The 72,089-nt window shown below is 40.3% G+C and overlaps 1 protein-coding gene across 1 annotated transcript; it reads right to left on the bottom strand.

Moving 5' to 3' along the window:
• Window positions 1-18,527: 18,527 nt before the first annotated feature.
• TRANS11 (translocase 11) lies at window positions 18,528-52,432 on the bottom strand. Its single transcript, XM_087675110.1, has 7 exons — window positions 51,689-52,432; window positions 49,103-49,154; window positions 47,391-47,873; window positions 47,198-47,262; window positions 20,446-20,639; window positions 19,644-19,852; window positions 18,528-19,534 (listed from the first exon to the last, which is right to left on the bottom strand). The coding sequence occupies exons 1-7, from the start codon at window positions 51,862-51,864 to the stop codon at window positions 19,343-19,345; spliced, it is 1,371 nt and encodes a 456-aa protein (XP_087531236.1). The 5' UTR covers window positions 51,865-52,432; the 3' UTR covers window positions 18,528-19,342.
• Between the last annotated feature and the right edge of the window lie 19,657 nt (window positions 52,433-72,089).

Raw genomic sequence — 72,089 nt, 5'->3', positions numbered from 1 at the left:
ATTCTTCTTCATGTGAAATGATTTTGGCAAAGGCATTACTCGCTTAGTTTTGAAGACTTGCTTAAATCTTGTATCCAATTGTTGATAGAGCATACTATATGAATCAGAACTCATTCCCACCTTGCACATAATCCCTGAGCATCTGTAGCAGTAAACAAGTTACTCACATGCCTAATATGTTCACTTACAACACCATCTACAATATCCCTGAATTTACGATTTTCCAATGCATTTTTTACCATATCCTTGCTTAGGACTTTGGCAATAGTATCATTCTCTACATGAGGGAACTTATTTCTCATTGTAGCAGATTGAGCATATATCCGTCTATGATATTGTCCACTTCCTTTGGTTAATTGGTGAATTGGTTTAACTAATCAGATGCACCGATGTGCTTCTTTCATTTTTAAAGTGAGCCCAATCTCCAAAGTTTTTGTGAGCTTCCTCTTTATGTTTCGATTCTTCTTCTCCAAGTCCATAACTTTAGACTGTAACTCCATATTTTGCACATGTGTAGCCTGCATAGCATCTTCAATGATAGACATTGCTTGTTGGAGGCTTTGGTTCTCCCTATCCTTCTCAGCTAATAATCTATCCTTATCCATCAAAGGCTGCATATTCCCTTGTAATCTTGTCTGCATATTTTTTAAGGCTTGATGGACGCTTGCTAATCCTTGTGTAACAAGTTTGCATGCGTATCCATACAATCCTTCATTCCCTTCACAAACGAACTTTACAAATGTTGTATGCCCTTCAAATTGTGGCGGCCTTTGAGTGACTGGATCGGATGGATAAATGCACCCATCAACCCAAAGATCCACATTTTTTTTCCCTACATTTCTTTCTTGTTGCATCATGTATCTTATTGCGTCATCCCATTCTACAGTTCTTTTGAACATTGGTGCATATTCATCCTCCAATTGAAAGTGAATATCTCTCTTTCTCTTGGTATGTCCTGCACCTGCATCATGTAAAGATAAATATATACCACTTTTGATATTACACAATTACACCCCTTTGATTAATAGTAAGCTAAGGAGTCGATGCCAATTTTCTAATCAATAGCAAGAACGTCTAAATATCTGGGAGCTGCAGGTCAGCATCAATCCAGCAACATGCAGCTAATTCTGGATTGGCTCAAATCGCACAATTACACCCCTTCGATACATCGTATCTGTATTCTTTTTTACCCAGTTGGATCTTGTCTCTTTCTCTTGATACCCTAATCAACCCATAATTCGCATGTAATCTTAGCTTTTAATCTACCTCTAATCAGCATCCAATCTTATCTTCTGTTCTATCCAAAATATTCTCTCTCTCTCTCTCTCTCTCTCTCTCTCTCTCTCTCTCTCTCTCTCTCTCTCTCTAGAAGATTTGATCAATGATATTTAAACACATTTATATAGAATCTTGGCTAGTGGAGAACAATAATATCATCTTATCTTCCACCCTAATTTATTGTATGTCACTCTATCACTTGTTTTCTTAGCTCATCTCACACAGTCCTCTCTCTCTCCCTCTCTCTCTCTCTCTCTCTCTCTCTCTCTCTCTCTCTCATCTTCTACCCTAATTTATTGTATGTCACTCTATCACTTGTTTTCTTAGTTCATCTCACACAGTCCTCTCTCTCTCTCTCTCTCTCTCTCTCTCTCTCTCTCTCTCTCTCTCTCTCTCTCTCTCTCTCTCTCTCTCTCTCTCTCTCTCATCTTCTACCCTAATTTATTGTATGTCACTCTATCACTTGTTTTCTTAGTTCATCTCACACAGTCCTCTCTCTTCCCCCTCCCTTCTTTCTCTCTCTCTCTCTCTCTCTCTCTCTCTCTCTCTCTAGAAGATTTGATCAATGATATTTAAACACATTTATATAGAATCTTGGCTAGTGGAGAACAATAATATCATCTTATCTTCTACCCTAATTTATTGTATGTCACTCTATCACTTGTTTTCTTAGTTCATCTCACACAGTCTCTCTCTTCCTCTCCTCTCTCTCTCTCTCTCTCTCTCTCTCTCTCTCATCTTCTACCCTAATTTATTGTATGTCACTCTATCACTTGTTTTCTTAGTTCATCTCACACAGTCTCTCTCTCTCTCTCTCTCTCTCTCTCTCTCTCTCTCTCTCTCTCTCTCTCTCTCTCTCTCTCTCTCTCTCTCTCTCTCTCTCTCTCTCTCTCTCTCTCTCATCTTCTACCCTAATTTATTGTATGCCACTCTATCACTTGTTTTCTTAGTTCATCTCACACAGTCCTCTCTCTTCCCCCTCCCTTCTCTCTCTCTCTCTCTCTCTCTCTCTCTCTCTCTCTCTCTCTCTCTCTCTCTCTCTCTCTCTCTCTCTCTCTCTCTCTCTCTCTCTCTCTCTCTCTCTCTCTCTCTTTGAATTGACACTTAAGGATTAAACAACAACTATGAATAATAATAACATCACATATATTTAAAAAAATAAAGATGCCTTCATTATCACTTGATTGCTTGTAGTATAGAGTGTTGAAGAGGAAGATATCTTATAGCACAGTACTGAAGAGGGAGATTGCTTGTAGCAGGGTAGAGTGTTGTAGATAGAGATTATCCGATTTCAGAAAATGCTGTCAAAACCACTCCTGAGATTGCTTGTAACAGGGTGTAGAGAGTGATGTAGATAGAACTAAGTATTGCTTCAGAAGAATTCGTATGCAAGAAATGATATTCTGGAGGGAAGAAGAAGAGTGCACAAAATTTCAGACAAAACTATAGCTTTGAGAGGGAATGAAGAAATGCCCAGAAATAGGCATATACTTGTCCAAAAATAATAAAATTTACAAGGAAACTCTCGAGTCAAAAAGGTGTCTCTGCGTAAAAAATAATCTTAAAATATGATGGATAAGTCATTTTATATTGTTTTCTAACTTCCTCCCTTTTAAGAAGCAAGAATCAGAATGATTCTAATATATTTTCATGTTGAAAAGTCATGAGGACATTAAAGAGTTGTATATTAATAATTGGCTCTGTTTTTAGAGAAAATAGAATTGTACTTTTTTAGTCATTAGGATTTTGAGAAAAAGTGACCTTATCCTATAGTTTTAGAATAAAATAATAGGTGAAATCTATTGAAAATACAAACACGAGATTTACTTGATTGTAGAAGATCTCTTATTCTAATAATATTTTGGAATCTCTTTTTAGAGAGAGAGAGGTGAGAGAAACCCCTAAAGGGGAAAAAAAGAGAGTCTATATTTCTCCTAATGTTGTTCCTTCTTGATCTAGGAACCTACGAGGAGAGATATTCTTGCTGGGCCTTTGCAAACACCTATCTTAATGTAGCCAAAACTTTACTCGTTTCGCATTACATATGCTATCGATGAGGGCATCCATAGCTTCCTAGATGAGATGACCATACATATTTTACGGCCTCTTCTGCTAATAAGCCCCAAATACCAATTGAGAATGAATGATTTGATGACAATATTTAGACTACAAAAAAGTGTATTGTCCTTACAAAGATTCACCAATTAAAGGACCCTTGTGGGCTTCAAGATTCGTAAATTTTTTTCATACAAAGCAATTGACTATTTTACTTTGGCTTTCGGGCATATTGTGGGTCTCCATTTGTTAATCTTGTTATTGTCGTTCTTCTTGTGAATCTATTTTATGACTCCTTCATTAATTGAAATTGGGAGGTCACCACAGGGGAGGGGTTCCTTCTATAGCTTAATCAGTGCTTGGATTAGAAACCCTGTAAAATCTGTAACACATTCAAACTTGGGCTCTTACCCCTTTTAAGGGTGGGAATTTTGTATTTGAGTTCATCTACGGGACTATCTAGAAGGGGAATTTTTTCTTATAGACTATTGATGCTTTTAAAAATAGCTCAATCAACTAGCTAGAGCATTAATAAGATTCACATTTAAAATTACTAGAGTTCCATGGCCCACGTTGTTGGATCCAATAGGGAATGAGTGTTTTCAAGAGCAAATGTACATATATACTCTTTCACTCATTTCCTCTTTCTCATACTCTCTCTCACTCAACCATATATTTGTGCAAGTCAATAGAATTAATTTGTGAAGATAGTGAATACTCTTTATCACATTTTCTTTTTCTTATGCTCTTTCTCACTCAACCATGATAACACATTGGATCCCATCTATAAAACTCTATCATTTCTAGAGTAGTATCATAGAGAAGGTTGAAAACTCATTTTTACTCACATTTAAAAAAATTGCGATAGAAAAAGTATAAGGTCCAATCCCAAACATATACCAATCATATTCTTGCTAAAGATAGGCACCCAAAGGTTCAAACACAAAAAAACCATAGGCTTACCAAAACTTATTGGTATGACATGAAAGCTCGAGCTTATCACCTTGATAAATAAATTCTAAGCATCTCTTTTTCATTGAATAGAATGCTACAAACCCACTTGGATCAAATCCTCAATAGCAATTTCAAATACAAGTACCTCGATAAATACCAACTAATGACACGAAAGTTATGAATTGGAGGACAAAATATTGCGTGCGTGCACTCTCTCTCTCTCTCTCTCTCTCTCTCTCTCTCTCTCTCTCTCTCTCTCATAGAAACACTTGCCTTACACCAAACAACTACTTAGGAATTGAATTTCACCATCCGTTTGACTTAAATAGTAACCCATGCTTGAGCACTACAATTTATTAATATTATACATAGATGTAAAATTGTTATCCAAACTTTGTTGCATTGTAAGAATACAATGTTATTAGCATTTTCACAAGAACATTACAACAAATCTATCCCTGAGGTGTCTTATCTCTTTATCCCTATTGGGCTTAAATATAGAAATGGAAGTGCTCAAGAATAGAGAGGGCCATTTGCATGGCACTATAGTGCAAAACCTGGAGGAGGCCTAAGCTAGCTAACAAGAAGGCACTCATAGAGACCTACCCCCCCCTTTCTCTCTCTCTCCATGTTCCTTTGGCAAGGTATAATGCCCCTCTTGATTGCACTATTCAATAACTACCACAATGCCCATGGACGTTTGTCCAAAACATGAAACATTGAACCAAAATTTAATATAACCTATGACCTTCAAGTAAACCATGGTATGAGAACTCCATTGACATTTCATCCTCAATCTCTAAATTTCTATGTAAGTTGGTATTTATGGTATGTAGCTACCAATGCAATGAACATATACTTGTACAAACCAATATCCTTTAGTATGATCACTAACCATCCCTCCCCAACCCTCCCTACACTCACACCCACAACCCCAGCCCCCCCCCCCCCCACACACACACACACACACAAACTCTCTCTCTCTCTCTCTCTCTCTCTCTCTCTCTCTCTCTCTCTCTCTCTCTCTCTCTCTCTCTCTCTCTCTCTCTCTCTCTCTCTCTCTCTCTCTCTCTCTCTCTCTCTCTCTCTCTCTCTTTAGAACTTACAAATGAGATCATGCACATGCAAAAACATCCACAATCAAATTAACACCTTTATTAGAAGGTTCATGTGGTCTAGAATTGAATCACTATAAGCTGTTGTGAGGAGGAAGTAAAAGCAACTACAAACCTCCATCAATAATACACTCACAACTATGTAGTCTCCAATAATTCACTCATATAATAATACGAATAACTCAAAGCAAAGTCCATCATAATAGCCACAAAACCATTATTCATGTAATCATTAATGATGAGAAGAAGGAAATGGAGGAAATGTAGCATATTGATGGCAAAAAATAGGACATTAACATATCACCAATCACCACAAATATATAAGAGAAACATTACTAATTGCATATGGTACCCCTTAGCCAAATTCTTCAATCTATGTTCCCATCCGTCTTGAGATGCAGAGAGCTCCTTATGATACTGCCATCCTTCTCTTGATATCTATGAGAGAGAGAGAGAGAGAGAGAGAGAGAGGCTAGTGCATACAACATACTAATGGCCATGGAAAGCGAGAGAAGTCAAGGGGTTGGGTTTGGATGGAGCGGAAGATGTAGGTGAAGGAGGGGTGATCAAGGGGGTAACCAGAGAGAAGGATGTAGAGGTTTGCACCAAGGCTCCAAATTTCGACCTCATGGTCATAGGAAGAGGAGGGGGAGGGGAAGGGCGAGGGGGAGGAGGAGGAGGAGGACCTCAAGAGCAATGTATTAAAGGGTGCCCCCACCTCACGGTAGCGGCCAAGATTTGTTGAGCCTCCGAAGTCTGCCAGCTTTGCCTTCGCGAGTGAAGGATATCCCAAGGCAGTAGGGTGATACCCATGCACTGGCTTTAGCAAGTCCATGATCCCCCTCATAGCAATCAAAGCTTCCCTCGTATACTTGTCATCCATGCTCCACACGTAGGCCCTTATATTGGTTGTTGTCTTTCCTAGGCTCTCTCGCTTGCCATGTAGGATGGTGCCATAGCTGACACCATGCATGCAAGCCCTTCTATCCGATGGCAAGAAATTGAGACCTAGATAAAGATAATACTTTTGATGCATTTAGAGTCTAGAGAGAGCATAGGTACCCAGGATATGACACATCAATACTCCTATCTTTAACATGAGATGTCTTGCAAATTTTGTTTAAAATTTTGAAGGTTTGTCACTATGTTTTTCAAAGTCGATTTCGAACTATGTTTTTTAATTTTAAAAGTCATTTACATCACAGTAAGTTTAAAAGTTTTGTACTTAAGTCAGGACTCTCCTTTCATTTTTTCCCATTACTCTTCACTCTACCCTCCACCTTTCTATCCTTCATTATCACAACCATGGCACATTCCAAGCTTCCTATCAAGAAGGCGCCTACAAGAGCAAGAGCTCAACACTCTTTCAAATCTAGTGAGTGTACTGTGAGTGACAAAGGTCCCTTGGTGGCTGACAACGGTGGCCCTACTACATCTAATAATGGTGGTGCTATTGTGTTCAACAATGGTGGCCCTAGTGTGGTCAATAATGATGGTTTGAAATTGTCCAATAGTGGTGGTCCATGTGCTCCAGTTGCTCCACCTCCCACTACTGCTCTAGCTAGTAATACACATCCTCCAACACATAAGAAGCGAAGATGGAGACTAGGCACAGCTGCGATATGTGAGATAAGGAAATTCCAGAAGAGTTCCAACTTGATTATTCCTAAGGCACCATTCTCTAGGTCGATGCGAGAAATATTGCAAGATCTACAATTAGGGCATCATCACAAGTTCTTTTCAAGGAACCAAGCAAAGCAAGGAATGTGGGGCAATGGTCAAGCCAAGCCTTGCTTGCTCTCCAAGAAGCAACTGAAAGTTACTTGATTGATCTAATGGGTGATTCTCAAGTTTTAGCCATTCATGCTTGACGTATCACTAATAAGTCCATAGATATGGTTCTTGTTTGTAGGATCCACATTGTTCGTAGGATCCGCATGTAACCTTAATGTCAACAATATTCTTTGAGAAGCTACCTTGTAATTGGATCTATATTTTTAGCTCAGGTTTGGTTGTAGATTGTAAGGAGCTTAGTTTTGGTTTATTTTTCCACTAGACCTTCAAGTACTTAATAGCAATGGTCTACAAATGAAGCTAAATTTTTCCTAGCTCTAGTTGTACTTGCTGCAACGCACTATCTACCATGTATTTGATGGTTTCGTAATGCCAAATCTGATATTTGATCTTCTATTTTGCCATGATTTGTATTGTGCCTATTTCCAAGTTTCTAATTTTAAAAGTAGTTTTGTTAAGGATAAATTCAATGCGCAATCACACACACATCAGTGATCAGTTGTACATGGGCCAATGCACTATATCTTTATTGTATTTAGCGATTTGGCAATACTATATCCGATATGCGATATTCCATTTGATCCATGACTTATTTTTTGTGAATTTTTAAGTTTCAAGTATTTCACGTAGTTTGGTTGACAACACATTTAATATGCAGTTGTGTACACACGGTGCGATGGTGAGTTTTTCTGTTATCAATGAAGTATAATCCAATTAATGCATTTTCAAAACTGTCAATTTTTATAAATCGAAATCTAGTGAAACTTCACCCACATATCGAGCATCATAAAAACTCATGGATCTTAAAAAATTGGCCCCATCGAAAGTCTCTAGGACACTTGTCCAAAGGTTCACATCTGGCGCCCTGAATCCCCAGGGCCCTCAATCTGGGGATTCAAGGCCCCAGACGCCAGCGTCCGGACAGGTGTCCTAGAGACTTCTGATGAGGCCAAATTGTTTTTTGATAGTTGATGTACCCTAGAGGAGTCCAAATGTAAAATTTCACGTCAATCGGATCATTGGTCATATTTTTCCAAAGCCTAGATACATTAATTCAGGTTTAAGGGTTTTTTGAAAGTTTTGCTATAAGTTTAAAGTTTCACCTCATTTTACACATTTCACTTTTGAGTTTTGGGTTTTCTCTCCTAGAAGACATGGCACGCACCAAGCAAGCGGCCTGGAGACACCCCCTTGCAAATCCTATGCAGAGGCCATCTCCCCTAGCTCCACCACCACCACCACCACCACATCAACATCGCAAGTGTCGATGGAAGCCGGGCATAGTGGCTCTTCATGAGACCCACCATTACCAGAAGACCACACACCTCTTGATACCAAAGGCTCCATTCCAGAAGCTAGTGCTTGAGATTATGGATGGCATACTCATTAAGAACAAGAGACACTTCCCATATGGAACACACTTGCAAGAACCCGATCGTTGGACTGCCCAAGCCCTCCTTTCACTACAGGAAGCTGCCAAAGCTTGTGTCATCGACTTGTTCAGAGACTTGGTCTATGCAGCAGTACATGCAAGGAGAGTCACCGTCACCGATAGGAATTTGTGGACAGTGAGGTTCTTCTAACGATGGAAGGATAGTCCTCGTGGAGATCAACAATGATAGGGGTGTACTACCAAAATATATACGAAATGTAGCTTCCAAAGAGATTTTGTAAAACCTTGGTTGTAATGGATCCCATGTAGAAGGTTATGAATATGAATCAAATTTTTTGGCGTGTCTTATTTTTGCTGAATGCCCTTGATCTCTCAACTCTTAATCCTAGAAATTATTCTTCACAATTCCAAAGGGGAGGGGGTAAGGTAAATCAAACATGTAAGGTGAATGAAATATGCAAGGAAAAAAGCCTCAATCAATATCCAAAAGCAAAAAAGAATGGATGAAAATCAACTTGTGATTGAGAAAAAGGGTCATAAATTTTTTGGAATGAATCGACTACTTGAAGGAAATTTTTATTTTTGTACTTATGCATTTTATTATTTCCATAAAAGCATAATCAAATCTTGCTTACCTTTCAGCAAAAATTATCTTAAGGACACTAATGGTAAACTATGGTATCATGGGAGGACAGATGCCTACATCACTCAAGTAGCCATCCGTCCTTTTGACATGGACCGCTATGCTAATCTAGAATATGATCCAAACTTCTATACTTGGCTCATGCGAAAGTAAAACACCAAAAGCACACGTTGAATGCCCTTAACCTCTCAACCCTTAATCATATGAAGGATTCTTCTCAATTCCAAAGAGGAGGGGTTAGGGTGAATCAAACATGTAAGGTGAATGAAACATGCAAGGAAAAAAGACTCAATCAATGTCCAAAAGCGAAAAAGAACGGATGAAAATCAACTTGTGATTGAGGAAAATGGTCATAAATTTTTTGGAATGAATCGACTTCTTGAAGGAAATTTTTCTTTTTGTACTTAAGCATTTTATTCTTTCCATAAAAGCATATTCAATTCTTGCTTACCTTTCAGCAAGAAATTATCTTAATGACACTAATGGTGAACTATGGTATCATGGGAGGAACTCAAAATGGCAGCACAGCAGGATCAGGCCAATCGGCTTCCATTCACGAAAGAAGAAAGGGAAAAGTACCACATCTCCCTCGAGAACTATGCATACAACCAGCTAAAGTTCAGAACTATCCACAACATTGAAGAAGTCGTGACCAAGGAGAAGGCTACCAAAAGAGTTGTGCAACACTGCAATCTTGCTAAATATATCGAGAAATTTGGGCAAGAGACCGATCACACTAAGTGCGTGGAGTTCTTGAGAACCTACGATCCCAACAGAGAATGTGGCAATGTGACAGCCGAAAGAGGAGAAGAAGCCAAGTAGGTGCATGTCCAGTTGAGTAAAGCCTTGGTGGAGAAGGCACTAAGGCTAGATCACAAAGTGAAAAGGAGACCCAAAAGCAATGTTTATGCCATGTTGAACATGAAGAAGGACCAGGTTTTGGCCAATGATGGCATCAGCATTCGAGACATCTCGGATTCATAAGTAAGGCTTCAAGAAAAATTCATCCACTCCTTGTTCTCTAGCCAAAGGTAATTCGCTTATGCACAGAATCAACATGCCCATGTTGGAGAGCGTGGTAGCCCATTCATTGGATGAGGTTGATTGGAATGGGTATGTGACAAAGATGATTGACCAATCAGCCAAGGCACTAGCCCTAGGAAGTAAATCGGCTAGCCGAGAATCCCCACTGTCAAAGGTACAAGCTAAAAGAAAGAAAGAAATCATCAAAAGCCTTGTTCTCATTGGATACCTTGGTGTAATGGTTGCTCTTATCCAAGAGGCAGTGAAAGAGGAGAAAAATGAAGAAGAGGGAGTTGATGAAACACCTAACAGGTCACCTCCCTACCAGGAACAAGAACAATCCAGTGAGAGAACAATAAGTGACAAAGAGGAGGAAAAGGAAACACAATCTAGCCATGGAGGGGCTAAGAAAGCAAAGAAGAAGTCCACACAGGAGAAGCAAGAAGAAGAAAGGAGAAAAGCATATCTGCAAAAGGCTCAAAAAGAGTTTAAGAAAGACAAGGAAGAAAGAAAGAAAAAAGAAAAATAAGAGTCTGACAAATTAAAAGATGAGTCAAGAAGAGCCGAAGAAGAAAGGAGGAAAAAAACTGAAAAAGTGGAAGAATTGAAGAGGAAGGAAGAAGAGGACATCACGCTAGAAATGCACATGTCAATAGAATAGCAGTGTAGACGAACGAGTTGGGTACTATGAGCCCACCACGAGATGAAGGCCTTGGCTCAAGTGCCCAAGTTCCAAAGATCACGCCACCTCTAGTGAAAGAAGGCAAGGGCAAGGGCCTAATTGATCCCATCCCTACTCTACTAGTGCCCCACTACCACCCCTACAACCACAACCACCCAAGGCTCTACGCCTAAAGTCGATGCCAACAACGTATTGGCCTAGGTGCAATTCTTGATGAATAAGGAAATGACCCAAGGGGCAAGTAAAGGAACTCCCGAGGCAAGAACCAAGAGACCGGCAATAGCAGACACCAAGTCGAAACAAGACCCTAAGAGCCAGAGGGTGGAAACCTCCATTCCCACAACGATGACACCACTTGCAAACTATGATGAGTACGTCCAAGAGCTTCTCTCACATTAAGAGAAAGAAAATGAGGATAAGAAGATAGCATTGGGGTTGAGTTAGAAGCCAAAAGGAGTCCACGGTGGCATTCCAATTAGAGAAGGCATGCCAAGTAGCTATGTACGAGAAAGAAATACATGAGCTGAAGGTAAAGCTCGAAGCTAAGGAGGGCGAAGAAGGAAAGTGGGAAGCAAGGTTGGTTGAGGAGAAATAGAACCTCGTGAGGATGTGACAACGTATCAACAAGCTAGCAAAGTTGTATGAAGAGCTGCAAGAAGAAATGAAGAATGTCCAAGACGCCATAGAACTGCTAGAAGCAGCAAAAGAGAAAAGGGCATGTTGGTATCGAGAGGAGATAGAATGAAAAAGGAGGCAACCTTGGGGCAGGAGGAGCAAAAGAGATTGGAGAGAGAGATTGAAGAGCAAGAGCAATGGCTCATAATCATGGGGCAAAGGCAAGGGGAAAGCCTTGAAGAAATGAAAAAGAGAGCAAAAGATTGGGCTAATCATAAAATGAAAGAAGAGTCAAGGACTTGGTGCACCATCTAGCCTGTGTGGAAGGAGATAAAGTATTAGCAAAGAGCAAGGTAGAGGCCACTCAAGTGAGCCTAGAGACCCAACAATGTGCCTTCCTTAACACAATCCTGGATATCACTCAAACAAAAGAAGGGGAGACCATTAAACCATTGAAGAGAAAGCTAGAGATTGCTCGCAAAGCCCTGAGAGCAAGATTGCAAATGCCAGCGCAACTAGTAGGTGTGAGCCTTAGCCTCGAAGAATAGAGGAGTTATCTACTAAGGGAAGGCTTGACCCCACAAGAAGTGGATGCCCTAGGGTTCTCCAAGGAAGCACAATAGCAGGACATGCAAGAGGGCGAGGCAGGAACAAGTTTTAAGATGGGAACTCAAGAGGAAGAACTCATCCCACAACCCCCTTCCCCTCGACCTGAAGTACAACAAGAGGTGGACACCTTTATCGAAAGAAAAGCGGATCTTCAGAAGAAGAGACAACAAATGGTAGAGCAAGCATAGAGAAGACTAAATGCCCAACTAGCAGTAGTGCCAACACCTATCCCACCAAGCCAAGATGACTTCCCATTAAGCTTTAATGTTGAACTCGTGATTTGGGAGCAACAAGAGACTACTCGTGAGCCCTTCAACTTTAATTTCCAATTTTCCACCAACTTGCATAGAATACTGCCAGTCAAGGTGGTGGAAGAGATAATTAATGTCAGAAGTAGGCTAGGAGACAAATGGATATCCAAGAGGGCACAAAACCCTACCTTACGAGAGACAGAGGACATAGATTTTCAGCAGAACAAAGTTTTGAAGTGCCCAAAAAAGCAATGAGGGGCTATGAATACCAACCAATGTGGAAAATGTGCATTTTTTATGTAAACATGGATGCATGGATGGCATTTTATAACACCCTACCCATTGAAAGGAATAACCCGACTTTCATGTCATATCCAAGAAGGGTAGAAGTGGATTTTAATCCAAGCATCCAAGGTAGATATGAGTTTCCATGGATCTATAATATGAATACTGCTAAACCCGAAGAAGCACTAGTCTTCATGTCAAAGGACCTATATGACTCAATACTCCACCTCATTTAATGAATTTTCTTATTTCCCCAATCCCGCTTTCATCACAACATGTAATTACCTTAGATTGCTTAGGATACTACTAAGGCATGATCCGACACCACAAGAACATCACCTCCCAACACTTTTTTTTTATCCCAATGGCATAGACAATTGCGCTATGGCTAGATTAATTATGCAAGCTCCTCTACTTCCCTCATTTTGCTTAGCCCTCTTAGAATATATGAATGATAGACACTTCACCTGTTGCAATCATCAATTTCTTTCCACCACCACTCTCTAAGTATATCTGAACCTCAAGGGGTACATGCATACCTGGAAATTTTTTGAAAAAACTCTTAAGCCCCTAGAACCACCCTCTCACGACTCGAGTGATGAAGACTAGCTTCTCATTATATTTATGTAATTCAAAAAAAAAAGAAACAAAAAGAAAAAAAAAGAAGAAAATCACAAGAAAAAGTAATCAAATCACCTCACTCTACACGTAGGCCATGACCAATTGCACCTAGGGATTCTCAAGTTAGGTGCGTTTGGTGGCTTCGGTCGGCCGGCTCCATCCCTAACCCCCTAGGCCATTGTGAATCCCCACATCATGCTTAAGGCACATCAAGGTCAGGATATACCTAGGGAGGTCACACTCGCCTAAGGTTAGAGTTGCCTCCCTAAGTCGTACCCATTGCACCTCCCTTATGCACGAACTGGATCCTCAAGTGTGGGATAATAACCACGCTTGCCAGACCCAACTCCCAGTGTTCCACTAGCACGAGCATAATGCACCACACGATAAGGTAGACACTCCCCCTAGGTAGCACACTTCTTTTCTTTTCAGGTACATACAAGTCCTATCATCCGCTCCAACCATTCTCAGACTCTACCACCTCAACATTGTGATCATCTTCTCTCCAACAATAAATCCCCAAGAGGCCCCATCATCATCCATTCTCCTACTACCCATTAGATCACCGAGCCCTCATCACAACACAGACACGTAAGTGGCATGGAACTAGTACTCATCTAGAAGAAGGTAATGTTAACCCCAGTTCGAGATGGAAAAAACGAAGTCCAAAGAAGTCTAAGAAAACTCCAAATGCGGACACACAAAAAGAAGTGGAAAGGGAAATGGCCAAAAGCGCAAGTGCAACCTCAAAAGGTAAGTCAAATACAAAAGTGCATTTTTGAATGCAAGGCATCCCTAAAGCTTTTGTAAAAGAGCGCCAGGCTCCCTCCTATGCAAATTGTAAAGGGTAGACAGTGGGAGTAAGTAAAGAGAAAGGATAACTAGAAGCAAAAGGAAAAAAAGAGACCTTGCCGCAATGGCTAGTCATGTAAAAAAGGAGAGAATGCCCAAAGAGATAAGGGTTTTATATATAAACTCCAAAGGTGAATGAAAAGCTCATTCTTTGGTGTGTGGCTAAAGTGGACTCTTCTTCTTCCCTTCTTGCATACTTATGTGTGCTTGAGAGAGGAAGTGTGGGAGTGTGAGGGAGTGTGGGAGTGTGAGGGAGTAAGTATGTGAGGGTGAGGAATCTTGGAGAAGAAGCTCTCCATCATCTTCTCTCTTCTTCTTCTCTTCTCTTCTTCTTCTCTTCTCTTCTCTTCTCTTGTCTCACCCGGGTGGCTATGGAGAATGGAGCTTGGAGGTGGAGGCTTGAGAATGCTTGAGCTCGCATCACAAATCATGGAGCTACCAGCTTGCTTGAAGGAGGAGGCTACTCATTTGGGTATCAAAGTAAACTCACTACACCCCAATAGGATCGAATGAGCATTGGCTAGGTGAGAGATAACCATTTGTGCTCACTTGAAATGCTTGAAGCAATAAGTGGTCCATGGATCTTGGTGGTTGAGCATGAGCTCCCTCTACAAAAAGCTACCCTATACTTTGCTTCATAACTAGAAATACCCATAATGGGTTGTGTCTTACTCAATCACAATATGCATTAGCTACTAAGAATGAAACAAAAACTAGTTATGAATATACGAGTGTTGTATCAATCAATCCAATCTCAAACTCTGAAAGAGCATATAAAATCTCGTGGTGATGATACTGCCTTGGGATAAAAAAGTAACAAGTATCACTTAAGCAAGAACAGATTTGTTGTACTCCTTACCAATACTTAATACATGGGCTATGCATAAACCAGCTAATCTATGAGACTATAAATTGAATGTCCAATCTTGTAGCACATATATAAATCAAGCGTCCAACAATCTATTGATACAAAAAGACATCAAACCAATCTTCAACATCATGGAGGCTTAGCTTCAAACCTATCAAAACTTAAAGACTAAATCTTTGTAACAATGCCTCACTATATTGAATTTAACACAAAGCAATATCTCTATCATACTACTTAAATTGAATGCTCAAATCATGATACAATAGACCCAAGTCTAATATATCAAAAGTTGAATTTAACTCCATATGTATCTCATGAGGACTAGAAAGTAGCCTGATATCAACCTAAATCACGATGATCAGATGCTCATCACTCTCATGTCATCTGACATATAATGAGCTCTAAGTGAGACTATTATGAAAAACATGTACAATCAAGTATGCATGTAACTTTTTATACCACCAAGATGCTAACTTCAAATCATATAAAGCCTTTTTCAATTTGCACACATTGTTTCCTTCCCTTTCTACACAAAACCACAAGGTTGAAAAACATGCACTTATGTAAATTATCATTTAAAAGTATACTTATTATATCCCACTAACACCATTTCGACCATTATGAATTGCTAACGCACAAATGCCACGAACACTTGTCATATGACAAGCCAAAGCAAAGGCCTCATCAAAATCAATGCCCTTCTATTCATCAAGCTAAAAACTATATAACAAAGTTTAACTTTCCTTCCCTCCCCACTTGATTAAATCGAAGAGTGCTCACTTTACATAATCATAAATTTTCAATCATATTAACAAGCTAGTTCAAGCACAAAAATGCTTAGAACTTAGCTCTAAAAACCATATATCCATGCATTCTTACAGTAGTCGCATCAATGTTTTGCAATTATGCATGCCATATCTTCCATTCATTTTTGCAAAAACTAACATCAAATTTATTTTATTTCTAGTACATAAAAAACACTGTAAGTGTGAAAGTATTGCCATTAACTACAGTTGACACAATTTGTTCATCTTAAATAAGAGAAGAGAACTTGTTAACATATAACAACTAATCTTAAAAACAAGCTCAAAAGAAGTGAATACACTCCATACATAAATAATTTACTTTATTCCACTACTGTTAATGTACCATATATCTAAATCCATAACCATGCAAAAATCATGTTCAACAAGATTATAAGTGCATTACGTGCTAAATGTCTATTCCATATCCTACACAACATTTGTAATTGTAGATTCTAACTTGAAAGAAAAAGCAGTTGCAACAACCATATCAGCTTCTTTCTTCTAACATATTTCACAACCAATTCTAGACAACCCTTAAATGACATGGCTTTTTACCTTGCAATATATTCAAAACATTTGACCTTATTTTTTCTTCTTATCCTTATAAACATTCTTTGTATGAGTAACACTTGCAAATATCTAATTACTAGCAAAACTGGAAGCACTACCTTTACCTTTTTTACTAACTACAAAAGCTTGATCTACAACACACATAATGGACTTGTTTTACATGAATTATTCTCCTTGCAATAAAACAAAAATCGACTCATCAAATGGTAAAGCATTCAAAGTGTCTTTTGTTATGAAACAAAAAGTATATGGAAAACTTTGTTAAAAATCAAAAATACCATTGAGAACATTCTCCACAAGTAGACTATCTAACAAAATCTCATCTATAACAATCAATTAATTCTTAAGATTAGATCTTTAGTGTTTATTAAATGATTGTCCATAAAGTCACATTCATCCATAAATTGACTCTTTAATTGCTTACATAAGTAAACAATAAGAGCCTTATTTCTTCCTCGATACAAATGTGTAGGAGCATCCCTTCCTATGTTACATGAAGAGACTTTTGAATCATGATACATTTAATTAACAATGCAATCAAAGCACGAGTCTCTATATCTCAACAATTTCAATAAATATACTTGAGAGTAGATAGTAGTAATGCTCTAACATTAGAGGGTATGGACGACTTTGCCCAAGAGATCAAAGCCCAAGAATGAAAGTCCACTACTTAAAAGAAAAATAAGCTTGAAAGAGCACAACCCAATGAATATTGAGAAAAATCAATAGAGAAGATTTACAAGACTTAGTATACCCTAAAAGTACGATCATACATACAAGATCAAGGAAAAAAAGTAACCCAATAATCGTAAGTGTGCTCACATATCACTACCAAAATATATTAATAACTTCATGAACAACATAAAGCACATCACAAGAAATAACTTTGATATGATTAAGAATAAGGAAAATTTACTAGCATTCAACAATTATTCCCTTCATTTTGGTCGACCTAAAATTAGACCCCAACATATGCAACTTCATCCATCTTTCAATTGAAAACATCTAAGAGCTATACTCGTGCATTGATATGTGACTTTTGACAATCTGATGCAACCTACTGCCTACTAGTATGTTGATTTTGTTCAACCTTCAATCTCTTAAATTTAAACAAAACACCTTATTATTTGCATCCTCACAAGATTGCAGCTCATGTTCTATCTAGAGAAGCTACAACATGAGACACTAAAGCATATAGACCCTCTTCCAACCTAAGAAGAAAAACATGCTTACAACAATCCAACTGAAAGTTTAGTTTTTTAATCATCGTAACACTTTGCTTCTTAAAAAGATAGCTTTGTCTTGTAAGTTTTCACACATGAATTTTAACTTATTTAACCTTAGATTACTTGCATATATTAACTCATACTTTATTTTAGTTATAGCTTAGTTTTTCAATCATTGTAACACTTCGCTTCTTAAAAAGATAGCTTTGTCTTGTAAGTTTTCATACATGAATTTTAACTTATTTAACCTTAGATTACTTGCATACATTAACTTATACTTTATTTTAGTTATAGCTTCTCTCATGCCTATCTCGTTTACCTACACAAGTAAACATGAATAAACAATATAATGAATATACATGCCATCTTTGAAATACCATAAAAGCACAATCCACTTCATACTCTAGAAGGAGCTATCACATCAATCCATGTGCCTCATGCACAAAGAAGAGCTAAAGCAAGATCCACACATGCAACCAAGCCAAAGCTAAAGGAAAGCATAAATCAAAGATTGAGATAGAGGTTACTTTATAATTCTCTCAATCAATGAGAAAATCCTTGAATAAAAAAATGGTACACAAATCCTCAAATGACGCCTTGAGTCCTCAACCTAGATGAGTTGTAATACCATAATTCAAATTTCATATTCCTTTATTCAATGAAGAAAAGCCACAAATACAAATAGCTTCCTAATTACATGATATTAATATTAAATTGTATATCTTAAGTCTTCTTAGCACTATTCTGTGTCTTAGACTTACCACTCAACATCACAAGTCACTTCATAGTTGTAAGTTTTAAGTTTTCAGATAAATCTCTAATAACTATTTTTTGTGTGATGGTTGGTTATAAATTGTAACATGTTCAAACTTCAAGAATTGAATCATGTAGCATTAATGCTTGAGGTTTTGTGTGAAATATGAATAAGTACAAGCATTGAAATATTTAGATACGTGTCTTCCATTTCTAAAACTCTACCGTACCATATCCACGACAAACATTCTTTTTTGCGTCAAGGAGAGTATGATGTTTTTAGAAAGTCCTATTGATCATGTGTGTATATGCATATGTATCTTTAGTCAGGTTGATTATGGCACACACCATTGAAAATACAATGCCTTATTTTATTTCTTAAGTACTACTGATAACAGAGTGCCGATTGCGACGATGAGTACTTGAGAATTGGAAAGGTGGACCATGTAGTTTCCCATTGGGCTTCTGAATATGTCACTCCCATCACATTCTGCTGCCTAGTCAAGCAAGCCCTACAACCAGCACATACTAACAGACAAGAAAAACAAATCAAGATCAATACTCCTTGCTTGTCTCACTGCCTTCTTCCACATCCCTATTGAAGTCTGAAATCTATTTGATGGTCAAGCTTGAACTTCATGGTAATGTCCCCAACAATCACTACGTTTCTGCTCTTTTATGATATGTTTTTTGTATGATTAGGGCATCATGCAGTGCCCCATATGGGTAGGCCAGCCTTGAGTTGCCCCTAGGGCTTGAACCAAAGAGGCCATCAAACTCACACATCCATTTCACCAATTGGACTACACACTGCTAGTTCAGCAATTGGACTACATGCTGCTGGTACTATGTTTTACATAAACTGCAAGCTGGTTTTGGGAGCCTAACATATTCACTTGCTAATCTTTAGAAGCCAACAAATCCCTCAAACCAGGCAGAATAGCAATGCCTATCTGACTGCACAAGCTTTGACACCAACATATCCACCTATGAATGCCAGACAGAATGAAATGAGATAAGCAGTCGCTACTATCGTCGGCTCGCTTACACCTGAGAGTTCAAAATGGTGATGTATAGGAGCCATTTTGAAGAACCGCTGACCAGCTCCTGTGGTTCTTTTCATGTATCTCCGGTAAGAGACCTGTTCGTGATTGGAGTACTATAAAATTGTCGGATCCCATTGCCAAACAAAACAGCAACTGCAACAGATTTAAGAGTGAAATTTTGAAATTTTGAGTGTCAAGGCAAACCTGAATTATCACTGAGACAGTTTCCAGGAAGAACACTCCAGAGCAGATAAACAGGGGCAAAAACATGCCAGTGCATACAGCCATAGCCGCAAGGGCTCCCCCCAACGCCAAAGAGCCAGTATCCCCCATAAACACTGCTGCCTTGTAACGGTTGTGCACTAGAAAACCAATACAGGCTCCAGCCATAGAAACACCAAAGATCCCAACAGCTGCAAGGGATGGACAATAAAATGAGTTTTTTATTTCTAGTTGAAATTGAAGCAAATACCGAGGCACTTTGATGACTCCCAGCATCCTTTTGAGCCCAGTTAGCTTAAGTAGTAAATGAACCTTTGCATTACAAGGAAAATTCATTTTCCCTGCTGAACCTTTTTAGGATTTTGTACAGACCATAGTACGTAGAGGATAACTTAACAACCTTCCTTGTCTCAGAATTCAAGGAACTCCCTTGTAAAGTGTGGACAAAATTATTGCATATTCACATCATCCTGATATAACACGGTTCCCAAAATTCTGAGACAACAGATTTGCGTTGTAAAGCCTCATTCTAAGAAGGATGATGAATCCTTGTTGCTGTGATTGATTTATCCTAACTAACAAAGATTCTTCAAGAAAAAACCCAAAACAAGAGAACTTTAGACAACCCCAAACAGGTCCCAAAGGTGACAGCCACACTCAAACACTTAAATTGTGAAAAGAAAGCTCAAGAACAACACTTTACATTGTAAATTGTAAAAGTCTAAATTGATATTGCAACTAGCAAGCACCTACTGTAACTTACAGCTTAATTTTTGAACTGTACCTGGATAGATGGGCATTACAGCCAAGGTCATGCCAAGGAAGGCTGCAGCTGCCGTTCCTGCTGCTAGTCCATCTAAACCATCTGTTAAGTTCACACCATTGCCCATGGATGCAAAACAGAAGGCTGCCCATGGCAGATAAAATTTCCCAAAATTCCAGTGTTGAAAAGGGGATGGCAGAAGTACCAGAGTCTTCCTGCAGTACAACAGTGTAACCAAATAAGTGCCCAAGCCTCTGGGATAGTTGACCAACTTAACTACCTGACACTCGAGTAAGTACGCTCTGCCACCGGAAAAATCACAGTGCAGTTAATCATGGAGATGGAGACTTAATTTTTGATAATAGCAAGGAACAAACATTAGAGCTGGTCTTCAATCGTAGTATGCATACAGCAAAAAAAAAGTGTCAACAATCCAATCCATACGTCTGCTGCTAAACATCTTTGCTAGGGTCAATCACTCTAAACTGGCCCTTTTAAATGTTCAACATCTTTAGATTTCATTAATGCCATTTCTTGTGCCAACTCATGTGGCATGGCCATGGCCATGGCCATCATACCATGCAAGTGACCACACCTATGCCACCACCCATGCAGCATTGGTCCTACCCCTCTATAAAGAAATGATAGGGCAAACCAAGAGAAACATAGTGTACAACATACAATAACACTATTTGATGATTGTTTTCCCTTCAAAGAGTATATAGAAATGAGAATGCTACAAAGGGGCCTACAAGTGAGCTGATGTAGGAGACAGACACACCGGAAACAGCTCCAAGAGTGTGCTATACCCGAGATGCATTCCAAACACAGTAGTAGCAGTCCATCAAGGCTCAAAATACAGACAGCTCTCCTCCGTGAGTGAACATGCAATGATGGTAGTTCTCTGAAAGAGTAGCAACATTAGCAACATCAGATTATGGCAATGAAAGAAGTTTCAATGCTGCAAAAAGCAGAAGATGATAGCCATGAACAGCAACAAACAAACTGGTGATGAAGGGAGCAATCTGCTACACTTATCGTTTTCCTCCTAAGTTCTGGTGTGAATGCTCCCTTACCTCACAGGCACTTTTTACCTTCTAGCTAGAGAAGGGTTTTTTGCTTGTGTGAGCACCCGTCAATGGGTGTGGTACATTAGAGATTGTACTTTCATTGATTCTTACATGGTGGATGTGACCTTCCAACACTCATCTCTTGTTATTCACTTGCTCACTATGAGAGAGAGAGAGAGAGTGTGTGCGTGTGTGTGTGCGCATGCATGTTCAACAGCAATGGTATTAGAGGCATACCTATTTCCAGCCTGCTGCCGGCTCAACTGCCATTGAGTCGTGAACTCGGCGTCTGCTGCTCACAATGCACCTATTGCTTTCTAGGCATCAATTGCACCGATTGCTTCAGCCGTTTGAACTCAGTACTCAGAAATTGCTCATTCTTGCACCAAAATTTGGGGCTTTTCACATTTGAGCTCCAATTTCACCAAATTTCACCAATTAAATTTGGGGATTTCGTGAAATTTCCCCAAATCCACTAACATTGAGACCAATTATAGCTTATTTCGTTGTATCAGGTGTACAATGAGGCTTGTGTAAAAGCAGCTTGAGATGGAGCACACAACAGAGAGTGACTCTATGGACACCTACATTACACATGTCAAGGATCCTCGGGAGTTGTTGTGTCCCATAAGCTAAACCCTAATTTAAGTACCCCAAACTTTCTATAAATAGGCATGCAACCTACCACTCTCCCTCAATCTTGTTTTTATAGGTTTCACGAGCCATATCTCTGCTGCCGACACCCCATTCACGGAGGACATCGTTGTTAGAGCTTCCTATTGTTGTCAGCTACCATCTAGCACCTGATTCCAATCTCTGACTCCACTTATGAGCTGTCACTTACATCTTGGAGTTGTTGCTTGCAATCTACACCTTGTGTTTGCTATTGATGTCATCATCTAGAGTTGTAGCCATCATCCAATTTCTATGTTTACTAAGTTTCACTCTCCTCCAACTATCGCCTACACTTCTCACACAATCGTCTTTTGTTTCTAGCTATCACCCACTTTCTCTCTCTCCTCAAGTAACTACGTTTTTTATCTTTCTCTCTCCTTAGTACCTGTTTGCATTAGATCCAACCTCTCTAGATATATTTTATGTCGTTCAATACATGGAAGCTACCTTGTTGCGTTTCGAGACCCCTTTGGAGTACAATATACTCTCCAACTCGTAATCTCTACCTTGATTCCAAAGATACGAGAGTTCGAGGTTCAATATTCACTGCATAGTGTGTTTGCTGCTGGAGCATTGTATATTCAGTATTCACTCACTTCATTATTGATTATGTTCATTGTCTCTAAGTTACCCTAACCCTAATTGTCTTCTGTATTTATCAGTTTGTACTTTGTCATATGATTGGTTTTGTGTTTTCTACGTTTAGAGCATTTGTTCACAAGGTATCAAAGCCAACTTCTGTTTGAGATACCTAGATCTTTAATCAGAAAGCTCATCTGCAAAAGCAAGAACAACAAAAGGGTCAAATAACTTTGAGCATTTCCACACCACCTTAGTCTCCACAACCAAACATGTCCAAAAGCCAACAAGAGTGGGCCTCCCAACTTGCCTCTAATAGATCTAGCATGGCTAGAGAGACTTCAAACTACCATGGGAATCCACCAACCATACGAGATTTCAGCTGCTCAGAGTACAAGCTTATCCTTATGCATAGGGCTCAATGTTGAGCTAAAAATGCATTAGCTTCACTTAAACAGCCCCAAAACATGCTTAATTAAGGAAAAAACCTTGTTTATTTAAAAGAATTGCCTTCCCAAAGAGTGTCTATATCCCATAAGCAAAAACCCACTTGGGAGAGCCTAAACTTTCTATAAATAGGTATGCAGCCCTCCATTTAATATTAATCTCGCTTTTGCAAATTTCAAGAATTTTCAGCTTGCTGCCCCACCCCGTTCATGGAGGACATCGTAGTCCAAGCTGTCCATTCTAGTCTTCACTCATCTAGCGCCTATTTCCAGCCCTCCATCATCATTTTGCTGTTGTTTCCAGCCAGGCAACTCCTAATGTCCACCCTTCCAATTGTCGTACACCCTACTACGTTAGCATATTGCTGTGTTTGCAAGCCCCAGCTGCCACCCTGCCAATTTTCTCTCTCCTCTCAACTATCGTTACTGTTTTCTCTTTCCTCATTGCTGCATTTTGCAATTTTCTCTCTCCTCCAACTGTCACCATCATCATCTCAACCTATGATTGCACTTTTTCTCTCTTCTCAGCCTACGTTTACAACACACTCTCTCTCTAGACTACCATCTGCATCAAGTCCAACCACACACAAGCTGCGTTTACTAATGTTTGACACTCGGAGGCTGCCTTGCTGCGATTGGGGATCCGTTCGGAGTACGACACACTCTCCAGCTCATTACCCCTGCTTTGATCCTTGAGATATAGGGATTCGAGGTTCAATATTCATTCACTGCATGGTGTGTTTACTACATGAGCATTGTCTATTCAGTAATCATATCACTTCATTCATTCTCTGTGTTCATTATCTCTAAGTTACACTAACCCTAACTGTGTTTCTCTATCAATCTTTGATTTGTCGTACGGTATTATTTGTGTTTTTGTGTTAGGGTATTTTCTTCACATAGTATCAGAGCCGAGTTCTATGAGAGAAACCTAGGTCTTGATTTGAAAGCTCTACACAAGAAGCAAGAACAACAGAAGGGCAAATGACTTCAAACACACTATTTCCGTACTACTTCTCACAACCGAGCTAAATCCATCGAGGAACAAGTCAAAGTGGGTCTCACTGCTTGTTTCACAAGCTCCCAACATGGCCGGACAAACATTGGACTACCATGGAGTTCCAAGATCTTACAAGATCACTACAGCTGAGTACAATCTCATTTTGATGCATAGAGCACAACAGCAAATAGAAGGTAAGTCTAAATTTCCCCTTTAAATTCGGTACACCGATCTACTAACCATGCAAGAAGGGAAAAATACCCACTTAGGACTGGCCATCCGCAAGTGGAAACCAACATAGAGTACACTCCATTGCCTTCGTATTTATTCTCTCCAATGCAGGGTATGTCTACCATTTTAGATTCTGTTAATGATGATTCCTCTTTTCCTATTGGTATGGATGATTTGAAGGAATCGATTAGGCACAGAGATAGAGGTAGACAGACCTTACGCTCCGAGAGAGAGAGAGAGAGAGAGAGACAAAGACAGAGAGAGTACGAGTGAGCATAATAGAGAGTGAACACGTTTTTCGGTACAATGACAAGAGTACCACTTTAGGTTTTAGATAGATATATGTATGAAAGTACAATGTGCTAAGGGTATGTTCACACCTATGCACATATAAAAGGCACGATGGCCCTTTATTTCCAACAACCTTCCATCTACAGGCAATGTGTCTTAAGAGGAGAAAAGAATCAGCTAAGTCTAAGTATGTACAAAGCTGAAATAAATATATCTATCCAACTCCCATCATCTGTCTACAATAAGCAAACCGCTATGCTGGAAGACCCTTCGTGAGAAGGTCTGCAGGATTATCATCTATATGTACTTTGACAAGCTCAATGCTCTTACTCTCAAGTAAATCTCTAATGAAGTGATACTTCACCTATACATGCTTTGTCTTTGCATGAAAGACATGATTTAGTGCTAATATGATAGCACTTTGAGTATCACAATGGAGAACAGATAACTCTGTGATGCCAAGCTCTCCCACCAGATGTGAAAGCCATAAAGCCTCCCTGCATGCCTCAATGGCAGCTACATACTCTGCCTCTGTAGTAGACAATGCAACACACTTTTATAGCCTGGAGATCCAAGAGACCGCTCCTCCTGTAAAAGTAAACACATACCCCAGAAGTGGACTTCCTGCAGTCCGCATTGACCAACATAGTCTGCAACCATAAAGCCAACAACAGATACCTTCTGCTTTCCAAAGCAGATGCACAACTCCTTTGTGCCTTTGAGGTATCTCATAATACCTTTCACTGCATCCCAATGCTTCTTTGCCAAGGGTTGCCATATATCTCCTAACCACTCCCACTGCAAAAGCAATGTCAGGACGTGTAGCATCCATAGCATACATCAAACTGCCAACAACTGAAGCATATGGTATCTTGGCTATTTCAACCTTCTCATCATCAAATGTAGGGTTGTCCTCTGCACTGAATTTCGCATATAGAGGCAATGGAACCCCAATTGTTTTCCCTCCCTCCATATTGAAACGCTGCAAAACTTTGGAAATATACTCCTGCTGAGATAGATAGAGTAAGCCTTTAGATCTATCTCTCAGTATTCGCATACCAAGAATGTCATTTGCATCACCCAGATCCTTCGTGTCAAAGCTGCCATGAAGACTTTGCTTCAATGAATCCAAGGCATGAGTATCCCTCCTAGCAATCAGCATGTCATCAACACACAAAACTAAGACAATCAGGCTGCCATCTGCTGCCTTCTTGGTGTACAAGCAATGATCCACTTGACTTCTATGAAAGCCTTGGGACTGCATGAATGTATCAAACTTATGATACCATTCTCTTGGTGCTTGTTTCAACCCATACAAACTCCTTTTGAGTTCACATACCATTTTTTCTTTCCCTTGTTTAACAAACCCTTCAGGCTACTGCATATATATGTCTTCATGCAAATCACCATGTAAAAACGCAATCTTTACATCCATCTATATGAGCTCCATATCCTCAACTCCAACCAAGCTCAAAATGGTTCTCAATGTAGTCATCTTAACTATAGGAGAGAAAATCTCATCAAAGTCAATTCTATGCTCCTGCTTGTACCCTTTTGCAACCAATCTTACTTTGTATTTTGGTGAGGAACCAGAAGTAACCTTCATTTTGTAAACCCATTTGCATGGAAGGGTTTTTTGCTCTTTAGGCAATCGCACCAAGTCCCAAGTGCCATTTTTGTCAAGAGATTCCATTTTTGACAGTATGGCTTTATACCATTTCTTGTTGTCCTGTCTGTCCATTGCTTCTTTGAAGCAAGACGGTTCACCATAGTCTGACAACATGACATACTCAGCCACATTAATTGCACCAAGAACAAATCTGTCAGGTTGTCTAGTAGCCCTAGACGATCTCCTAACCCAATGGTCATTGTTTGCGGGCTGTTCCTGCAGATTTCCATTTTCAGCATGTCCTGGCATTTCAGCCTGCAAATCAACATTAATAGCTTGCTATCTTAGTTGTTCTTGCAATAGCTGACTAATCGCATTTACAAGTTCATTTACAGCAGGTATTTGCTGCTGTACAGCGGACACATTTTGCTGTCCAAAAGGTATTTCTTCCTGAAATACAACCCTACGGACCTCCTCAGTCTTTTCGGGTTGTTTGTGCATGTGATCTTCCCGGAAGATAACATCATTGCTGCGTACTATTTTCCTTTTCTCGGGATCCCACAATTTATACCCCATTTCACCCTCGTCACCATATCCTAGGAAAATGCATTTAAAGGACTTTGGCTCAAGTTTGTTGCGTTTTTCTTTACGAATGTGCACAAGCCTCACAACCAAGCACTTTCAGATAAGTATATGAAGGTGGTTTGCCCGACCACGCTTCTTGGGGAAAACCCCCTCCCCCCCCCTCCCAAAGACCTGTTTGGTGACCGATTAATCAAGTGAATGGCTGTCATAACAACCTCTGCCCAAAAACCATGGGGTAATGCAGTATGAGACAACATCGTACGGACCTTATCATGTATGGTCTGATTCATACGCTCTACAACTCCATTTTGGAGTGAATTATGAGAGGCAGTGAGCTCTCTCTTTATCCCTTTGCTGTCACAAAATGCTTGAAAGGCTTTGGACACATATTCCCCACCATTGTCAGAGCGAAGACACTTAAGTGTCTTATCTGTCTGATTTTCAGCCAATGCCAAGAATTTTTTAAACTTGTCAAGCACTTCATCCTTGCTACGAATAGAGTAAACCCATACTTTCTGTGTAGCATCATCGACAAAGGTGACAAAATATTTCTTTCCCCCTAAAGATAATCCTGGCATTTGACATACTTATAAATGTACTAACTCTAGAGGAGAAATTTTCAAAGAAAGAGACTTTTTGTGAGAAGTCTGTGCATGTTTGCCATAAACACAATGATCACAATGCTCAAAATCAACATAACAAAGACAAGGCAAGTAATCCAAAGGAGAAAGCACTTTCATTTCTGTTTGACTCATATGTTCCAACCGACCATGCCACAAAGAAACACTTGGCTGCTCGATCACGGCAACAACATGGTCACGCACACTAGATACATGAAGTGGATACAACGTATCACTCTTACAACACTCTTGCAACCTCTGGCAATAACCCTAGATCCCTTACAGATCTTCCATTTTCCATCACCAAAGGTGGTATGAAAACCATCATCATCTAACTGCCCTGTGCTGATCAAGCTCTTCTTGAGTTGAGATACATGCTATACATGCTGAAATGTAAAGACAAACCCATGCTGAAACTGTAACTGCACACTGCCAATACCTGCAATCTCACATGCATAGTTGTCCCCAAGATGGACAACACCATGTAGACCCCCTGTATATGCGAAAAACCACTCACAATGAGGGGTGACATGAAAGGAAGCACCTAAATCAAGAATCCAGGTATGCATGTGATAATCTGTATCTGCAAGTAGAGCATGTGCACCAAAATGTGAAGAGACAAAGAGTACATCACTCCCACTGTCATTGTCATGAGTGACTACATTTACCTCTTCAATTTTTACACTGCTCTTCTTAGGTTGATTGTTGTCTTTTCCTTTCTCTTTCTTCCATTTGTAGCAGTCACATTTAAAGTGGCCCTTCTTACCACAATGATGGCATTCAACATCTTTGCCACGTGATTTACTACGTCCCTTGCCATCATATTTGCCCTTTTGTTGTGATCTGCCCCTAGTATGCAAAGCACTGGAAGACTTACTGGTTGCATTGTTCTACCGATTCATCTCTTTCATAAGTAGAGCACTCTCTACATCAGCATACAAAAGGATCACATTAGAATTGCTCATAGCAGTCCTGAATATATCCCAACTCTCTGGTAGAGTGCAAAGCAAGAAAGTACCCTTAAATTCCTCATCAATCATGAACTTCAAGGCAACCAGCTAGCTGAAAATGGAGTTAAACTCACTCAAGTGAGTAGACATTGTTGTACCTTCTTTCATACGCAAATCCATAAGCTTTTTCAACCAATACACTTTACTTGCAACGCTCTTCTGTGCATATAGTTCTTCCAATCTAGTCCATATAGCATATGTAGAATCCAAACCTTCAATGTTGAAGAGCAAGGCATCAGAAATCGATAGCTCTATGGTTGAGCGTGCAATCTCATTCAACTCATCCCAATCATCCCGATCTATGTCCGCAGGCTTTGCCCCTTTAGTTTTGATCGGCTTTGCCTGCTTCTTTTGTAACAGGATATTGTAGCATTGTTTTTGCCACACTCCAAAATTATGTGCGCCTTCAAGCTTCTTTATATGCATCAAATTACTACTGTCATTGCTGCCAGCCATGGTTTTCAGCTCAAAAGTGACTAAAAAACCAGTAAATGCAGGCCCAAATTGTCACCCAAGTGACCAAGGTACAAACAAGTACCAATCGGCAATAAATGACCACGCAAAAGTACAGATTTCAGATCTGTAATTCAGTTTTCAGAAGTACCAAACCCAGTGCTACATCATTATCCTACTGATTACAGTTGTTCCAAAGGGCATGTGCATCACATTACATGAGAAATCCCAAAATTTCAGCTGCAATTTCTGTTGCATGTGTACCCACGGGCAAAAAATTTGACACGAATGGTCAAAAGCCCCAAAATTTTGTGCTCAAAAGCGTCAAAGACACATCTACATTTCCTCTGTCATGCATAGGACTTGTCCAATTTTGCCAAAATAAAGCAATTTCAGCAAAACCCCCAAATGTCACCAAGTGTTGATGTCCAAATTGCGCGGAATTCAACCTACATGTACATAAAATGACCAAGTGCTGCACAAATTTTGAACAAATTGCAAAAGCCCCAAATTGCACGGGGTCCAATGTGCCTCAATGTTGAGAAATTGGGTTAATTTCAGTCCAATTTGTGCATGTACATGAAAAGCCCCAAATGTCGAGGACAAAATGTCACAAATTCTTGCAATTTCTGAGACAAATTTGCTTGTCCTGCATCAAATTTCCCAAATCTGGGAAAAGCCCCAAATTTCTGGGCTAAATGTTGAGAAATTTCACTCAGATGAGTAAAATTTCAACAACTTTGGCAAAATCCCCAATTCAAATGCGCACAATGTCTATAATTCCGACGCAGATGCCTCAATTTTTCACGAACAGTGCTCGGTCTAGCAAAGCCCCAACTTTCTGGGCCAAAATTGCACAAATTTGATGTTTTGTGCTTGCACGTGCAAACCCCGGTTAGGGGAAGGAGTTTGAGAAAAAGATTTTTTTGAAAAAAAATGTTTCAAATGACGGGTCCATTGACCCGTCAAGCTTTCCGTCACGCGCTCGTCAGACCTGTCCTTGCTTGCTGGCGTCGCGCGCCCTGTCAGGCCTATCCTTACCCGTTGGCGTCGCGCGCACCATCAGGCCTATCCTTGCCTGTCCTACTGGTCCCGTCACGCTCGCCCGATGTCGAGTGGCCCCACTGCAACCTCAAGGCAGCGCGTCTACTGTTCCACCACACTGCGATACTGTAGACCTGCTCGACTAGTTATCGCCCGTCACTCCACACGCTGGGGGCCACATGGCTATAGTTTTTGCCGCTCCATGCTAGGGGCCAAGTGCACTCTCTCCACGGCCTGTCCGCTTTCTGCAGCTCACGACTGCCTCAGCCTTAACAATTGTGCTCAGCACGCTCAGCACCTTACGCTCTGATACCAGTTTGAAGGAATCGATTAGGCACAGAGATAGAGGTAGACAGACCTTATGCTCCGAGAGAGAGAGAGACAGAGAGAGTGTGAGTGAAAAGAGTAGAGAGTGAACACGTTTTTCGGTACAATGACGAGCGTACCACTTTAGGTTTTAGATAGATATATGTATGAAAGTACAATGTGCTAAGGGTGTATTCACACCCATGCACATATAAAAGGCACGATGGCCCTTTATTCCCAACATGATTTTTATGATGAAGGACATATGCAAAACAATTGTTGGTTTATGAGTAGTGAGAAAGGTAGATATTTCTTTATGAACTCAAGACTAGATAAGCAGTTGAAACAAGAAACTGTGAGTAACCCTTCCCCTTCTTTTCCTTCAAAATAATTTTGTTTTCAAATGTCAAAATGAAGTAGATGCATCTTCATCATCATCATTTCAATTTAATACATTTAATGGACAAAAGGAACCCACATCTACACCTATCACAAATCCATTTAATCTCCCTCCCATCCCACCCTCTTATTTCACTACCCCATCCTTTCAACCTCAAGTGTACTGCATGTTGCATCTCATATAGGATCACATGTGTTTTCATTCACCACACCGAGGGGTTCTTCAAACTTAGACATAGCCCTTAGGACCTCATCTCTTCCTCAACCGAGTGGTGTTCCACCTTTTCCTCACACTTTGCAGTCTAGATATTCCCCATAGTCTCTCCCAAGTATGGATCAATTGTGGTGCTACATTTTGCCTCCATGGCATTACCTAGTGGACCCTCCCATAATTATATTGTGTTCCAGCCGCCATTTGGAATTTGGACAGGATTTACATGTCCAAGCGCCTCCACCTCCACCGGTACCTTATGGAAACATTCATATTCCGCTACCTCCGTATCACTCGGCACTCATTGGACACTCACAGTCTATTTCTGTCTACCCACCTCTTCCCCCTCCTTATCAAACACCTCCACCATCACTACCATGTTGAGAATAAAGGGCCACCGTGCCTTTTATATGTGCACGGGTGTGAACACACCCTTAGCACATTGTACTTTCATACATATATCTATCTAAAACCTAAAGTGGTACTCTTGTCATTGTACCGAAAAACGTGTTCACTCTCTACTCTGCTCACTCGCACTCACTCTGTCTCTCTCACTGCACGTAAGGTTTGTCTACCTCGATCTCCGTGCCTAACCTTGCCCTACAAACTGATATCAGAGCCACAATGATCCACTCAGGCCACAAGCATTAGTCGCCAGTTGTAAGCCCCACAGACGAGAAGCTGTTGACCAGAAGCTATAGTCGCAGGAAGAAGCTGCATACAAATAGCCAACGAACAGGTCGTGAAGAAGACAAGCGCGGGTACTCACGATTGGGCGGCAAGTCCAATAGGGACCAAGCAACAACTGCTGACGACGACTGGGGAACTGCAATAGGCGCTAACGATCGTGACTGCAAACTAGTGACGGGCGTGACAGCTACACTGCGACAGGCGACAGTGTGGCAGTCGTGGACCAGAGGGTGTGACGTCTGCAGGAAACAGCGACAGCACGACAGGCGACGAGGGCATCCAACTGACGTGGCACGAGGGACAGGCGAACACGCGCCATGTCCAACGGGCGTCAAAGAGCACAGTTGACGGCGTTGATCTGTCAGATTTTTTATTCAAAAAAAATCAACCTTTTTTTTTCTCTAATATTTGCTTCACCCACACTGATGGGGTCTTGCGCACGTAAGCACAACACTTCAAATCTATGCAAAATCGGCTCAAAAATTTGGGGATCTCAACATAGAATTGGATAATTTGACTCAAAAATTACAAAGTCGGTGCACATTTGCCCTGGAATTTTAGGGCTTTTCACATTTTAGTAAAATTCTTTCAATTTCACTGAAATTAGTGCACAAGGACTTGGAAAATTTGGGGATTTGTCCAGATTTCATGAGAGCAAGATGCAACAGTGATATTTATCTCAGAAATTGCACGAATTTGTGACATTTTGTCCCCGACATTTGAGGCTTTTCATGTACATGCACAAATTGGGCTGAAATTGACCCAATTTCTCGACATTGAGGCACATTGGACCCTCTGCAATTTCGGGCTTTTGAGATTCGGGCAAAATTTGTGGAGCGTTTGGTCATTTTATGTACATGCAGGTTGAATTCCGCGCAATTTGGACATCAACACTTGGTGAAATTTGGGGATGAAATTGCTTTATTTTGGCAAAATTGGACAATCCTATGCATGACAGAGAAAATGCAAATGTGTGTTTGACGCTTTTGAGCACAAAATTTTGGGGTTTTTAACCGTTCGTGTCGAATTTTATGCCCATGGGTACACATACAATAGAAATTGCAGCTGAAATTTTGGAATTTCTCATGTAATGTGATGCACATGCCCTTTGGAACAGCTGTAATCAGTTGGATAATGCTGTAGCACTTGGTTTGGTGCTTCTGAAAACTGAATTACAGTTTCGAAATCTGTACTTCTGCGTGGTCATTTATTGCTGATTGGTACTTATTTGTACCTTGGTCACTTGGGTGAAAAATTTAGGCCTGCGTTTACTGGTTTTTTGGTCACATTTGAGCTGAAAACCATGGCTAGCAGCAATGAAAGCAATAATTTGATGCATATAAAGAAGCTTGAAGGCGCACATAATTTTGCACTGTGGCAAAAACAGTGCTACCATATCCTGTTACGAAAGAAGCAGGCAAAGCACGGACATGGATCAGGACGATTGGGATGAGTTGAATGAGTTTGCACGCTCAACCATAGATCTATCGATTTCTGATGCCTTGCTCTTCAACATTGAAGATTTGGATTCTACATATGCTATATGGACTAAACTGGAAGAACTGTATGCACAGAAGAGCGCTGCAAGTAAAGTGTATGGAAAAGGCAAAAAGACAGATGACTGCAAGGAAGAGAAGAAGGACAGTCAGCCTAAGAAAAGCAGTGTAAAAATTGAAGAGGTGAATGTAATCACTCATGACAGTGACAGTGGGAGTGAAGTACTCTTTGTCTCTTCACATTTTGGTGCACATACTCTACTTGCAAATACAGATGATGACAAGCATACCTGGATTCTTGATTTAGGTGCTTCCTTTCATGTCACCCCTCATTGTGAGCAGTTTTCCGCCTACATAGGGGGTCGACATGGTGTTGTCCATCTTGGGGACAACTATGCATGTGAGATTGCAAGTATTGACAGTGTGCAGTTACAGTTTCAGCATGGCTCTGTCTTTACACTTCAACATGTGCGACATGTACCTCAACTCAAGAAGAGCTTGATTAGCACAAAGCATATAGATGATGATAGTTTTCATACCACCTTTGGTGATGGAAAATGGAAGATCTGTAAGGGATCCAGGGTTATTGCTAGAGGTTGCAAGAGTGATACGTTGTATCCACTTCATGTATCTAGTGTGCGTGACCATGTTGTTGCCGTGACTGAGCAACCAATATTTCTTTGTAGCATAGCCGGTTGGGACACATGAGTCAAAAAGGAATGAAAGTGCTTTCTCGTTTGGGTTACTTGCCTTGTCTTCGTTATGCTGATTTTGAGCGCTATGATCATTGTATTTATGGCAAACATGCACAAACTAATCACAAAAAATCTCTTTCTTTGAAATCTTCTCTTCTAGAGTTAGTACATTCAGATGTATGTCAAATGCCAGGATTATCTTTAGGGGGAAAGAAATATTTTGTCACCTTTGCCAATGATGCTACACGGAAAGTATGGGTTTACCCTATTCGTAGCAAGGATGAAGTGCTTGACAAGTTTAAAAAACTCTTGGCATTGGCTGAAAATCTGACAGATAAGACACTTAAGTGTCATCGCTCTGATAATGTTGAGAAATATGTATCCAAAGCCTTTCAGGCATTTTGTGACAGCAAAGGGATAAAGAGGGAGCTCACTGCCCCTCATAATCCACCCCAAAATGGAGTTGCAAAGCGTATGAATCGGACCATACAGAATAATATTCGTACGATGCTGTCTCTGTGAGAGTGCGCAATGGAAGAACACGAACACAGAGGAAGAGAGAGAGAAAGCAGAAAATGAAGGAAGAAAATCTGCACTGACTGTAATGAATGCTGAATACACCAAAGTGGACTGATCAATCCCTGCATGCAACCTGGAGCGTCAGTGAGGGCACCAAAACAGACTGGAAGCAATGGCAACACCAATGCACCTGCCCAGATATAGGCCAACTGCACACAAAAAAGCCTATTTTGGGCTGAGTGCCACCCGAGAAGGAAATGCAAACTAAATCAGCAAACACAAAACTGACAGAGCTCCTCTCTCTCCTGCCAGACTCTGGCAGGAGCTCACAACCAGGAGATGACAGACTGAGAATGAAAATAGAGCCTGTTATAGCAGCCATTCACTTGATTAATCGGTCACCAAACATGTCTTTTGGAGGGGGGGGGGGGGGGGGGGGGGGGGGTTTCCCCAAGAAGCGTGGTCGGGCAAACCACCTTCATATGCTCATCTGAAAGTGTTTGGCTCCGAGGCTTTTGTGCACGAGGGTGAAATGAGGTATAAATGCATTTTCCTAGGATATGGTGACGAGGGTGAAATGGGGTATAAATTGTGGGGCCCAAGAAAAGGAAAATAGTACGCAGCAATGATGTTATCTTCCGGGAAGATTGCATGCACAAACAACCCGAAAAGAATGAGCAGGTCCATAGGGTTGTATTCCGAGAATAAATACCTTTTGGACAACAAAATGTGGCCGTTGTACAGCAGCAAATACCTGTTGTAAATGAACCTGTAAATGCAGCAAATGATCAGCCAGCTATTGCCCATGAAAATGAGCCATTACATGTACAGGAACAGCCAGGATAGCAAGCTATTAATGCTGATTTGCAGGCTGAAATGCCAGGACAGCATGCTAAAAATGGAAATTTGCAGGAACAGCCCGCAAACAATGACCATTGGGTTAGGAGATCGTCTAGGGCTACTAGACAACCTGACAGATTTGTTCCTGATGCAATTAATGTGGCTGAGTATGTCATGTTGACAGACTATGGTGAACCGTCTTGCTTCAAAGAAGCAATGGACAGACAAGATAGCAAGAAATGGTATAAAGCCATGCTGTCAGAAATGGAATCTCTTGATAAAAATGACACTTCCGACTTGGTGCGATTGCCTAAGGGCAAAAAACCCTTCCATGCAAAAGGGGTTTACAAGATGGTCACTTCTGCTTCCTCACCCAAGTATAAAGTAAGATTGGTTGCTAAGGGGTACAAGTAGGAGCATGGAATTGATTTTGATAAGATTTTCTCTCCTGTAGTCAAGATGACTACATTGAGAACTATTTTGGGCTTCGTTGCAGTTGAAGATATGGAACTCATACAAATGGATGTAAAGACTGCATTTTTACATGGTGATCTGTATGAAGACATATATATGCAACACCTTGAAGGGTTTGTTGAACAAGGGAAAGAAAAAATGGTATGTAAACTCAAAAGGAGTTTGTATGGGCTAAAACAAGCACCAAGAGAATGGTATCATAAGTTTGATACATCCATGCAGTCCCAAGGCTTTCATAGAAGTCAAGTGGATCACTGCTTGTACACCAAGAAGGCAGCAGATGGCAGCCTGATTATCTTGGTTTTGTATGTTGATAACATGCTGATTGCTAGGAGGGATACTTATGCCTTGGATTCATTGAAGCAAAGTCTTCATGGCAGCTTTGACATGAAGAATCTGGGTGATGCAAATGTCACTCTTAGCATGCGAATACTGAGAGATAGATCTAAAGGCTTACTCTATCTATCTCAGCAGGAGTATATTTCCAAAGTTTTGCAACGTTTCAATATGGAGGGGGGGAAAACAATTGGGGTTCCATTGCCTCCATATGTGAAACTCAGTGCAGAGGACATCCCTACATCTGATGATGAGAAGGCTGAAATAGCCAAGATACCATATGCTTCAGCTGTTGGCAGTTTGATGTATGCTATGGTTGCTACACGTCCTGACATTGCTTTTGCAATGGGAGTGGTTAGCAGATACATGGCAACCCCTGGCAAAGAAGCATTGGGATGCAGTGAAAGGTATTATGAGATACCTCAAAGGCACAAAGGAGTTGTGCATCTGCTTTGGAAAGTAGAAGACATCTGTTGTTGGCTTTACAAATGCAGACTATGCTGGTTATGCGGACTACAAAAAGTCCTCTTCTAGGTATGTGTTTACTTTCACAAGAGAAGCGGTCTCTTGGATCTCCAAGCTACAAAAGTATGTTGCATTGTCTACTACAGAGGCAGAGTATGTAGCTGCCGCTAAGACATGCAAGGAGGCTTTATGGCTTTCACGTCTGGTGGGAGAGCTTGGCATCACAGAGTTACCTATTCTCCATTGTGATAGTCAGAGTTCTATCATACTAGCACGGAATCATGTCTTTCATGCAAAGACAAAGCACATACAGGTAAACTATCACTTCATTAGAGATGTACTTGATAGCGAGAGCATAGAGCTTATCAAAGTGCATACACATGATAATCCTGCAAACCTTCTCACGGAGGGTCTTCCAATAGAGCGGTTTACTCATTGCCGACAGATGATGAGAGTTGGATAGATATATTTATTTCAGCTTTGTACATATTTAGACTTAGCTAATTCTTTTCTCCTCTTAAGGCACATTGCCTTTAGGTGGGAGGTTGTTGGGAATAAAGGGCCATCATGCCTTTTATATGTGCATGGGTGTGAACACACCCTTAACACATTGTACTTTCATACATATATCTATCTAAAACCTAAAGTGGTACTCTTGTCATTGTACTGAAAAACGTATTCACTCTCTACTCTGCCCACTCGCACTCTGTCTCTCTCACTGCATGTAAGGTTTGACTACCTCGATCTTTGTGCCTAACCTTGCCCTACATACCACCATCTTAAATCCTCCACATCCATCTTATCCCACATTCCCAACACCTCATGGTTCTACCTCATCTTCTACCAAGTATGCATTCAATGACAAGACTCGTTTTAATGGTTCAAACTTTACAACTTAGTCGAACTTTGATGAGACGTGTCCTTGACTCACAAAACCTATGGGATCTTGTGTAGGGGTTGGAATCCTAACTCGATCCCGCACTCATGGAAGGCCAGGAATGCCTCTGCTATTGTCGAGTTGATGCAAAGCTTATTGCCTGAGTTCCATTCTCAACTTCAGCATTTTGACTTAGCGTCAGAGCAATAAGTGCAGTTGACTTACTGCTATGTGGCTCGAGATAGGACCCGTCGAATAAACCTTCACCACGAGCTTCAAAACTTCAAAATCTCTGAACAGGATGACTTGAAAGTCAAGTTGGCTGAGTATCAAGGTCTCCTTGTCTAATTCTCCACTACAAGGACTCCCGAGTCCTCTGACGATCAGGTTACATTGTTTCTTAACAAGCTACTACATAAATACTTTATTTTTGTGAAGCAAGTGGTTTCACTGTCCAATTTACCCACATTCTATGAATTTGAGTGTCAGCTACTGCGTTATGCATGGATGTTCGATCAGTTTCATATGAGTAATCCCTAAGAGGGGACTCTTGTTTGCTCATTCTCAGAAGGGGCAGCAGGGGAAGGGTAAACAAAATCAAACTTCAAATCAATATCAAAATCAAAATCAAAATCAAGCAAGGAAATGACAAGGAAACTCCCAATATTAACTCAAACTCAGGTGGCAAAATATACCTAAGAAGAATAAGTATTGTCAACATTGTCAAAAGACTAGCCATTTTGAGGAGGAGTGTTGATTAAAGGCAAGAGACACGGCCCCAAAACCCAAGTCACAAACCACCGCCCCTTAGTCAAGCAACCCCCATCAGGGGAGGCAAGGTCACAGCCGAGCACATCAGCACCAGTTTGGATTATGGACAGTGGAGCTACACATCACATGACTCCTACAGAGAACATCTTCCGTATCGAAGCCACTACATCCAGGTGGGTCCAAGTAGAATACAACTTCTCGTTTAAGATCCAAGCTCAAGGTTGCATCAATTTTGCCACTAACAAGGGTCCGGATCTGGCTTTGCTAGAAAATGTATACCATGTCTCTCAGCTTGTGTTATCTGTTCAGTAGCTTTGCCGATTGGGGCAAGCGATTTTCTTTACAGCGACCACAATCAAGGTCCTTGACTCTCTAACTAGTTTAGCAATTGGTCGCAATGAGGCATAGCCTAAATGGCCTATACCATATGATCCATTTTCTTACTAAGCCGACAACCGAGGGCTCCGTGTTTCATAGCTTCCAAGCATTAACCACATATCGGGAGTCTACAAATAATAAGCATCTTTGGCATTTCTGCCTATGGCATCTTGGCTATGAATCTCTTTATAAGTTGTCTCGCCGTGAGATGGTTGAGGGCCTTCCTCGCTTGAAGCTAGCTCGAGATGTCTATAAAGCATGTTAGCTCGGGAAGCAGCACCGTACCCCATTCCCTCAGTAGTCTATACATAGAGCTAAGGCACCTCTTAGATTGATTCAAGTTGATATTTGTAGGTCAAGATCCACTGCCGCTTTAAACGGCATGTTGTACTTCTTTGTGATAGTGGATGATCATTCGAGATACATGTGGGTGTATTTCCTCAAGCATAAGTCCTATGTTTTCACATATTTATCTACTTGGATACTGTTGGTTCATAACGAGACGGGTCGTCATATTGGTTGTGTGAGAAGTGATAGCGGTGGTGAGTTCATCTCCCACGATTTTTGTGAGTTTCTATAGCAGCATGGCATCTCTTGCCAACTCACCTCTACCAACTTTCCCTCTCAGAATGGAGTCATAGATCATAGAAATCGGATACTCATGAAAATGGCACGCTCTATATTGTTCACAGCAAAGCTCCCTAAGCGCCTTTGGGTTTCGGTTGCTAACACTGCGGTATACATCCTCAACTAGTGTCCAACTGCCGCTCTTCCTCAAAAGACCCCGTACAAGGCATTCTTTGGCTCTCGATCTATCATCCCCCACTTCAAAGTCTTCGAGTATCATGCATATACACACACGCCTGATAATAAAATAGAATAGCTCACTCCTTGAGTTGATCTCCTTATCTTTGTCGGATATTCTTCCGAAGCAAAAGCCTACCATTTGTTCAATCCTCCAATGAACAAGGTGATCGTTAGGAGAAACATCATCTTTGATGACAAGGATATCGTGTAGTCCTCTACACCGGATTCTAATCTGATTCCTCCTTCCACATCATTGGAGATCATGCCTACTAAGCCTGGTCTACTACTCACTCCCGACCTGCCTACAAATTCTTCAGCTCCCATTTCCCCTCTGCGAGACCCGTTACCTCACTAGTACTAGCAGACCATGCAGGTGATCTTACCACTAGATTCCACTCTAGAGGGACCTAGAAGACCTACTCAGCTTGCACCTCAAACATCACTTGCGTCGCTCTTTACAGCTGATTACATACCACGTTCTGAGTGACATACATGGTAGGAGACTCTTTAGCACCCTCAATGGCGAGAGGCCTTGGAGAAGAAGCTAGAGAGTATCGACTTAGACATTGGTGGATCATCCAAGCCACAAGAAAGTCATCGGGACAATGTGGATTTTTAAGACCAAGCTAAAGGTTGATGGGACTTTAGACAAGTACAAGGCTCGCCTTATCATACAAGGGTTTTCGACAAAAGCATGGTATTGATTATGAAGAGACCTTCGCACCTACTTTACTATCCATATCTTTTCGGTTATTATTCGTGCTAGCCGCTCACCATGGTTGGCAAATACATCAAATGGATGTCAAGAGTACCTTCCTGAATGGTTATCTAGAAGAGGAAGTCAGTGTGGCTGTTTCCTTTTGCAAACTCGAGGGATAAGGTATTCTGCTTGCAAAAAGCTCTTTGTGGGTTGAACCAAGCACCGCGGTCTTGGTTCCATAGAATGGACGAGTTCTTGCAGACTCACGGATACCCTTCTATCCCTTATGACCCGAACTTATATACTTGATCTACTATAGAGGGGGTCAACTACATCCTTTTGTACATTGATGACTTACTCATCACAGTCTCAGAATCTACTGCCATAGCAAAAATCAAGGCAAAGCTTAGTGCTACATTTGAGATGACAGACCTAGGTTTGTTGTCTTACTTCTTCGAGATGGAAGTAAATCGATCTGGTGGTTGTATTTTTATGTCACAGTAGAAGTATGCACTTCAGCACTTGAAACAGTTCACTACTGATCACACATGGCCAGTGGCCACGCCTCTCAATCCTATTTTTCACTTGTCGAACGATACCCTAGGTCAGCCCTTCGATGCACATACCTATAGGTCTATTGCAGGGAAACTTCTTTGGTTAATTCATACTAGGCCAAAATTAACTTTCTCAATCAACATTCTTAGTCAATATTTCATAGCACCTAGGATGTCACATTGGATTGCATGTCTTCATGTGTTGCGTTATTTATGGTATACTTATTCTTATGGCCTCACTTATGGTTTTGATTTATGTTTGCAAGGGTACAATGATTCTGATTGGACAGGAGATCCTGACACCCGACGTTCCCATGGCCACTACCTTTTCACCTTGGATATGGCTCCCATTTCTTGGTCTAGTCATAAGTAAGAGATGGTGGTGGCTTCTACGGTCGAGACTGGGTATAGGCCTCTCTTCAATGGCACCACCAAGGCCATCTACTTGAGGAGCTTACTGGCAGCACTTCACTTCCCTTATGACTCTCCCACCGTTGTCTACTACGACAATCAAAGTGCCATTGCCCTTGCGGGCAATCCGATCATCACACCATGGACATGATATGTGGGAGTCCACTTCCACTTTTCCAGAGAGCAAGTTGAGATAGGCACTATCCGCCTAGAGTTTGTGCCTTCATCAGACAATTTTGCAAACATTTTGACCAAAGTGGTCAAACAGCCGATTTTTCAGTACCTTCTACCCAAGATCAACTTGGGTACACCCTCCCCTACTTTTTCAAATTGACAAGGAGAGAGTGCTTCTCTCTTGCTTTTCCTTCTAGATTAAGAGAAGTCGACTACTTCTCTTAATAGTGACAATGATGATGCTTACAATTTTTACACATTCATTCATTCATTTATTCATTTGTATTATACTTATGGACATTTCATCCACATTGTCAAGATGACATGATTGTAAAAGGGCACATGGACAAGTGAACAATTCTCCTACAAGGGCACTATCTAAGTAGCCCCATTGCATTGCATTTTGCGTGAACATGACATCTTGCATCTCCCTTTACATTACACCATGCATTGGCATTCTATTCATGTAAACATGCATCTATGCGCCTTTATCCCTTTTCGGTCTTTTAGAATGGTCAACTCTGGATCCACCATATTCGTGGCATTGCACATAGCAGTCTCCAAGGTAGTTCTTCCTAGCTTGCTTGCTTGCTTTGCTTCTCTTCCTTGCTTCACATCTTTGCTATATTTATGTCACCCACACCTTAGCCATTTTCCTTCTTCACCAACACCCAGTAATCGTAGGGATGGTATACTTGTTTTGTGAAGGACTTGGATTTGACCATCCCTTATCACTCTCCCGTTTGGGGCATAGATACTCCATAGGACAAAAACTAATTTGAAACCCTCACTTAATGTTAAATCTATCAAAACTACAAAGCCCTCAAAATAAAAATAAAAAATCCATAGATGATTCCATCTACCTTTGCAGGACTTGGTAGGCCATTGGGCAGACGTCGTGCACCCTTTGTTCGATGCCCTAGCCTCTCTAGGGTGATCACTTAGGCTTCCTTGGTAAGATAATCATTGCCTCTATAGCCTTAGTAGGCCACTGGGCAGCCGAACGCACACCCTTTGCCCGATACTTTGTTTGGGGTGGAACGCCTTGGGATAAATGATAAAGACCAAAAAAATGGGGCTTGGTTGGCCTACTTCTCATGGCACAGTTATTGGGCCTGAGAGGGTGTGTTAGGCTTAAAATACATTAGCTTCACTTAAACAACCCTAAAACATGCTTAATTAGGAAAAAACCTTGTTTATTTAAAAGAAATGCGTTCTTAGAGAGTGACTATATCCCATAAGCACAAACCCACATGGGAGGGCCCAAACTTTCTATAAATAGGTATACAGCCCTCCATTCAATCTCAATCTTGTTTTAGCAAGTTTCACATGTTTTCAACTTGCTGCCCACACCCCCTTTGCAAAAGGCATCGCACTCCAAGCTGTCCATCGCAGTCCAAGCTGTCCATTGCAATCTTCACTCATCTAGCGCCTATTTCCAGCCCTCCATCATAATTTTGTTGTTGTTTCCAGCCATGCTACTACTACTATCCACCCTTTCAACTATCATACAGCCTATCACATTAGCATGCTGGTGTGTTTACATGCCCCAACTGCCGCCCTGCCAGTTTTCTCTCTCCTCTCAGCTGTTGCTGCTATTTTCTCTCTCCTCCCTGCTGCATTTTGCAGTTTTCTCTCTTCTCCAACTATTGCCATCATCATCTCAGCCTACGTTTGCACTTTTTCTCTCTCTTCAACCTGTGTTTACAGCACACACTCTCTCTAGACTGCCATTTGCATCATGTCTAGCCAAACACAAGCTACATTTACTGTTGTTCAACACTCCGAGGCTGCCCTGCTGCGATTCGGGATCCGTTCACAGTATGACATACTCTTCAGCTCATTACCCCTATCCTAATCCTTGAGATATAGGAGTTCAAGGTTCAGTATTCATTCACTGCATAGTGTGTTCGCTGCATGAGCATTGTATATTCAGTAGTCATATCACTCCATTCATTCTTTGTATTCACTGTTTGTGTTACCCTAACCCTAATTGTGTTCTTCTATCAGTCCGTGCTTTGTCGTATGGTGTTATTTGTGTTTGCATTAGGATATTTTCTTCGCACTCAAGAATAGATTGAAGGTAAGATTGAGTTTTCTCCCTAGATTCAATGCATAGAACTTATGACCATGTAGGAAAGATGGAATCTCCACCAACAACCAATCATCCACAAGTGAAAATCGGCACGGACTATACACCACTTCCATCATTCATCTTTGCTCCAGTGTCAAGTATGAACACATCTGTTCATGCTGATTTCTCTTTTTCTCCAGTGTCAAAGATCCTCTTGATGAAGGGACTATCCATAATAATTTTTTATTTATGAACGATGAAGACACATATTTCTTTTTGAACTCAAAAGAAAGTATTCATTTAAAGCACAAGCTATAAGTATCCCTTCACCTCCTTTTCCTTTAAATGATTTTGTTTCTCATAGTCAAACTAAAGTAGATGCATCCAGTCCTCATCACAATCATCTTTTTAATTTCATGCATTTAATAGACAAAAGGAACCCACTTTATTTCCCATTTCCACACCCATCACAAATCCCTTTGGGCTCCCACCCTTACATTCCGTTGCACCTTTCTTTCAACCTCCATTACATGCATCGGATGTTCCACCACACAACACCTTGGGAATTCCACACAATTAGGCACAGCCTTTAGGACACCTCCTTCCCACTATTCAAGCAGCGTCCCCGTGATGGAGGCTTAGCCTCCCCCCCACACATTTTCTAGGCATCCCTTTAGGAGTACATCCCAAACATATCTGTGCATCCCCCAATGGATACCACAATTTGCCTCCATGGCCTTACCTAGTAGCCTAACTAGTCATTCTTCCATTCCTTAGCTAACATTTGCACAGGGCTTATCTGTCCCGGTGCCTCCAACTCCCCCATCGGCACCTTATGGAAACATTCATGCTCTCGTGCCTCCACATCACTCAGCATCCATTGGACATTTACAGCCTATTTCTGCCTACCCCCCTCCTCCACCAAATCCACCTTAACCACCTCCATATTCAACACCACCCATCTATTTCCTCTCTCCCTCTCCCCCCTAAACTTCCCATTCATTCACATCTGCCAAGCATGCTTTTTCAGACAAGACTCGTTTTAACAAGTCAAATTTTACCATTTGGTCCAATTTTATGAGACATGTACTGGATTCTCAAGGTTTGTGGGAACTTGTTCTCGAACAAGATTCCATGGCATGACCCCCAATGGTATGTCAAAAATAATAGGTATGCTCTGATATCATGTCAAAATAAGCAACAATAAAGAGAGACATTAGGGTTTGAGGAACACAGAGTCTATACGACAAACATTGAGAGAGAGGAGAAACTCAAAGACATAAGAACATGGTGATGATGCACTGAATCATGTTTTGAGAAGAAAAGTTAATACAGCAAAGCCAAAGCTCAAAAGATAACTACAATGTCATGTCTAAATCAAGCGGCAACACCTGTGGAAAATTTGCACAGTTAAGGGAGCGAAATGCAGTCCTCTGAGTAGTGGGCTATCGAAGTAATCACTCGAAGGTGAAGAACAATTGTCGAGGGAGCGAACCGCAATCCTCTAATGCCCTGGGAGATGTGGAAGATGGTCACCAACTATCAGAGAGTAAACCGCAGTCTTTTGATATCAAGGAGTGACTTGGGTAACAAAATGCTAATCCCAGAGTGTCAGAGCTGTCAAACATAAGGAGAGCAGCCCAGATGATGACGCTAGATGGATAATGATGACGCTAGATGATGGAAGATAAGCCAGGTTGCAAAAACACAAGTCCTAAATTCCACTCCAATCTATACACATAAGCCAAGCAATTTTCCCAAAAAGAAAAGCCATGCTTCATGAAAGAAGAAAAGTGTTTTAAATGTGGATAAACAGGCCCATGGATATCCAAGCAGTGGGTGATGATGCCACCACCAAGATGCCTTAAAGAGAAGCTAATGGCGATGTCGATAATTACCAAGACCTAAAAATAAAAAGAATCGTAGCAGTCCTCTGTGTCTATCAGCAAGGCATGGCATGTATGGCCATCCTGTCAAAAATGCCTATGAGCATATATGAATATGGATTCCTTGTCTTTAGCTAGACTACCAAAAGTGTCCCCTCATGTGAGCTCGGACTAGGAGTTCACTTTGTCAAGTAACATCCCATCATGAACCTAGATGTTAATCCCAACTCCGTGATTTCTAAACCTGTCCAACTTAAGTCGATGCATCAAGGAATTCTCAGAATCCTACACACCTATATACGTGTATAGATGAGACTCACTTGCCTCCCCTTGCCACCCTCTCACACTCCTCTTTGGCACTAGCGAGTCATAGAATAACCGCATCACTTGTACTAGAAAGCAGTTAAAGAAAGGGAAATTGAGCCATTTTCTTGGTCTGAAGAAGATGACCCTTCAGCGCCTTGGCCTTGGCTTTAGCCGAAGGATCCAAGTTGGAGTCGAAGAGGAGCGTCACTCCGCAGAGAAGTATGTATCCTACTTTTTCTCGTCGTCCTCCTTCCTCAAAGTCGCTAACTCTTTGTAATCCTTACAAAAATGTCCCTTCTTACCACAACGATAACACTAGCCTTCGACTTTTTCTTCCTATCACTCTCTCTGGAGCTATGAATACCTCATTGGAGCCACCATACTAAGATGGAAGCCTCCCCTATAACCACAAAGATGCCTCATGCTCAAATAGCATTGAGGACATATGGGTAAAGCTCACTGATGTCCATGATGTCTAGGCCAACAAAGCACTGGCTACTCCATCAAACTCTCGAGGGAGCTTCTAGACCACAGTCCCCACAAGATGTGCCTTTAAAAGGAAGGACTACATGAGAAGAAGCTAATCCTATACTTTTGTAACCCAAAGTAAGAATGACCAAATAATATCCTTCAGCTCGAACTTCATCTACTAGAGTTGTCTATAGAGGGTAATGACACGCAATGGTCGAGGGAGCCTCGTACAGTATCTAAAGCTTTGTCCATATTGCTAAAGTTGTTTTGCATGAGGTGACTAGTGGTAGAACCTCTTTTGAGATACAACAAAGAATGGTAGAATATGAGCGGATATCATCAGAATCCCATGTAAGCACAACTTCCTCATGGTTGTCCATGTCCCAATCATCTAGAACAGGAGTGAAAGATTGAGAACACTCAATAGCTCCAAAAACCGTGTACCACAATCACTTCTGCACAAACCAAGCTTTCATAACAACACTCTAAGTTAAGTAATCAAGGCCGTGAAGTCTGCCATCAATAGAATAGTAGGGAGGAGCCATCTAGAGAGGATAGGAAGAGAAGATAAAGAATAGAAAAAGAGTACAGCCAAACACAACATAGACTCCACGGATGACGAGTTTACACATAGTGGCATGAGGGACTGATCAGGAAATGACTGCAAAATCTGAGATAGTCAAGGTGAAAACAATTAGAAAACACTGTTAAAAGGCTGAAAAACCTGTCATCCAGCCTGCACAAGCATTAAATGCAGACAATGCAGCAGTAACAAATCAAAACATAGACAGATCAGACATTAAATGCAGTCATCAACATCAAATTAATGCAGAAAATCAAAACAAAGGCGGTTGAGATAAGATGCAGGCTTTGGGGGCAGAAAATCAGGCTGATTTGCAGCAAGGACAGGTCGCCTGGGCTGCAACAAACAATAGGAGGCCAATCAACAGAAAAATAGGGTGAGGGAAGACTGTCCATGGCAGAAAACAGCACTCAGAACCCGAACACGGACATCTAATACCTGTCAGAAGTGGGTACAATGATGGAAGCGTAGAAGACTGCTATAAGAGGCTGCAAAACACAAGAGAAATACCTTTCTCAACACAAGAGAAATATGGAGACAAATGATGCTAAAGGAGACACTTAAGTCTCCAGAGAATATGTCAATGTATCAAGCCCTCCTCCTGTCTAGGCCCAACTTTCTTTAATACTTTCTTCCTTTTCAGATAAAAGAACATATTCAAGCAAGTTAACAAAGAGATAAATTTGAAATCAGGCATGCATCCAAATGAGAAAGATCCACTTGGAATCAAACCTCACAGTTGGAAAGGTGTAGGTAGACTTGCAGACTCCAACCAGAAATAAAACCAGGAACCGACAACTGCCTGTTAGAAGTTCACAAGATACAAGTAAGTTGCCATTCTGTGCAAAATTAACTGTCTCTGGTCAGAATGAAGACAGGCAGATCATTTCAAGAAGCTTGAAAAAAGGAGTGTGTTTGGCCTTGGCATACCTGCAAGCATAACTTGCACCATCCTGGAAGTCCATAGTTGTGTTTTTTCAGAAAAACCAATGCATCATCAAGCAGCCCAATAGCTCCGAAGGCAAGTGTGACCATGATCAATCCATAGATATACACTGATAAAGGATGTGTCACAAGTCCAGAAACCATGACACCAACAGGTACAAAAAAGAGGCCTCCCATTGTCGGAGTTCCTTGTTTGGAAAAATGAGATGAAGGGCCCTCGGTTCTGAATATTTGATAGGCCTTCAACTTTTTTAACACAGGAATGCATATAAAACCAAGTGCTACAGTCATCACTGCTGATGTTATGAAAGGAAAAGTTAGGCTCTTTGTAAAAATTCTCCAAATCAAGTTGGATTCTGATTCAAGGAGAGGCTTGCAGATTTTTGACAAGTTCATGACATCAATGGCTAGTAATATCCCAACTGAAACTGAAAATGGTAGCAAAGGATTGGTAAGACTTTCTACTATCTGCCAGACAGCACCAAAAAAAAAACACAACAACAAATACAAAGAAAGTCAAACACATTTACTTGTGCATGCACACTTAATTTCTTTCTGTGAAACCTTTTTTTTTTAATTAAGCCACTGCAAAAGGACTGCTGCTGGCAGAGAAGAGAAGCAGTACAAAGAATGCATCAAAAAACTCGAAAACATAGAGAGGATAGAATCATGAATGTCACAGAGGCAAAGTGCATTCATGATTTGTAGATTTTAGTTCGATTTCATGTTCACAAATTTAAGTTGCTTCTGGTGATGAAATGGATTACATATGTGTCATCAAATAGATTAGATATGTTGCGCATTCCCTTTGCAAAGTTTGCATGAAAACTCTCCAAAACATAGAGAGGATAGAAACACAAACACAGCAAGGCAAAGGGCATTCACACTTTGTACATTTCAGTTTGATTTGACATTCAAAATTTTAAGCTGCTTCTGGCTGTAAAATGGATTAGCATTGTCATCCATTCCCTCTGTAGAAGCAAATAATGAAACCATTGTACCACAGCAAATGATGAGACACTAAATGTCTGAATTTGATCTGTTGTCCTCAGAAAGGCCATCCTGATTTCTCAAGTATCCCACATACACAGAAACACTCTTTTTTTGTCACTCTTTTCATTAATGTGTAGGAAAATCCAAACTGGAATGGAAATGCACAATTTTGCACATATACACACAATCTTTTCTGGTAATAATATTGCATGCACATGTGCACACAACCAGCAATGCGCATCTGCAGTACACACACGTGCACATGCCCACACAAACACATCAGCTAAGTCTGCCCCCCCCCGCCCGCCCAACCCCCTCCCAGAAAGCTCAGTTTATGGCAATAAGCTTCAAGTCAGCTACAATAATTCTCTAGATGCTCACAACTATCTTACTCCATGAAATTTAAAACACATTACAGCTGCACATAATGCTACTCAAACCATTTAAAGCAAGGGAATATAGAGAACAACAAGAGCAGTTACATCAAGCAACCCAAGGCAATTGAATCAAGAATCAAATCTTGGCTAGAGACATTAGAATGGTTTGCTTTCTACTGAGAAACTTGGCAGATTGAACGATGAAACTTTACAGAAAGCCTTAATACAACTGATAATACACCAAGCCTCTGAATTAACCCATGAGGGAGAGTGTTGATTTACCAATGCCCATACACTAGGACTTCTTATCAATAAAGAAAAGCGTACCCTTGTAGACAATAAACTATGCCTGTTTGGATTTGCACAAGCACACACAGACCTGCAGCCATTCCAGATAAATATTGCTCAATCTAGTGTATTTAAAATATGCAAATCATAAACTGGTTTAAAAGGTGTTAGAAATTAAAGGTGTTTCCTGTAGAAACTTTCTGCATATGTGAGCAATCATGCACATCTACAGCATACACATTTGTCTTTTTAAATGGGTGTATCTGATATTGACATGCACACAGTTGAGAGACAGAAAACATATCACAGCACCACTGCCAATCCCAACATGCTTTTGGCTACAGAATATGCAAATACATAACACCATGTTCTATGGCAGTGGATATCAAAAGGCCTTTCCATCAAATACCTTGGGATCTTATAGCAAAAAAATCTTGGATTTGGCATAAAAATCATTTACTGGTGTACAAAAACAATGAAGCCTCATGCACCTCAGGACAAGAACTCTCAAATGCTTGGATAGGCAAATCAATGAGACAGAAATGCCCTCTTTCCCAGATATCCCCTTCTGATGCTTAGACAGGCAAATCAATGAGACAGAAATGCACTCTTTGCCACATATCCCATTCTGATGAGCTGGAATCACCTGACATGATCTGGAATACTGCGAGGTCTAGAATTTCCAGATGGTTCTGATTTTGGGTGCAAGTTTATGCTGTTGACTCGTTTTCATGGCCAGAAATGATGATATTGATGTTAGGGTATATTTTCAGAGCCAAGGTGTGGCCAAGAACAACTAGCGAACTCAAGGAGGCATGTAACCTAGAGTGGTCATAGCGATAAAATGTGTGAGTATGCATGCACAAATAGAGATTAGTCATCCCCTGGACTAGCATTTCTGAGGATACAATTGGTGCACTCGGTTCTCTCAGGGGGCATTATGCATTTTTCCTCTCAGTTTGTAGGTGTTTCCAGTAGTCACAATGTATGGGCACCTCTTCGGGCAGGCGATGTGGCAGATAGCCTCGTCAGAGCTGATTATTTTATTCATTTATGATGCTGTCATATTGGCATGGTTCCTAATGCACAAGCAAGTATGTTTGGGATTGCATGTGCTAAACCCGGTGTATGGGACTCATGGAATGAATATTGGTCATATGAATGCTCCATTTAATACTAGTCATGATGTAAATGCAGCCAATGTACCCTTTTTGAAACCACTCACTCATGACAATGGGCAACAAAGGAAAAGCCAAAAGAATTTGACAAGCATAGCAAAACAATGAAGTTTGAGATATTCAAGGGTGCACAACATAAACTAAAGGCTTTGATCTTTATTCAGCAATTTGATGTTGCGTACTCAAGAGGGAGCTTCATTGAGTCATCTAAAGTGCCCAACGCAACCACATTTTTGAAGGGTAATGCATTGCAATGCTAGACATCACTCCTAATGAAGGTAAAGCACCATCAACATGGATACCATTTAAGAAAGTATTTGCTTCTGCATGGTTAAAAAGCATCTTTCAAATTGATGTAAGGACCGCATGGCATAAGTTCGATGCTTCTCAATGTAAGAATTTAGAGCAATATAACAAAATGGTTTGGCAAGCAATGGTGCCAGTTGCTATCCAAAACCACTACTGGTTTGGTCCCCGTTGTACTTAGTGATCAACCTAATGATGATGTAACTAAGCTATGTAGGACTTGGGCTAAAGTGAGAGATCGTCATGCATTGATTTTCTTTTATCCAAATGCTTGACTTTATCTCCATAGACATGGCTACTTGTCTTGGCATCAAAGAGGACAAGATGGGACCTATGGGAGAGATTGGAATAGAATAGAAGATAAGTGTCATGCATAACATATCATACTTATTGTTAGAAAGCTTTAATTACGCATTCAGAGTTACATGGACAATGAAGAATTTCTCATTGCTCCTCTAAGAGGTTGTGATGTTCTACTTAGCATGCCTTGGTGCCATCGGATAGTCATGACAAAGAGGTGAGGTTGCTGCCTAGCATAGAGACAAAGTACATACTTTGGATGCAAAGCTTAAAGGAGAAGTTGTTCCGATATATCTCCTTCTACTATTTAAGTAATGAAAATTCACCTTTCAGCTTACTTTTAGCGTTTGCAAAAGATAAAGATGACAATGAAATGTTGGTAAGTTAGAGAAAGATAGTAGGGTAAGCTAATTGCTTCTCGCTGTCATTTCAGAACAATTATCGCCCGAAAGGCCCAAGGATCATGCCATAGACTGGATTCCCTTCACTTTCATTACGGGGACAATTATCGCCTGAAAGACCCAAGGATCATGCCATAGACTTGATTCGAGCCAGTACCCTCAAAATAAGCCACCTTATAAGGTAAGCGCAACCCAACAAGGGAAGATTATGAGCCAAGTTAATGAAATGTTAGAAAAGGTGCTGATCAAGCCCAGCTTAACTCCACACTGCTCTCCAATGTTGAAGGAAGATCAAGGTGAGATGTGTGAGGTAATGGATCTGAGTTTTCGATGTACTTAATGTCCTTGCTGGCTTGTGCTGCATGAAGAAACACATTCCAAGAAGGAATAACAAAGGACAATTTTGTTGCGACATCGTACTCTTCTCGACACTGAAATACCTCGCGGAAGAGCCAGAAACGGTTGCTGTCGCGGCTGCAACGCGTTTGTAGCTGAGGGGCTGGCTGGTCTGCAGCCGGTTATAATGTGCCCACGCCACAGGTTGCCGGTGTTTCGTAACGCTGGCTGGGTGGACTTGCAAGAGGCGGCCGGGGGCTGAGACTAGCTTTCCTTCCATCGCTCAAAATAACCATGTCTATCGGACTTTGCCAAATGACTAAGACCTACGTGCCCGCCCTTCTATCGGCTTTCCTTCTGCCCTTTGTGGGAAGGGTGATGATTTTTTTGAAAGCTCCAAAAAATAAATCAATCAATCAATAAAAGATGTGGAATTTCCCCCTTCTTTGCTTGAGGGGTCCCCCACCATAGAAGACTTTCAAATCAAAGGGTCACATTTTTAAATGTATTTTTAAAACTAAGTATATGTTATATATGTACATTTGAAAATGCACAAATGCATTAGTTAATGTTTAGTGGGTGGTTTTTGAAGATTAGAAGAAAGCTTCTTTAACATTAAAAATATCTCCTTTCCTATTCAATATCCTTGACTCCATGTGGTTTTAAGAATTGCCCAATTGAGAGCACCTGATATTTTAGACATGAGAGTAATGTGCCTCTGTTAGCATTATGGCTTTACATTGGTGACATGCTACTCATCGGTCCTAATGAGACGCATTTTGATGTATTAGATTGGACTACAAAATGGCAAGAAAGAAGGATTTCCTAAAAAGGACTAGTCAAACATATGAACATTTGAAAGGCTAATATGCATTAAATACTCGATCTAGAGGAACAAACGAGTTCTAGTTGGACCAAAAAGAGAGGGAGTGGTTGATTCCAACCCTCCAAAACAAGGAGGTGTGGCTACCCAAAACGAAGATTGGACTAAAAGACACATAATACTATCTAATCAACTCTAGGGGTAGACCTACATGCAAAATGAAAAAGAAAAGCAACTTTCATGAGGAAGAGGGACATGTGGCTACTACCCACATCAAAGATGCATGGAAGGCCTCCTATCCCCACAAGAGTATATGTATGCAAAGAAGAAGGTTGGTGACGGCTTGAAAGGTGATGCCTAGTCAAGTACTTGACATGATTATTTCGAGAGTAGTAGGAGCTAATAAAATATTTACTAAAGTGTAAATTTCCAAGTTCAAATGAATTAATGATTGATGCCCCTTGTGTATGATACATGATGAAATGGCGACCCTCTTTCACAACATTGTGGAGAGATGAGGAGATTACGGCAAAAGTGAGAAAGTAGCTAAAGCATACTAGATTGAATATGACCACCAAAATGTGAACCACGTGTTCTAGGGATAGACAAACTCTAAACAAGGTGTCCCTAAAGTTTTGGAATGTGTTAAGAGCCATTGTCCTTAAAATAATGTTTGGTCCGATAAGAATAGGGTCTTTCAATGGCAATGTTTAAGGCTCTTAGGAAAAAAGAACAAATCTTCAAGGTTGCCTATACAAACTCCTTTCTAAGGGGAGAAGGGTTTTGGCATAACCAAGTTATCCATTTTTGTAGTTATATATTTTTTTCCTATTAATATATATCCTTCACATTTGTTCAAAAAACTTTGGAAGAAGTCATTTTTGCAAGCATCACATATCTAAAACGGATACAAAAATATTGGATGAAAGTAATCCAACATTGAGTTAATGAGAGAGAGAGAGAGAGAGAGAGAGAGAGAGAGAGAGAGAGCATTGAAACATGACTAAGAAGTTTGACAAAGAAAGAAAGAAACCAATATGCAATGTTATCCAAAACTATGTATGTAAATAAGTTGATATAATCCCAAGGGTACTCCAAGTTAAGTCTAAACACTATAATGTAAAGGTGTCATGAAGGTGACAGAATTATGTGATAAGAGAAAAGGAAATAACTATATGTAGAATTATCTTATTAATGCCTTAAAGATCTAGAAAGATTAGAGTAAAACTTACCTATATGCATGCACCTACACTTGTGCATGTACATGTGAAGAATAGCTGGTATCTCTATCAATGCTTACAAATAAAACATAAGTATATCACTTGCATGTATATATGGATACAAATCTAACATGTGTAGTAAAATTGCTAAACCAATACTAATACTATAACCTATGCCTTTTTGTTAAATGTGATAGATTCATTTTAGAACCAAAATCCAAATCTAAGGTATTCTTTATTTGATCAAAGTGTCTATCATTCTCAAAATGGATCATGGTTTTCATTTGTCACCTATTTCATATACCATGATCATCAACATCATCTAATGCATCTCCACTAAATGCATAGAAACTTCTCATCTCATAAAAACCAACTCTACTCACTCTAGTCCACAAGTAAAAGGGTCAAAACAAGGATAAATATTTTACTCAAGAGAGAGTAGCCAATGAAGATACATTCTTTAAGCCTTAAGATCCAATTTCTTTCTCAGCTCATCAAGCACATGAACATATGTAGTATAACCAAAGAATTTTAAGTGTGAGTTATTAAGCTTCTTGCTTGTAAGTTTGCTACTTACAACTTTGTCATATGAAAAGGATTGCCTTGCCTACTCTCCAAACTGATATCCTTCACAAACCTTGTGTAATTCTACATCTCTAAATGTAAACAAATTAATCAACCCTTTGGATTGTATCGATTTTGATCTTTACATATTTGCATGTGCAATGCTTTGTGCCATATTTCAATGTCTTTAACCATATATTTGCCATTGGCATACATAGCATCATTGACAGTAGAAATTTTGGTATCCAATATGAATATGCAATCAATCTACTTTCTTTTGCAACTAATCAATACTTTTAAGTAAAATATTTCACAAAATAATCCTTTACATTAAATCTAACTTGCATATGTTACTCTATCATTTTACCAATAGATATAAAATTCTTTGTGATGGAAGACACATGTAATACATCTAATAAGCACTTTGTCTAACCATCATCCAAGGAAAAAGAAACTTTTCTAATATATGATATCAAGTGGTATGAATTATTAGCTATCTTTACATACCCTAAACTATATAAATCATGCCTCTCTTCAAATCATTCATAGCATGGTTAGCCATATGATTAAATACACCTAAATCATCATATCACACATCATCAATTGCCTCCTTTCTTATAATAGCATTCATTATATGTTGCATGATAAATATATACTCATCTTTATCATCATTTTATCTTGAGGATGATGCATCCTTCTTATCATAATAGTGGATTGCAATATGATATATTCTTCCATAATAATGAAAAATAATACAAATTTACTAGAACCTCTATTCTACATCCACCTCTTTCACTTGAGCTTCAACCATCTCTAGCATTACCACATATCACACATCATCAATTGCCTCCTTTCTTATAATAGCATTCATTATATATTGCATAATAAATATATACTCGTCTTTATCATGATTTTATCTTGAGGATGATACATCCTTCTTATCATAATAGTGGACTGCAATATGACATGTTCTTCCATAATAATGAAAGATAATACAAAATTACTAGAACCTCTATTCTACATCCACCTCTTTCACTTGAGCTTCCCCCATCTCTAGCATTACCATGGCCTCTCAAAATTTACATGTTACTAAACGCTTGATTTAACATGTTTTACTAATTATTGCTAATGCATCACATACTACCACCTCTTAAAGAAAACTTCCTAAACTTGAGTGCAATGATTGATCCTATTAACCTCTTCTTTTAGATGATTCAACTCGCATGTTAATCTCTTCAGTAATAATGAGAGAAACTCATAGAGACCTTTTCCAATAAGAAAGTTCATCACACAAAAATTCCATGATTGGTAAGTGTTATTGTCTAACTTCTTAATAATAAGATTTCTACTATTCTCAACCATTATAACAAAGCTGAATACTATAAACAACAAGTTTTTTATAATCTTTCACAAAAAGCTAGCTATCAACTAGGTAGTCTTTTTCATTGACTACTCAATACTGCATACAATCTATAAATTATTTTAAATAAACTTGTATTTGCTTCCTAAAAAATATCTTAAGTCTTATAAATATAACCTTGTAACATGTGTACATAACAATAGCCTACATAACCAAAATTACAATATGTCCTAAAACTGCTACACGTAACCTTATGGAGCTAAATAATAGAAAATCACAATAATTTTATATGTTTAATTTGCCATGCCTCCAATACCTCTACAAGCACTATTCAAGAAAGAATGAGAGAATGGGGAAGCTTCTTACCCCTTACTTTAATTCTTACTCCTTCACTTTAGTATCTAGAACGAACCTCTCTTCATAGTGCAACTCTAATACCATGTCATGAATTATATGGCGGGGAGACTTGGTCGAGCTACTACAACAAACATATATAATACATGTAAGGAGATGCTTACTCAAGAACATAAAAAGAGATATGGAGACCAAAACATTTTCTTGCTAGTTTTTCTTTCTTCTCTCACAATATACAATGTACAAAAATTATAGATAACATACAATATAAAGCAAAGTGAAAATAACTAAGTCAAACAGTACATGATTAGCTATAAGAATCAATTGACACTATGGGTATGACATTTATTATAGGTAGATGTAAGTAATCAAATATAATAAGTGATAAGTCATTGACCATGTGAAATCATAATGACCACCAACGTCCTAAGTGTAGATATACAGACCCATCAAACTAGAAAGCCTATTATTAAAATCTATATGTGTTATGCTAGTAAGCTCAAAATACATCCATGTGTACAATGCACTACTCTAGTACATACACACTATACACTACTCTCATTTTTATACATTCATCCTAGTACACTATTCTTGTACACTGCAACCTATGCCCTCCAATTGCCCCATCCTAGTACACATGTACAATACATTAGTACATCCTAGTGTATTATATCCATGAACACATATTCTTGCCCTTAGAGCATATACACCCACATATCCCTTGCATTCACCATAGTATATTATACACAAGTATACATGCATTGTGTGCTCATAATGTACTAGCATATCCTAGTACACACACATGTGCATATCATCCTTACATCTAGCCTAACACAATCATGCACCCACTACTGTCCCTCTTTTCCTCTCTCATCCTTGGCACCCACCTTGTTCATTAAATTCACACCTTGCATTCACTATAGTGCACTATGCACTACTACATGTGCATTGTGTACTCATAGTATACTAGCATATCCTAATACATACACACGTGCACATCATTCTTGCATCTAGCCCAACATAGTCATGCACCAACTAGTATTTCTCTCTCTCTCTCTCTCTCTCTCTCTCTCTCTCTCTCTCTCTCTCTCTCTCTCTCTCTCTCTCTCTCTCTCTCTCTCTCTCTCTCTCTCTCTCACACACATCTCCCTTGTTTACAAGGGAGGTTCAAAAAGGGAAGTAGGAGAGAAAGGTGTGGCACTTCACAATGCACTAATGCACCACCCCTTGATCCATTCTAGGCTCACTACATGTACCCCTTGCACACCAATCACAATAGCTTATCCATTGTGCACACAAGTGCACCTTGTTTTCTCTGGTGCACATGTATGTAGTGTTGCACTTGCATTGCATAACCCTAGTGCACATATACTATACACTAGTCTTGCCCTTGTACACTAACTATAGTGTACTACACCTCAATGCATTATGCACTCCACATCCTACAATTCACCTTAGTGCATACATACAATGTACTAGCCTCATGCACATGCACACACCTAGTGCACTAGCACACTACATTGCATAGTAGAACCAATCCTTGCATCAATCCCACTAGCGTACCCACCTTGCATCTTCAAGTAGACATTGTAGATCCATAGTGCACTACATTGGTACACATGCACTTGCACATTGCACTACATCAATGCACTACACCCTAGTGCAAATGTGCATCAATGTACCCTATATTCTCCACCTCTTAATGCACCTAACCTTGCATATCCCACCAACATACATCACTGCTCATAGGGCATATATGTTTGCCGAAGTGCACATTATCCACCCCTAGTGCACGTGCACTTGCGCATTCACCCCACACCATCCTAGCATACATGTCCTAGTACAAAGGTACACTAGCATACCTACACCATCATGCATTATGCACATGTATACTAGTGCACCTACCATATCCCCTACACATAATATACTCGAACACTTGAGCACTCCACAACACTCACTTCACTTTATGCTAATACACATTAGTGCACGAGCACATTACACATGCATGTTACACATCCACAATGCACATACACAATGTAGACTAGTCCCTTGCATAAGCATATATAACCCTCATTTTGTACCCCTCTTGCATACATTACCGAGCGCACACTTGATGTGCACCTACGCACCTAACCATCACATCTCATTCACATTAACACACCTTAGTGCATGCGCAATACACGCCTCCATCACATCTCATTCACATTAACACACCTTAGTGCATGTGCACTACACTAGTGCACCAGTGCACTACATGACCAATAGTGCACTATTCTTGCACATACACACTCATGCATGACAATCCTCATGCAACACCGACCCCATTGTACACCCTTTGTGTACATTATCATAATCATTGCACATAAGCTAGCTCATATACTTGTGTACTAACACTTGGCCAACATCTTGATCCTAGGGTATTTATTTTAGGCACAACCATATACACTAACCCTTGCATACCCCAACTCTTATAACCACACTACACATTCTAGCACAAACCCCTACACTTATACCTCATTTTAGTGCACACGCACACTCTAGTACACATACATGCACTAGTACTCTAACACTGCAGACATGCATTGCACACCTTGGACTAATCTATTGCACCAACCCTCACCATCCTACATACCACAGTGCACCTACCATTCCAAATCACACAAATCTACTCTAGTGCACATTAACGAGCATCCACTTTAGTGCACATTAGTATACATAGCCTAGTGCATTGAGCACTAGTGCACTAACCCTGCAAATATGCATTGTGCATTGTGGACTAATCTATTGCACCAACCCTCACCCTCCTACATACCATAGTGCACCTACCATTCCAAATCACACAAATCTACCCTAGTGCACATTAGTACACATAGCCTAGTGATATGCATTGTGCATTGTGGACTAATCTATTGCACCAACCCTCACCCTCCTACATACCATAGTGCACCTACCATTCCAAATCACACAAATCTACCCTAGTGCACATTAGTACACATAGCCTAGTGCATTGAGCACTACACACTGTGCAGTAACTTGTGCACTTGTGCATTCGTGTGTGTTAGATTACATACAGTCCACCCATCTTTATATTCTACCCTTGCCATATAAACTAGTGTACATATGTACATTGTATGCCCACCATAGTTTAATACGCGCACATTATGCATTGATCGAGTGCACTTATGCACTTATGATCACTAGCCTACATTCCAACTAGACACCTTATCCTTGCATAATAGTGCACCGATAGGTTGTTTTACACATGCTAACACACACATAAAACACCAATCCGAGCTACCAATTTACACTCATCTTTGTCTACCTTTGAGCACATGAGACAAAAGCCTTTAAACACTTGAGAAGAAGCAAATTAAATCAAAATTTAATGTACTTAAGGTTGTAAATCAATTCTCTTTTACCACTCCCATGTTAGTTGGAAAGAAAAAAGACTTGATTGAGCACTACGCACTAGTTGCACTTGACTTTTGATTGTGTTATGTTGGGAATAAGTGAACGAAGCCTTGTTTAGCACATTGATCAAACTTCACAGACTCAAGAGCAATGACATGTAGAGGCCAAACCTCTAATTCAAATGCAACTCAAAAGATAGAGAATATTTGACCAATTTAGAAGGATGGTACATAATGCAAATGTGGAAAGGCCCCTTTTCCAATATGCTAGCTTAGGTGAAAACGCCCCAAATTACTTCAAACATTGTTTTTAGATCTTGAGATAGCACCATTGATTCTCCCAAAAGATCAATTCATGCAAATGTTTGTTAGCCTTCTTTTATTGTTGTGCTCACTAACTAGATATTCTCCCAAAACCTGCTTCAACAACTAATGCATATACACAATCAACTAATCTATCACATAGTTTCTAGAACATGTCTCCAAAACCCAATTGACGGTATTACTAGCCCACCACCCATAAACTATTTCAAATGAAATCCACTTGGTATGCATACTCAACCAATGGTAGATACTCCTCCCATGCAACCTAATGATCCCAACAATAGCAACAAAACACAATAATCATGGTATGATTGGAATCCTTTGTACGCTCATTAGTTTGTTAGTGAAACTTTGTACTAAGGTCAAACCTAGTAGTGAAATCAAACTTGCAAATAAACCTAATCCTCTTCAGCAAACCATGCTCTTGGAAGATCTACTTGATAACAGGCATGCAACCTCCATTACATCCACATCGAATTTGCATGGAATCAATCTCACTTGCTTATTGAACTTGTCTACTACTGTAAAGATGACATCATTTTAGACCCGCCTACTCTTCTAAAGCACATAATGAAATCCATCATAATCACCTCCCAATGCAAATCTAGAATAGGTAATGGTTGTAGCTTCCCCACCACCTTGCAATTGTCTAGCTTTGAGGTTTGGCATGATTAGCATCTCCTCATGTATTAAGGAACATCTTGCTTCATCTGTGGCCAAAAGTAATGTTGCAAACAATGCTCAAGGATGGGACCCTCACCACAATGCCCCACAATAGATACATTATGGACCTCCTATAGAACAATAGCCCTATAGAACCCAACAAAAACAAAGTCTCGTTGCAACAACCAGACAAAGATCCTATAGAACAATAGCCCTATAATACCCTACAACAAGACAAAGTCTGTCACAAAAACACATCCACCCATTCTTTAGCACATATTTCAACAAAGACCCTGCTTGCTTTTCTACATCTCTATACCAAATTTTAGATCAATCTCATAGAGCTCCTTCACAAGAGTGAAGAAATTTGACTCCACTCAAGTAACAATTGTCACTACATATAGTCACTAACTCAATGCATCCACTTCTCCATTCTTCTTTCTAGGCACGCACACAATTTCAAAACCGAAGTAAGACACGAACTACCACTAATGTAGTTATTGAGAGGTCATATCCTGCTATGACAATGAGAAGATAGCGTAAGCCTTAATAATCAAACTTGATATGAAAATCCTACCCAATCAAAATAGTATGACCACTTCTTTAAGGCATATACAATGTCCAAGTTCTTTGTCATAGGTGGAATAATATGACTCAGTTGCCTTGAGTTTCCGATTTTTATAAGTCACTAGATGGTCCCACTACTGCAACACCACATCCACCGGCATCACAAAGCACCACAAATGATTCATTGAGAATCCACCAATCTCAACACAAAATCTAATGAGTGGATAGCCTTCCAACTCCTTGAAAGGTTGGTCCATTGTTCATAAGAACTCCTACCTTGCGACATCCATAAGAGGCAATGTCACTTGTGTATGGTGCTTCCAAGAACCAGTTATTAAACATTGTCAATCCCAAGAACATGTGCATCTCCAAAGTATACTTAGGACAAGGCCACTCCATGATTGCTTTGACCTTCACAAGATCCATAAAAATCATTTGATATAGCCCAAATAAAAGAACCACATCACCTAGAATCCACATTTCTTCCTGTTCAAGGAGAGTTGATTCTCTTGTAGAGGAAGAGAGAAGGAAGAGCAACTATAAGAAGATACAGAGCAGATGAGACAAAAGAGAAGAGTATTGTTGTCATAGATACATGAATAAAGAAAAGACAAGTTGCTGGAGAGTTGAATGATTGGTGCTTGTTGCCAGAAGTTGGAACCTGTGAGGAGCTGGTTAAGGTGGGTTTGTAATTATGTAACTGAGGCAGATACTTGTGCTAAGCTTTGCTTAGACTTTTAGTGAGAACATCTGCAAGGTTATTTTGTGTTTTAATCTTGGTCAATGTGATTTAACCATCTTTTAAAATCTGTCTGATGAAGTGATATTGCACATCTATATGCTTTGTGCGTGAATGATACATGGCATTCTTAGCCAGATACACAACACTCTAGCTATCATATTCCAAAACTGCAGTACCCATAAACATGCTAAGATCATCTGTTCCAAGTCTGCTCAACCATACAGCTTCCTTAGCTGATATGTATTCAACTTCAGTGGTACTTAGTGCAACAATGTTCTGCAACTTAGAACACCAAGAAACAATCCCACCAGCAACTGTAAAGACATACCCACTAGTGGACCTACGAGTGTCCAAGTCACCTGCCATGTCTACATCACAATAACCCTACAAACTAAGTGTACCATGCCCATATCAAATACTTTTTCTTTGTGTACCCTTAAGGTATCGAAGAGTACACTTAACAACCTCAGCAATGTTTGGATGAGTAGCAACCATAGCATACATAAGAGAGCCACAAGCTAATGCATAAAGAACTCCCTTCATAGTGTTTGCTTCCACATCATCTTCGGGTTGTTGGCTTTGCTAAGCTTGAGATAAGAAGGTAAGGGTATCCCAAAAGACTTAGCTTTAAACATGTTAAATTTGTCCAATACCTTTCCAATGTACTTCTAAAAACATCAATTTCTGCATTCTATCTCTAGTATCCTCATGCCCAAAATATGCTTCATGGAGAAGGCTGATTTCAACTGATTTTTGAGAGCATCCAAGCTAGTCTTCCTTTTCCCAGTTAGTAACATATCATCCACATACAAAATAAGTAGATTGGGGGTGCCATCTGTATCCTTTTTCATATACAAGCAACAATCTGCATGGTTGCGTGTAAACCCATGAGATAGCATTAAAGTGTCAAACTTTTTGTACCACTGCCGTGGTACTTACTTCAGCCCATACAGGTTGCCTTTTAGCTTAGACACCATCTACTCTTTTCCAAGAACTACAAAGATCTCATGTTGTTTCATGTAGATATCAATATCACAATGCAAGAAAGTTGTTTTTACATCCATTTGATACAGCTCTAAGTCTAATACAGCAGTAAAAGCAAAAAGCACACGTAAAGTGGTCATCTTCACAACATGTGAGAAGACCTCTTGGAAGTCAATTCCTTCCTTTTGTGCATACCCTTTGGCAACCAGCCTTGCCTTGTACTTGGGTTTCCCATCAAATGTCTTTACTTTGTACACCTATTTCTTGGAAGTGGCTTTCTTCTCTTGGACAATGACACAAGATCCCAAGTATCATTTGTATATAGATATTTAAACTCTTCCTACATAGCTAGCTCGCACTTACTGTTGAACTCACATGACTTGGCCTCTTTGTATGTAAGAGGCTCATCCTCATCTGTAAGCATCACATAATGCAAGGAGGGGTCAAACCTATGTGGTTGCCTTCTTATGCGTATAGGCCTACGTATCCAATGATGACACATTTTCAAGAATTGGATCTACATCTCGAGGTATATTATTTTCAGCATAAATTGGCTACTGTAAGTCATTTTCAGTATACTGTTCATGTTGTATAGCACCTTCATTTTCATTTCCAGCACCTGCATTTTCATAATCAGCAAGCCTATCTTGTTGTCCATGACCTCCTTGTGCCCCTATTTGCAATCCATCATCATCTGGCTCAAAAATAACCTGTTGATTATCAGTTTCAATCTGTGATACAGCACCATGAGGCTCATTTTTTGAAATAATAGATGGTTGCAAACTCTGAAATTTCACATTTTTTTTATCTTCATTAGAGGCTAAAGTACCTTTCCACAATTTTGCCTCATTAAAGACAACATTACGACTGCGAATAATTTTCTTGGACTAAGGTAACCACACTCTATGGCCAAATTCACCCTCATCACCATAGCCCATGAAAATACCTTTGGTGGATTTTGGGTCAAGTTTGTTCCTCAGCTCATCCCCCTAATATGCACAAAAGCATCACAGCCAAATATATGTAAATGGTCATATAAGGCCGATTTGCTAGACCAAACCTCCTCAAGGATACCATTATTTAAGGACCTGTTTAAAGATCGGTTGCAAATGTCAACCGCGGTTTTGAGTGCCTCCCCCCAAAATTCATGAGGGAGATTAGCATACACCGCACTTTTTCACATAAAGTCATATTATATCTTTCAACCACCCCATTTGAAGGACTATAAGGGGTTGTAAGGTCCCTCTTAATACCATACAAGTCACAAAGGGACTTGAATTTAGTCGATGTGAACTCACCCCCATTATCAATTCTCAAGCATTTCAGCTTTCTGCCTGTCTAAGTGGTCACAAATGCATGAAAAGTTTTAAAAATAGCAAACACTTCACTTTTCTTTTTCAGCAAGTATACCCAAATCTTCTTGAAATAATCATCAATAAAGGAGACAATATATACAGCACCACCCAACAATTTCACGAGCATACTACATACATCAAAATGCACATTGGACTTACGAGAGACACCAAAGTAAAAGGAATTTTTTATTTGCTTTTCAAACTGACACTCATTACAAAAGTCAAGTTTAGAGTCTTTTCTATCAACCCTCTTTAGAGAGATAAGGACATCAAGTCTTTTTTGGCTCATATGGCCTAATCTCTTATGCCATAACTCCAAGTGACTGCAAATTTCAGCAATTGCAAGGAACTTGCCATTCAAGGCTTTACAGTGCAAACAATACAAAGTGCCCTTCTTGGTTCCTTTTGTAATCAACATGGAACCCTTTTTCACTTTCCACAAACCACCACCAAACAGTGTGGTGTAGCTATGCAAGTCAAGCTGACCAACAGATAGTAAACTCTTTTTAATGCACAACACATATCTGACATCTTTCAACACAAGCTCTTGACCATTGTATTGTGCTAATCCCATCAATCCTGCAAGCATGGTTATTTCCAAGATACACCTTTTTATAATTGCTTGCATTGAACATAGCAAAACACCCCAAGCAAGGAGTTACACGAAAAGAGGCACCAGAGTCTACAATCCAAGTTTGGGTGACACCATCATCAACTAACAAGAGTACATCAATCACATCAGTCTTCGTAATCTACATATCTTGCGTGTGACATACAAGGGCATCATAATCAACTGTACACAGTACATCAGTCTTTGTATCTGAAAGCTCCTCTATGACCACACTAGAGGCCACATTGGCCTTTTCTTTGCCTTTGATTATCTCCGATGCATCTGTCTTTTCTTCCTTCTTCTTTTCATCTCCTGCATTCTTCTTTCTCTCTTATTCCTTCTTGTAATACCTGCAATCAGGTTTTTTGTGACCCTTCTGACCACAGTGATAGCTAGTAATGTCACTCTTATCCTTTCCTTTGCTCTTGCTCCTGTTTCTATCTCCTATATTTGCATTTTTTCTTTTCAAACCTACCTCTTACCTTGTAAGCTAAGTTGTTGCCTTCTCCACTAGACATACACCTAATTTCTTCATTCAAGATAGAACCCATCACCCCACCATATAAGAGATTGGGGTTATTGCTAAGTGAAACCACCAAGGTCTCCCAAGAGTCGGACAGTATCATGATCAAAAAGATCGCCCTCAACTTATCATCAAAGTCCAAATTTGCATCTTTGAGCTGATTTAAAATCTCTCTAAATGCACTCAAGTGCACAACCAGTCGCATATTCACCAACTTGCGCATTATATGCACCTGATTAACATGTGTGGTGATCTCATAAGTAGTTTTTAACTTCTTCCATATTGCAAAATCTGTATCTAAACCCTTAATGTCTGTCAAAATGTCATCAGTGACACCCATCTTTATATAAGCCACAGCCTTTTTATTTACTCTGGCCCAATCTGCATCAGATATTAGTGCGGGTTTATCTTCCTGCAAATCATCCTTACAATCCTTTAGGAACAAAATGCCCTGCATACGGTCTTTACAAGGTCAAAGCCATGACCATTAAACCGTTTGATTTCCATCAAACTCTTGATATCTAAACCGGAAGAAGTTACAGTCATTTTATCACGAACACAAGAGTAAATGCACTAAACTGCAGAAGCACAAGCCGAACCAGCAAAATACACTGCTATTCTTTCTCAACCAGAATTAAATCTTTTTTGTTTGTACATGAACCAACCACCACACGGACAAAAATGCAGAAATTTACCAAATTCTACACCAATCCCCAAAATTTCAAGTACAAAACTACATGAATGTCAATCAATCTAACCCGGCTAAGCAAAACTTTGCCAATCGTCAGTCGTCGCCTGACCGTCGCCCTGCCCATCGCCCGACTGATGCGTCTGCCGCCCAATGGACCCATCAATTTCTCGCCTGGTTGCCATCAGTTTTCTGCTCGGCAGCTGGACTGGTCTCGCCTGGTTGCCGCCAACAGTTTTCTGCTCGGCTGCTGGTTTTCTTCACTTGTTGACTGCATGTCACCTATTAGCTGTGTCTGTCAACTGGGAAGACGTTTGGAAGCGTGCACAGAACCTTAGGCTCTGATACCAGTTGTTGAGCAGCAGTTGAGTGAAGAGCACAGTTGAGAGAGATGGAGGTTGAGCAGGAGTGAGCGAGAGAGAGTGTGACGGTTGAAGAGTAAGTGAGCAGAGTGAAAGTACGAGTACGATTCGGTTAGAGTGTACCACACAAAGAATAAAATGTATTTATACTTAGGGCACGTAAAGGGTGCATTCACATGTACAATGTGCGTGTACTATACATGGGGGGGGGGGGGGGGGTTAAAACCGGGCCTTGATCCCAACAGCAGTTGCAGGCCTGGAATCCTGCAGAACTATAACAAACAACTGCAATGAGTTCAAAAAAAAGTATTGAAGAGCATCAGGTCTGTAACAGTCTACAGTAACAGCAGCAGACCGCTTTCCAAGACAACAACAGAAACATTATATAATAGTGTTTTAATGTAGTGTAGGACAAACATTGGAGGAGCTCTGCAGAGTTGTAGAATCAGCTAGCAGATCTATCTGAAAAGATAGCAGCTACCACTGTTGTCCTAAGAAGTATAATATTTTATTCTTTGTTACCAGGCAGTATAATCCCAAAATAGCAGGCTTGCAGATGCAACAGCATCTCATATAACAGCATTGACCACTAAAAATGAATATTTTATTCCACTCTCTTATCGCTAAACAAGAAGATGATATGGAGCAGCTCTGAATAATAGCATCCAGCAGCAGTGAAGACCATCAGATCTGAGAACCACAGAGTTCTACATCTCCTGAGGTCATCTTTATGCATACAAGCATGCAATGATTGAAGCAACTTTGCACCAAATTCCCAAATGATCTACCATACATGCAATATGTAAACATTATTTCTCGATTGGTTCATTTGTTCAAAGGTGTTAGTTCATGCTCTCGATATTGGGCCACATATCAAGCTTGTCATTATAGCTGCAGCACAAAGAAGATAGATTTGCAGTTGATCTACCGGTCTTAGGGTCTCTAGCAAGCTTGGTGATTTTCAGCAAGCTGGACTTCAAGTCCAGTTATCACCAGATTAGCATTGCTCTGGAAGATATTCCAAAGACTGCAATTTGGATTCCATTTGGGCTGTTCGAGTTTGTTGTGCTTGCTTTTGGGCCATCTAATGCACCTGCTTACTCTTCTAGGCTTGTGGCTTGGATAGTGCAGCCTCATCTTGAGAAGCGTGTTATTGTTTTCCTAAATAATATCTAGGTCTATAGTGAGTCTCAAGAGGAACATTATTCTCCAATAACTCATCTAGATGCAGCAAAGGAAACTTGTTTTTGATGGTAAGCTTATTCAGTGCCTCCACTCCACATATAGGCACAAAGCTACCATCTTTCTTTTTGCCAACAAGCCCGAAGCAAAATGATCCACCACACCCATTGTGATCATAGAGCCATGCTGCCCTAAAATCACGTTGACGTTGAGGAGACAAGCCACCTTCAAAGTATCTTCTATCTAGATGGCTATGTCCTCCCCTTGTTCTCTTAAATGGTAATTCTTGGCTTCACTCCTACTCTTAGGCCAAATAGCCTGCTCCACAGGTTATGCCTCACTAGTTAGCCTTAGCTCCTTTTGCTCCTCCCGAGCAGCTGCCTTGCCTTCTCTTTGGCTTTAGCAGCAAGAGATTGCTCAAATTAGCGTGTCTTCTTGCAACACCCGACCAGTGCTCGCCCTCTCATTGCTAGCTAGCAGACACTGCATCATAGGCTTGCTACACTAAAGTCTTCATCCATCGAATCTAAGAACACTCACTACTTCAATCGCTCCAACCTTCACTTCATACACCATCCCCTATTGGCAACCTCCCGATGAGAGACCATCATGTCAAAAAAATGATTGAGAGACCAAAGAGAGAGTGGGGTTTGTAGGGAGAAACACAGAATGTGTACGAGAAACACTAAGAGAGAAGAAACACAAGAAGAACAGGGTGATGATGCACTAAATCATGCTATGAGAAGAAAACCTTATACAACGGAGCTGAAGCTCAAAAGATGACTGCATTGTCCTGCCTAACTCAGCCGGCGGCACCTATGGGGAATCTACACAATGAAGGGAGCAAAACGCAATCTTCTGAGCAATGGGCTATCAAAATAAATTGTAATCACTAGAAGGTGAAGGACACCTCTGTCTCGATGGGAGCAAACACTAGTCCCCTAATGCCATCAAAGATAAGAAATATGATCACCAATTGTTGAGGGAGAGAACTACAATCGTTAGATGCCAGGACGATGGCCTAGGCAGCAAACACAAATGCCAGAGTGTGTCGGACCTATTAAACACAAGTAGAGCAACCCAAATGTTCATACCAGATGACACCAAATGTGTAGGAAACCCCCAATCCGTAAAACACAAATACTTAGGGTTGGATGAGCTAACGCAAGGGGAGAAATGATTGTCCCCAAGTGAAGGAAGCTAACACCAAGTGATAAGAGCTAATGCCACATGCTGGGGAAAGGTCTCCAAACACAAAACACAAATCACAAGAAGACACCAGGCTAATCGAAGCTAACACCTGCTAGGGAAGAGCCTCCAAAGATGCAAAATGCAAACAAGAACACCCAAAATGGGTGTGAGGGCAATGTAAGGGCTGGAGAGAGAAGGGAAAAATGTCAGAGTGACAAAAGGAGGGGTAAAGAATGACTTACGTGGAGTGAAGAATGAATGAAGTGATTGCCTAGGTCCTATTTATAGGCATAACTTGTCTAGGGTGGTGCACCACTAAGTGGGTGCACATTGAAAAAATGGCCACAAAGTGGACACCAACAGTCTTTGGGGCTGTCAGTGTGAAACCCTAAATGAAGTGTGTAAACTGAAGAAGTGGTGAAGTGGTTTCTCAACACATCAAACAATACAAATCATCCCTCTCCAAGTGCGTCACCTCCTCTACTACTTGTGCTGCTTCCACTTGCATTGCGAGTTCTATGTACAAGGTGTCTTCATAAAAAACATCCATGGTCGAAAAGAAAATCCCTTCAACCTGTTGCATAGAAGAAACAAAAAATTTGGAATCCTTCGATCCAATTGCTCCTTGCTTGTCATCAAGATTTGGCTTTGATACCAACTGCAAGCCTCTCAATTCTAATGCACAACTCAATAGAAGATGAATATTATGCTATCATCTCCTAGTTGTGAGCTCCGTCAAAGTCTAACAAAGGCAAAGGAGCTCTGAATATTTTGAAACCTTATATTATCAGTGCATTACAATTTTAGTCAGTTTTTAGTGTGCTCACACCAACTCAGCCGCATTATGATTTATGCTACCCGAGTCAGTTCCACAAATGTTCATGCTGGTGAGCTAGTTGCACTACATTAAATGCAGCAGTCAGCACATTTACTGCAGTCAACCAGCATTAAATGTTCGTGGGACTGGCACATGCCTACACAGCAGGTCACCTAGTTTTGCGGGTTTTCTGCTATTCATAGCAATTCCAGTGCATTCTCTGTCATCGACCTGATCTAGAGCCCTCACTGACGATTCAAACCATGTGTAGGGACTGATCAGCCCGCTTTGTATTCAGCATTCCATTCAGTTCAGTGCAGATTTCTTCTTCAATTCTCTGCATTTATTTCGATCTCTCTCTTCTCTTCTCTCTCCGTATTCGTGTTCTTTTGTTGCATGCTCTCACATGGTGTCATTGCCAAAAGAGAGGACCTAGAGGTTTTGGTTCAATAGATTTGATGACTCCAACAAGAAAACCATCCAATCTTCTAAAGACCAACATTCCCATCAGTTAAAACATTTTGAAGATTGTCTTGATTGGGAAGAAAGCGAAGATTGACACACAGAAGACCAATGATCAAGCACCTATCATCAAGAGATCGTTACTCTAACCGGTCCAGAAGAATGGAGTGGCTTCATTCACCCATTTCTCTCTATGTTCCTAATCGGGCTCCTACTGAAGGACCGTGTTCATTCTGGAACCCTCGTGCAAGTGCTTGTTCTTGCTACACTACTCGAAAAGGATCGACTTGACGCCACCAACTACTCTCTTTGGTCTTGCAAAGTGGAATATATATTGGATACCTTTGATCTATGGACCTTTGTGACTACCCCTCTAACCCCCCCAGTGGAGGATCCCCATATTAGTTCTACTATTGACTAAGCAGCTCTTTGGGATCAGCTCAACTCTCAAGCTCATTGACTTCTCCTTACCAACTCAAGACCTTTGCCCACCACATCCCCATTGAGAAAAAGCTTCAAATGCTTTCTGATAATGACTCTCCATCTATGAAGGATCACATCAATTAAATAGAGGGGTTATGAGATGAGTTGCATCTCTTGGCTGAACGATATCATTGCAAGATATGGCAATGATTCTCATCACTCAACTTTCATCTACAAAATATGATTGTCTTCTACACCAATCTCCTCACCTCTAGAGTTTGAGATACTTTGTTTGGGAGAAGCTTGCCTCACTTGTTTTGGAACAAGCTACACAACACAAGGAGATTGGAACCAATGGATCCAACTCTACCAAAGCTTCTATTGCAAGTGGTGGTGTGTGGGGTGGTGGTGGTGGTGGTGGTGGTGGTGGTATGTGCAATGAGAAGAACAAGAAGGCTAAGAACAAGAATAAGGAGCAAGATGATATCAAAGATGACAAAAAAGGAAAGCATAAATGCCCACGCTATGGAAAAGGCACCCATGCTAAGTGTTGGCCAAAAGTACCCCCAACAATGCCAAGGATGGTGCCAAGGTCTCAAAGGCTACATTAGCTACAACTACCAAGTTTGCCTTTATCTTTATACATCTCACAATCTTTGCACTCATAATCATTGCTATCACACCAGATACATCTTCATACAAAGCCTTCTCAAATCAAAGCCCTTTGTCCTATAAAACCTCCCTTTCGTCCAATGATTTGAGCTTCACTTTCAAGTAACATATATTATTAACCAATTTATCCATCACAACATCTTTTATTAGAGCACATGTAGAACACGTTGGCTTCTTACCTGCATGCCCAATTACCTTGCTTGAAGCTGAAGATAGAGGCCTAACATGCATCCTAGCTCTCACATAAGAGCTTGTGCTCAATCCTTGTATAGTAATTTGTTCAAGGTCAAGGACACGGCACTTGCTTCTTCCTCATCAAAGAAGCCATGGCTCGTGGAAGATGGGTGGTGCTTCATCCCATATGGCCTATCATCAAGATTGGCTTTAGAACCTCCATTCGAAAGGGGGTACACTTAGCACTGGTGACAAAATTTCCATACCAATTTGAGGAGTGGGGACCATTCCCCTTCTACCAAACTGTCAGGAATCTTCTACCAAGGTCCTTCATGTTCCTAATTTGGGATTTAATATTTTATCTGTTTACAACTTGGCACAACTAGGGATCTACATGGTTTTCACACAAGACGCAATTACCATTGAAGATGCATCCATTGGTGCTATGCTTTAGGCAAGGCTTTAGGAGTGTAGGCTCCACAAGCTCACAACCCTTGTTGGGTGGTCTTCATCAAAGTTGGCCAGGCATGTCCATTGTGGGTGTTGAATTTTGATTCCATTTGGCAAGCATCGCAAAAGAAGATGGTGGAGGGGTTTCTAGATTTTCCTCCATCTCTACCTTATGCCCTAGCTGGATTCAAGGCAAATAGTAAGGCAACCTAGTCCCAACGTTGCTTCCAAGAGTGCACCCACACCACTTGATTTGGTTCACACAAACTTGTGCAATCCCATGCACACGGCCTCCCTCAAGGCAAATTATCTATCGCTTGTGGTTGACGATTTTTCCAAGTACATGTAGCATTACTTCTTAGAGTACCAAGTCCCAAGCATATTTCCACTTCTACGACTTGGAGACATTTGCTGAAAAGCGAATCTCTTGTTAGAGATTTATTCATCCCCTGGACAATCATTCGCAGTTTACTATTGTTCAGTTAGCACTCTTGGCACAATTATGCATTTCCTATGTATAAGTTGGACAGTTCTTTGCAATCTTCAGGTGATTCTCAGCACCATCGGGCAGTTAGGCTGGCCACA

The sequence above is a fragment of the Lygodium microphyllum genome, chromosome 3 (assembly GCF_053477565.2).
Source record: "Lygodium microphyllum isolate KBCC chromosome 3, Lygodium_microphyllum_v1.1.10, whole genome shotgun sequence".
Lineage (NCBI taxonomy): Eukaryota > Viridiplantae > Streptophyta > Polypodiopsida > Schizaeales > Lygodiaceae > Lygodium > Lygodium microphyllum.
Note: the sequence above shows the minus strand (reverse complement) of the source record. Positions and strands in the feature narration are given on the sequence as shown.

Excerpts from the sequence above, each read along its gene's own strand:
- TRANS11 (XM_087675110.1), bottom strand. The coding sequence starts at position 51,864 with ATGGAAGGAAAGCTAGTCTCAGCCCCCGGCCGCCTCTTGCAAGTCCAC. Across the intron at positions 49,155-51,688 it reads GTTTCTGGCTCTTCCGCGAG|GTCTGTGTGTGCTTGTGCAA; the intron begins GTATTTCAGTGT and ends GAATGGCTGCAG. Across the intron at positions 19,853-20,445 it reads TGTAATGCCCATCTATCCAG|CTGTTGGGATCTTTGGTGTT; the intron begins GTACAGTTCAAA and ends CATCCCTTGCAG.